A 53,963-nucleotide genomic window follows, 5' to 3' on the forward strand; every position below is an offset into this window, starting at 1 on the left:
CATCTAATGATAATTAACAAGTGTGCAAAGTTTTAAAGCTATATTTGTTACAGTTTTTGAGAAAAGATGGACCTAAACGTAACTTGTAACCAACGCTGAGGCCAACGATGAAGTGACTACAGTGTACATCAACTATTTTTTTTTTTTCAAAATTCAGATGAGCTAAAGAGAAAAAACATTGACTTTTGCTATAAGATACATACATGTAACCATGAATTAAAAACTACACAAATATTCTCAATATTTAGGTGTAAACATCAGTGAGAACTTCAGCTGGAAATCACACTTACAAAATGTATCAAACAAGGCAAACAATACCCTAAAATACATAACAACTGTTCAAACAAATAACATAAGAGTTAATTTACTGAAACTGCATATAATATTGAAAGCATGTTTTCAGATCATTTACATTATTTTGATTGTAAACTTTAATGTATGTATGTGATTTATGTACATGATACATAACTGTAACTAACCATTTTCAAAAACAACTTAAGAGTTCCCCCCAGACAGTTGCCTCCAAGTCATAGTCAGTTACTGACTGTTGGGAGTATCATGTAGATGAAGGTGAGTTCCATAAGGTAGTGCCCCTGGACCCATTCTATTTTTGATTTACATTAACAACTTTTCAGAAATTCTGAATTGCATCTTAAACCTGTTTGCAGATGACACCAAGTTGACTTCAAAAATTAGTAATGCTGTGGAGATTCTCCTGGAAGAAACATGTTAATTGGCAATACTTGGCAGCTGACTTTCATCACTAAGGAATGTAAACATTTGCATTTTCGAACAAGAGATGACACTGACAATTAGTACAACAAAGATAAGCAGAAAGAAATTAAAGAAACATTGCAGGTAGAAAGTGAAAAAGACCTAGATCTAAAAATGACATTAAGTAAGCACAAAAAAACCCCATCTACGACGTACTGCCCAACAATCAATTCTGATTAAGGCTGGGAAGCTCTTGTCTGGGACAATAAAATGGTTCTCTTATATACAAGATATTTACATTCATTAACAAAGAAATGTTTCTCAATCCATATAAGAGCCTAGTGAGACACTATTAGGAATATGGAACAGTAATTTAGAACTCCAAACTTAACAAGACTCGTAGAACACGACTACATACTGGCCGACAGACATACCGTCATCTGCAAAACAATATACCCCTCCTTCTTCAAAGGGGGCATAATAAAAATAAAATGGCAGTTGAGAATGTGTAGTCTAGAGAAGAGCAACAAGAATATTTGGTGATCTAAGTCGGTCCCCATACAATGAGAGGATGAATGTTTTGGGATAATTAACCTTAGCATGTAAAAGAGATTAAGCAGATATGGTTCATATATTTAATTTGTTTAAAAATATTGAACAGTTTGATAAGATTTTCTTTTTACTGTTTCACAATCAGCTGTTGGGGCACTCACTTAAGCTGCTTGAAAACAAGGGCTAGGGCAGAGCTCAGAAGATGGTACTTTGGGTTTATAGCAGTAGACATGTAGAATGACCTCCCTGAAAATATGGTCATAGTGCTCTCACTTTATAAGGTCTAAATAAAATAAAACATTCAATTTAAGGAGGTAGGTTACCTTCATATTTGTATGTGCGCATGTCCAACCGGAAGCTACCGTGACGATTTACGATGACGTTTACGACAAATTAAATGTGTTTCTATATTCATTCTCCTGAAAACAAATCATGAATCTGCCTCCGATCTGATACTTTATGGTTTAATAATGCAGAAATAATGAATCAATTGCCGCAGAGACGCTTCAAAACAATGTTGCCTTCAAATGACGTCATTGACGTCATGACGTTACGTGTCAGTTACCGCGCAAAATTAATAGCTTTTATTTTGAAAGTACGTAATTCTGTGCATTTTCCTTATTTTAACTATCTTCAAATAACAAATATTTGCTGAAATATTTGTTTTGAATCTTTTGCTCTGAATAATCATCAATATTTTGCTTCTTTTATGTAGTTATATTGAAACGTTATGCGGATTGTAAGAAAATGGATGATGGTAACCAATGTTATTTGGAATATAGTTGGATGAAAGGTTACTTGTAACGGCCATTTTCAAATAAAAAATCTAGCAGTTTGATTTGTAATACCTATTTTTCAGGTTCCGTTGATAATTTGTTACTTATATACTAAAAATAAGATCTAAAACTGTTCAAATTTCAGTAGAAAAATGTGGTTCCTTAAATTTGATTGATTTTACCATGGAAACGAAGCCCGTGACCTATGTATCTAAATGTAAAATTCAAAAGCGTTGACACTGGTCTTTTTAAGAAACACAACTTCGGCTTTTTATTTTCATTTCAACAATATCCATTAGAATAATATCAGCATGGTGAACGATTTTTCCATGAAAAATGCCAGGCGAGGGGTACTGCCGTATGTATTCTAAGCTGTGAAATTTGTTTGAATCAATGCAAATAACAAGAAAATATAACTTACGTTAGAAATAATATGTTTTAAAGCTACATTAACTAGAAAGATAATCTTATTCAATATTTTTTATAAGAAATTACGACAAAAAGCAAGATATAAGCTATTTTAAACATCTCTGTTGCCATGGTTACTGTAAACTTTATGAAAAATAGGGTACCATGTAAAGTGCATGGTATTTTGCTTATAATATTTCCCAAATATTCCATGTTAGTCATTAACAGAATGCCACTTAAGCCGTCGAAAACCCCTACTTTTATACATAGTTGTTTAAAAATGAGAGAAAATGCGTTACCATGGAAACACGAGCCCCGCGACATATGCATTTAAAGCTTATATTAGAAAGCTAACGTGCATACTAGTAAAATTATCAATTATGCAGACTTCTACGGATATCAATGAAACTAAAATACACTGAAAAGTGTTAAATATCCGTATTTTCCGTCTTCTTTTAATATGAAATACCTTTAGAGGGTCATGTTCTTCAAACCTAGATAAAAATTGAATTTGAAGATACAGAGACAAACGAAATTGAGATTGTAGCAGGTAAAACTTCATATTACACGAAATACAAACAAATGCTGCGGTTAAACTAACTTGAATTTACCCTTGTAACAAGGTAACCTACCTCCTTAATGCCAAAAAAAGAGGAACTGATGGAATGGCGAGACGGTTAAATTTAAAACAAGAGTTGTCACTATTGGTGACAAAAGCCCCCAAAGTGTGCCCAAAAATGCTGCTACAGTTGTCTGTGCAAAAAAATTACACATCATTTCGTGACCTTGATCATGACCCAAGAGACTTGAGTCATATGTGTGACACACCTCAATATGGTTAACATTAGTGTCAAATTATTCTCAAATACCTTGATAAATGAACAAGAGTTATGGACCAGACAAGAAACACGGTTGAATTCTAAGTGTGACCATGAACTTGGAGCTAGGGGTCTGGGTCTTGTGCATGACACGTCATCTCAATATGGTTAACATTTATGCCGAGTAATTTTAAAATCCCTTCATCAATGGCAGAGTTATGGACCGGACAAGCAATAGACACCGTTAACATTTAAGTGTGACATTGACCTTAGAGCTAGGTGTCTGGATCTTGTGCAAGTTTTGGACTGGACACAAAACACACCCTTTCAACCTTTGACTTCTGTGATCTTGACCTTGGAGCTAGGGATCTGGGCCTTGCACATGACATGTCGTCTCGTTATGGTAAACATTTATGCAAAGTTATTTCAAAATCCCTTCATCAATGCCAGAGTTATGGACCAGACAAGAAACACACCCGGTTAACCTTTTACCTCTAAGTCTGACCTTGACCTTGAAGCTAGGGCTAGGGTCTTGCTAATGACACGTCGTCTCATTATTGTAAACATTTATGCCAATTTATTTGAAAATCAATTTATGGATGAAAAGTTACAGCCCAGGCAAGATTTACAGGGACATACACATGGACGGACGCATGGACAGTGTGATTTTAATATGCCCACCTTACCTTAGGGGGCATAAAAAACAAATGCCTTGTAACTTGTCTTGCTATATGCATTTAGAACACAAAAAGGAGCAGACATGAGTAAGCCCTTATTATTTGTCTTGAAATTTCTCCTGATGAAAATGAGTTATTTGCTTTTGATGTAATATTGCTAAGGAGCTAACTAGTTCAAACCTTTACAGACTGTCAATCAGTCATCCTGACATAGATAGCCTTTCTGTCCCTCTGTGCAAAAAAAAGCTGGTTAGCCTTTCTATCCCTCTGCACAGGTAGGTGGTAAGGTGCTGTCACAACTTTTTGTTTACAACAGAAAGAGATACATGACATTATAAATGGATTCACTATGCCTATAGACTACATAGAGGAACTTGTTTCTAAACATATGGGCTCAGTGCACAGTAGATGAAAATACAACATAAACATTAAATAATTGTCTATAAAAAGGAAGAGAAATGTAATATGTACTTCTTTATCATTTTAATAATGAAAATACATTTAAATTAGAAATACATTAAAAAAAAGTTGAACGAGAGGACTTTTCAATTGATGGGCCTTTAAACATTCTACTGTAACTATTTTAAAGATTTACAGAGTAAGGCCCTTTTGTCAGCCATGTGTATTTCCATATTGCTGGGGTATCAAAATGCATCTGAACAAAATCAATTGAAAAAGAAATGTTTTGGATCTAAAAATAAAATATAATATTTATATTCAATACAGACAAATAAATATCTCCTCTATTCTACATAGTAACATGAAAAATATTCCATTGAAATTATGATAAAGAATATTTATGTAAAAATAAATTTACATAATGAACACATTAATGAAAAATATTAAGCAGTACGCAACAATAACACAGAGGTGACTGACAACATGAAACTAACAAAAGGTGACTGTTGTAAAATCATGCTGAAACTAGAGCTGCTTTTGAGAAAAGCGAATGTCTCCCACAACTGCCTAATCATCTAAATAGCAAGTCAGTCTTTATTTACTGTTTACTCACTACAATTCAAGGGCCAGAACTCCAAAATGCCTCGACCGATTTGGCTCATTATCGAACTTGTCCGAGGTCTTATGGTCAAACACATTTTGTTCAAATTTGGTGAAGATCGGATGAGAAATGTTCAACTTAAGAGTGCGGACAAGAGCAAACCATTGACAAGAGTAAAAACACTGTTTCGGTAATTCAAGGGCCATAATTCCGAAGTGCCTGGCCCAATTTGGGTAGATATCAAGCATGGCTGAGGTCTTATAGTCAAACACATTTTGTTCAAGTTTGGTGAAGCTTGCACTTAAAGCGCACATAAAGTGCCCCAAAGGGACTCCTATACTACTAATGATTAGTAGTATATGGGCCGTTTTAGCTCCCAAGACCTGAGCATATTTCTGAAATTCAAGGGCCTTAATTCCGAAGTGCCTGCACATATTTGGCTAGTTATTGAACTTGGCCGAGGTCTTATGGTCAAACACATTTTGTAAACTTTTGGTGAAGATCGGATGAGAAATGTACGACTTAAGAGTGCGGACAAGGTTTGTGACAGACACACACACACACAGACAGGAAGACAGACACACACACACAGACTGGAGTAAATCAATATGTCTCCCACACCACTGTGTGGTGAGAGACATAATTAACAGAACTGCCCATTGACAAAATGATGAAATCAACATTTCTTGAAAGTATAAGAAGGGTATATCCAAACAAAGTATGTAATAAAATATGATGCAATTGTAAAATCAAACACACAATCATAAAGTCTACGTAAAACCTTTGATGGTAATAGATAATTTCTTCAACTAATTTCTTCAATTAATCTTATCTTTTGCCAAACTGATGCAGGTCTATATTCCTTTAATCTCCTTCCACCATATGAAGATATTCTTTATAAATGACTTTTGTCTCTCATTTCATTTACTGAAAATTTCAGTATCATAAATCATATTCAAATAAGGAGTAATTGAATGTTTTAATATTCATTAATATCCGAAAGTTGTTACAAAAAAATATGTGTTAGAAAATATATACAATTATTGGCAATTGTATTATTCAATACAATGTGTTATTCACAAGAAGGCGGAGATACTGATACAAGCCAAAGCCAGGGTATTTACTGACTTCTTCTGGCAATTGATAACAACATATGAGCTGCGCCATGAGAAAATCAACATTGTGGCTTTGCGCATCTGCACAGTCTGGTCAGGTTCCATGCTGTTCGCTAACAGATTCTCTTATTCCAATAGGCTTTGAAACCGAACAGAATGGATCCTGACCAGACCGTGCGGATGCTGGTTTTCTCATGGCGCGGCTCATATATATTCTATTATATCATTCAATGTTGCAAACATACAAAACTTCATAAATTCAAAATCTTAAAATCTTTCATAACTATCAAATCAGTCAAGAGTAGATCAATTTTAAATATAAAACAGTTTACATTAAAAAAACAGATTTCAAAGTGTTTAGTTCAAATACATGCACTTTATTCTAATATGTAATATATATCCTCTATTATAAATCAACTCAATGGAAGCAAACATTACAGAATTTTTGAAAAGATAGCAAAAGTGAAAGCAAATGGTATACAAGGCAGTGCCTTTGTCTTCCATGTAACTAATACAATACATAGTAATACTGGGAACCAAGCAGTATAGCCACTTCTCTAGTTTTAGATCTTATATTCCACAGAGAAAAACTAGATGCCCACAGGCAACATGTAGAGCCCACCAGCTGTCAAAAGAACTAACATTTATGATACTATTTGGCAGCACCAGAACTAATTGTGGCAAACATTTTTGCCAAGTTATTTCAGAACATCTCCATCCATGGCTAAGTTAAAGCCCAGACAAGATAAACTGCATCAACATTTGACCTTTGACCCTAAGAGTGAACTTGAGCTTTCAACTACTTACCCTGACAGACGGTCTCATTGAGGCAAACAATTGTGCCAAGTTATTTAGGAAACTCTTATTCCATAGCTGAGTTACAGCCCAGACTAGGAAAACTGCACCAAGTTTTTAAATTTAACCTCTAAGTATGACCTTGACCTTTAAGCTAACAATCTAGTTGTTGCAAATGACACATCTTAGGGCAAACATTTGTGCCAAAGTATTTAAGAATCCCTCAATCTATGGCTGAGTCACAGCCAGGACAGCACCAAGTTATGACCTTTGACCTAAAAATATTTTGACCTTTGACCTAAAAGTATGACTTTGACCTTTAAGCTACCAATCTGGTTCTTGCACATGATGCGCCATGTCATTGAGGCAAATATATGTGCTAAGTTATCTAAGAATCCGTTAATCCATGGATTAGTTACAGCCTGGACAAACTCGGACAGACGCACAAACACAAACCGCCATTGTGACAACTATGTCGAGCTCACCACCAATGGGATCGACAAAAAAACAGTAAAAACATTTATCTTTTGTTAGAGGTAGCAGTTTTGACCAATGAGAAGAAGTTAAGTTATTAAAAATAAAATAAAAAGCATTAGACAACTTTGGTATAAATTGGTATAATGAAGTATCAAAATTTTTATGGCAAAATTTTAAGTATTACCATGCTTTGATATATTTATAAACTGGATGTTTCAAGTATAAAAACACTAAAAGTTTACCAACACAGAGAAATCTATAGCACACTTCAAACATAAAATAAGGGGACAATGATGGCCCTAGATCGTTCAATGGAAGTTCCAGCTTGCTTGAAGAATTCTGGAATAGGGTCATGTCAGGAAAATATGTGAATTTATTCTGAAATTTAGGCAACTGTTTTCTAACCATTAGAATTTAAAGTTTGTACTACACATATATTTCGGGAAAAGTGACTTTTTGCCTTTGTAATAGTGGCAATGTTTTCGACAAACTGGAATAGTTTGAACAAACCTGGAATAGAGTTAACACAAAAACATTTGAATGAAATTATTTTTGAAATAAGTCAGCAAGTTCTCAAAGTTCCCACTAAAGCCATACAAGAACTTGCTTTGCCCCTGTCAACACCTTTATTTACCATAGTGGAACACTGTGAAGGGATTTGGCTGAACACCAATGGAACATTTACTTTAAATTATTTATAAATAGGACAAACAGTTTCAGAGGTGAATATTCTGAGAGTTTCCTATGTAGCAATGTTAGGAAAACTAGCACTGCCCCTAGTGGCCATGTTTTCTTACAAATCAACATGGCTTGAAGGAATTTGGTAAAAGGTCACACAAGGAACATAGCTGTGACAAATATTTTGAAGTTGCATGGCAACCAAAATTCTGTATAGATTAACTAAATTTGAAAGAATCTGAAAAGGGACCAGCAAAGAAACATTCCTGTTAAGCCTGGCTGATATTAGCCTAGCAAGTTATTTTCATATATTCTTTAAAGATCAAACATTCCTAAACACTCACCATAATGCACTTTGAAAAATCTCTGCTACTTTGTCAGCATAAAAACTGGTAAGTATACTAGGCATTGAGGACATTCATTCTTACTCGTACACTTTAAAAATGTAACCTTAGTACACTGTATTTGTCGTAAAAGCTGTTTCTAATTATTTACACTTGAGAACTTAGCTGAAAAATTTCAGCTCAGAGATGTGTATATGCCTTTATGGATCTCTGAGTTGAAACGTATCCCGTACTGAAGCCTAATCAGAAATCGTGCCAGAAGTCTGTCACACTATAATTTCATCAAATGAAATGCAATAGACTAACCTTTTACTTTAAAATATTTCTAATCCAATTTTCTTTTGATCCGACATAAAATAATCCATGCAACTTAATTTGAACATAAGTTATACACACAAGTTTCAAATGGGTACACTTGTCTGCAATATTTTTGTCTGCAACTGCAGTTGTCACTTCATCAGGGTACACTTCATTTTGAAAACCAAAAGGCACAGAATAGTTATTCACTGGCCTTTTCTGAGAACTTAAACCTTCTAAGGTATTTCTTTTTTATGACCTTTATGGAAAATGGTTATGTTTATGATTAAATTAAATTCACAAATATGCAAAATTTTGATCTTGATTTTCAAAAATAACCACATGCTCTGAACTTTTGCAAGACGTCATCAGTTTTTCAAGAGAGACTGTGCGAGATCTTGCAGTTTGACACTGGTTAGTTAACCAAATGGGGTTTCACCATAACTTAATGGATGTGACCATCAGAAAATAAAAACATCAGTTATGGTAGCCAGAACTATTGAGAACTAAACTTGGGACCCCGTGTGTCGGTATCTTCAGCTGCCCTTCCTAAGCTGCAATGCTGCCTTCAACATATTTGCAGACTGAAGATTTAATATAGAGCTTCCAAAGTTTGTTTGTTTGTTTTGGGTTTAACACCATTTTTCAACAGTATTTCAGTCATGTAACAGCAGGCAGTTAACCTAACCAGTGTTCCTGGATTCTGTACCAGTACAAACCTGTTCTCTGCAAGTAACTGCCAACTTCCCCACATGAATCAGAGGTGGAGGACTAATGATTTCAGACACAATGTCGTTTATCAAATAGTCATGGAGAACATACGCCCTGCCCGAGGATTGAACTCACGACCCCACGATCCGTAGACCAACCCTCTACCTACTGAGCTAAGCAGGCGGGCCTAGAGCTTCCAAAGATTCTTCAAAAACATTTTTTGAATATATTTTCTGGAAAGTATTTGATTCATGACATGTAAGTTTTCAGGTAAGATTTTACACTCTGTCTGCATATAGGACATTGCTTAAGTGGTTTTCCACATGGTTCGCATGAAATGAAATGTCCACATGGTGTGAAGGTGATTTCAATGTCCAGCTCCATACAGATCTTACACAGTCTTTGATCCTTCAATTGCTGATATTCATTTTCTATTGAAGAAGCACCTGAAATTAAACAATTACTTCACAATTGTCACCTAAGAATAGACTGAACATTTAACAAAGACCTGTCAAATTCATATGCAAACACAACTCATACAGATTATAAATCAATTTTATTTATTTTCATTTTGTTGGGTTTAACGTCGCACCGACACAATTTTAGGTCATATGGCGACTTTCCAGCTTTAATGGTGGAAGAAGACCCTAGGTGCCCCTCCGTGCACAATTTCATCACGAGCGGGCACCTGGGTAGAACCACTGACCTTCCGTAAGCCAGCTGGATGGCTTCCTCACGTGAAGAATTCTACGCCCCAAATGAGGTTTCGAACCCACATCGATGAGGGGCAAATGGTTTGAAGTCAACGACTCTAACCACTCGGCCACGGTGGCCCCTTGATTATAAATCAAGGGTAAGGACTCTTTTAAAAAGAATAAGATTAAAGGTATCACAAATCAAAGAGAAATTTAAACTATATAAGGCTGATGTATCTGTAAAATATAAGTTAAGGAAATGAGGACAAATTTCCAATATTTACATGAAGTTGGAACATTCTTTCCATGTTTTGAGGTCTGAGAACTCCCAGCAGCTCCTGTTCTACTGGAGATATCCATGGAAACAGTTTCCTGCTGGCACCTTTCTCTTTCTACAGCATCAATTAGTTCATTCAAATCTGTCATTTCAGCTCCTGCAAAACAATATATGACAGGATGACAGATAAATGTGGACCATACTTATGAACAAACAAGAGCTTTTTGTAAAACACATAAGCCCAAAATACTTTAAAAACACTAGGGGTCCTCTATTCACTATGGGCAAACATTAAAGTACTGTGCTGAAATCATGTTCAGTCTAGAGATCACTGTGAACTTGTCTTCTGACCTACTGACCTTAATAGGATTAGCGGGCACCTATTGACTACAGGCAATTACCCTATATAATCTGATGACTGTAGGCCAAAGCATTTTGTAGTTATTGAGCTGAAACTGTTTTCAGTTTAGATCACTGCCTTGACCTTTGACCTACTGACCCCAAAACAATGGAGTATATACTGATCAATGGCAGTCATCCTATGAAGTTAAACAACTGTGGGTCAAGGTCTTCTTCACTTTCTGAGCCTAATATGTTCACTGTTACCTTGACATCTGACCTACTGATCCCCAAAACAACAGAATCATCCGCTGACCACAAGCAATCGTCCTATGAAGTTTAAGAAACATAGGCCACAGAATTCTTTAATTATTGAACGGAAACCATTTTTTCTTTTCAAGGCCACTGAGTCCTTGACCTTTGACCTACTGACCCTCAATATGGTAGAGATTATCTCTGAACACAGATAATCATCCAATGATCTTTGACAACTGCAAGCCAAAACAATCCATAGTAATACAGCGGAAATCAGTTGCAGTCTTGAGGAATTGTGACCTTGACCTTTAACCTATTGACCCTAAAACAACAGGTGCAATCTGCTGACCACAGGAAATCACCTTTATGAAGTCTGACAACTCTAGGAAGACATTCTTAAGTTTTTGAGCTAAAATAATTTCCTGTCTTAAGGTAACTATGACCTTGACCTAATGATTGAAAACTACAGGAGTCATCTACTAACCACTGAAGACCACCATATGAAGTCTGATCATATTGAGACCAAGCAAACTCTAGCTATTGATCAGAAAATGACTGGTCTACAGACTGAATGACAATGAGCAAAACAATATAAATTTCTAAATTCTTTAGAGGGGGCATATAAATAACACTTATATACGAACTACATTTGACAACATCACCCGCCCGCTTAGCTCAGTAGGTAGAATGTCGGTCTACGGATAGTGGGGTTGCAAGTTCGATCCTGGGGCGGGGCGTATGTTCTCCGTGACTATTTGATAAATGACATTGTGTCTGAAATCATTAGTCCTCCACCTCTGATTCATGCGGGGAAGTTTGCAGTTACTTGCGGAGGCTACGTTTGTACTGGTACAGAATCCAGTAACACTGGTTATGTTAACTGCCCTTCGTTACATGACTGAAATACTGGCGAAAAACGGCGTTAACCCCAAAACAAACAAACAAACATTTGACAACAAGACCTGTCACTATTGGTGACAAATACCCCCAAAGCATGCCAAAGAATGCTACAGCTGTCTGCGCAAAAAAATCCCGCATCATTTTGTGACCTTTTCCTTGACCCCAGAGACCCTGGTCATAAGCGTGACACACCTTCTCAATATGGTTAACATTTGTGTCAAATTATTTTCAAATCCCTTTATAAATGGCAGAGTTATGAACCAGACAAGAAACACCTTCAACTTCTAAGTGTGACCTTGACCTTAGAGCTAGTGGTCTAGATCTTGTGCATGACATGGGAACATTTATGTCAAGTAATTTTAAAATCCCTTCATCAATGGCAGTTATGGATCGGACAAGAAACAGATCCTGTTAACCTTTAACCTTTAGCCTGCTGGCAGCAAGTGATTCTGCCTTTGTGACCAGTGCAGATCAAGATCAGCCTGCACATCCATGCAGTCTGATCATGGTCTGCACTGTTGGCTATTCAGTCAGTAAATTTCCAGTGAACACCCCTTTGAGTAATAAGCGGTACTGCCCAAATTAAATGATGGACCTGTTCATTTTAGAAATTAAGCAAGGTAAAGGTTAACTTCCAAGTGTGACCTTGACCTTAGAGCTAGGGGTCTGGATCTTGCACATGGCATGTCGTCTCATTATGGAGAACATTTATGCCAAGTAATTTAAAAAATCTCTTCATCAATTGCAGAGTTATGGACTGGACAAGAAACAGACCCTGTTAACCTTTGACCTCTAAGTGTGACCTTGACCTTGAAGCTATATTTTTCCTCCCTGTGATCTATATGAACAATATCTTACCTCCCTGTGTTCTATGTGAACAATATCTTACCTCCCTGTGTTCTATGTGAACAATATCTTATTTCCCTGTGTTGTATGTGAACAATATCTTACCTCCCTGTTATCTATGTGAACAATTCCTTATCTCCCTGTGTTCTATGTAAACAATATCTTACCTCCCTGTGATCTATGTGAACAATATCTTACCTCCCTGTGTTCTATGTGAACAATACCTTATCTCCCTGTGATCTTTGTGAACAATATCTTACCTCCCTGTGTTCTATGTAAACAATATCTTACCTCCCTGTGATCTATGTGAACAATATCTTACCTCCCTGTGTTCTATGTAAACAATATCTTACCTCCCTGTGATCTATGTAAACAATATATTACCTCCCTGTTTTCTATGTGAACAATATCTTATCTCCCTGTGTTCTATCCGAACAATATTTTACCTCCCTGTGTTCTATGTGAACAATACCTTATCTCCCTGTGATCTTTGTGAACAATATCTTACCTCCCTGTATTCTATGTAAAACAATATCTTACCTCCCTGTGTTCTATGTCAAACAATATCTTACCTCCCTGTGTTCTATGTGAACAATATATTACCTCCCTGTGATCTATGTAAACAATATTTTACCTCCCCCCCCTTTATGTAAATAATATCTTACCTCCCTGTGTTCTATGTGAACAATATCTTACCTCCCTGTGATCTATGTTAACAATATTTTACCTCCCTGTGTTCTATGTGAACAATATGATATCTTACCTCCCTGTATTCTATGTAAACAATATCTTACCTCCCTGTGTTGTATGTGAACAATATCTTACCTCCCTGTGTTCTATGTGAACAATATATTACCTGCCTGTGATCTATGTGAACAATATAATACCTCCCTGTGTTCTATGTAATCAATATCTTACCTCCCTGTGTTCTATGTAATCAGTATTTTACCTCCCTGTTATCTACGTGAACAATATTTTACCTGCCTGTGTTCTATGTAAACAATATCTTACCTGCCAGTGTCCTGTGTTGCAGTACAACAGTGTTCACAAGCTTCTTATCATACCCCATGCTTAACACTAGCTTTACTATCTCAGAACTGAAACATCAATTTGCAGACCACTTTACATTAAGTGTTTACACACTGATCACAAATTGTTTCAGTTACTCAAAAAACATCCTGGGTTAACTGATTCCCAAGTTATTGATCGGAAATACCTTTCCATTTTCAGGTCCATGTGACCTTGACCTTTGATAGAGTGACACCCAAACAAAATAGAAGTCATCTTCTCTGTAAGTCCTATCACCCTATGAAGTTTCAATGTTAAGGGTCAAACGATTGCCAAGTTATTGATTGGAAACGGCTTTCCATGATCTTGCCCCTGTGACCTTGATGGAGTGACCCAAAAATTGATAGGGGTCATCTACTCTGCAAGTCCAATCATCCTAAGAAGTTTTAACATTCTTGGTTAAGTGATGGTCAAGTTATTGATCAGAAACAGTTTTTCATGTCCAGGACCCTGTGACCTTGACCTTTAATGGAGTGACCCAAAATCATTAGGAGCCAATTACCTACTCAACATGTCCAATTGTCCTATGAAGTTAAAACATTCTTGGTCAAGTGGCTCTCAAGTTATTGTACAGAAACAATTTTCCATGTTCAGGCCCCTGTGACTGTGACCTTTAAATAGAGTGACCCAAAAATCATTAGGGGTCATCTGCTCTGCATAATGGTTAGTTGTTTTCTATTTATAGTAACTGTCTATCTTTTTTGTAACGGTGTTCTTGATTATAAACCCAAGATGTACAAACTTACATGCTGAATACCATTTGTGGAAAGTTTCAGGTCTTTAGATCACAAACTTATCCAGCAGTCAGTGACACAATACAAATCATGCTTGAGGATGCAAAGGTGTGGACTTTATGTACAGGTGGTGTTTTAGCAGGTCACAGTACACTAATCATGCTTAAGGATGCAAAGGTGTGGACTTTATGTACAGGTGGTGTTTTAGCAGGTCACAGTACACTAAAAATGTATCTGTAAATGGAACAAGGCAGTCTGAAAGACAGCTAAATCCCCCGCCACTGCTATGGATAGTGAAAGGGTAAACCTTTGATTTTAGCTGTGACCTTGACCTTGAACTGACATGGCTGACTCATGAATTCTGCACAACGTCTTGATGAGGTGATCATTTGACCCAAGTTTCATGAAAATCCTTCAAGGGGTTTAGGAGATACAGAGCTGAAACCTTTGACCTTCAGTTGTGACCTTGACCTTGAGTTGACATGGCTGACTCATGAGTTCTTGATGAGGTGATCATTTGACCCAAGTTTGATGAAAATCCTTCAAGGGGTTTAGGAGATACAGAGTGGACACAAAATGGAAGGCTCAAATCTTCGACCCTTAGTTGTGACCTTGACCTTGAGCTGGCATGGTTGACTCATAATTTCTGCACATCGTTTTGATGAGGTAATCATTTTACCCAAGTTTTATAAAATTCCTTCAAGGGGTTTAGCGGACACGAAATGGAAGGCTCAAACCTTTGACCTTCAGTTGTGACCTTGACCTTGAGCCGACATGGCTGACTCGTAAGTTCTGCACATCGCCTTGATGAGGTGATCGTTTGACCCAAGTTTGAAGAAAATCCTTCAAGGAGTTTAGGAGATATAGAGCGGACACAAAATGGAAGGCTCAAACCTTTGACCCTAAGTTGTGACCTTGACCTTGAGCCGGCATGACTGACTCATGGGTTCTGCACATCGTCTTGATGAGGTGATCATTTGACCCAAGTTTGATAAAATTCCTTCAAGGGATTTAGGAGATATAGAGCGGACACGAAATGGAAGGCTCAAACCTTTGAACTTGAGTTGTGACCTTGACCTTGAGCCGACAAGGCTGACCCATGGGTTCTGCACATCGTCTTGATGAGGTGATCATTTGACCCAAGTTTCAGGAAAATCCTTCAAGGAGTTTAGAAGATATAGAGCGGACACGAAATGGAAGGCTCAAAACCTTTGACCCTAAGTTGTGACCTTGACCTTGAGTCAGCATGGCTGACTCATGGGTTCTGCACATCGTCTTGATGAGGTGATCATTTGACCCAAGTTTTATAAAATTCCTTCAAGGGGTTTATGAGATATAGAGCGGACACAAAATGGCAGGCTCAAACCTTTGACCTTGAGTTGTGACCTTGACCTTGAACTGACAAGGCTGACTTATGGGTTCTGCACATCTTCTTGATGAGGTGATCATTTGACCCAAGTTTCATGAAAATCCTTCAAGGGGTTTAGGAGATATGGACCGGACACGATTTTGTTACGGACGGAAGGATGGACGGAAAGACGGACGGAAGCAGACCATTCCTATAATCCCTCCGCCACGGTGGGGGATTAACTACCGATTTATAGCTTGGTGTTTTCAGCACAGGATGAACTAACTGAAACCCCCCAAAAAGAGTCAGAGGTGCACAACTTAATATGTCGAGTAACATATATAGTTTGATTTACATTGTATACTTTATGAGTTAGGCAATAATGCTCAAAACAAACTTCAAAGTCTTTTAAGCAAAGTCTTTGCCAAATCATGGACCATATATCTGACCTTACTGAATGTAATTCTAAACAACTTCACAACATCACATGCTGCAGATACGTAACTGTGTAAAACATTCCCTTAGTCTAATGACTCTGTCTGAAATACTTTTTGAGATAAGCGCAATAACAAGAGCTGTCCGTAAGACAGCCAGTGCTTGACCATTCGAATCATTGTCCCAGAAGCAGGAATATTACCCTAAATGTTAAAATATCTATTGAGCTTCAATCCAGTATCTGCATTAGTTTTGGAGATAGTAACTTGCATGTTAAACTTTAACCAGGATTTTCTAAGTCCAAAAGGGGGCATAATTTCTCCAAAATACATGTCAGAGATATGGGACTTTGACCCAGTAAGGTTGGTAATTGACGTAGAAAAAATAAGTTTCAAAGCTATATGCCTTTAAATAATAGCCAAATGTACTTGCATGCAAAACTTTATTCAAGGTGTGACGCCAGGCTGAGTAGAACAGCTAGACTATAATGTTGTTGAATGGAAGTCAGACCAATACAATCATATAAATTTTAGCTTCTCGCTAATGCATAATAAAATGTAAACCAGAGTTAATAAAACAGCCCTGTGAGGACATCTTGTGATGCCAAAAACATGTGTGGAGTTTGAAAGCATTTAGTCCAGCAGTTTCTGATAAACTTGAAAACATGCAACTATTTCTGTGATGTAGATAAAAACATCAATAGCTCATTATTTGAAAAAAATCTTACAATCAAGCTAAAATTATGAAATATGATGATGTTCTACCACTTACTATAGAACAGTATAATTTCAACTAACATAATATACAAACCTGGATATACTGGGTGAACTTGACCTACTTCTGTTAACTGATCTACTTCTAGACCTACTTCTAGATGTTGACCTGTTTCTGCTGATTGACCTACTTCTAGAACCACTTCTAGACCTTGACCTACTTCCAGACAGTAACCGTGACTGTAAAAAGTGTGCAAAGCCTTCCTCACTATCACTACCAGAAGAACCACTCTCAACATCACTTTCACTGAAAATATAGAAAACCAGAAATGTATCAACAAGAGGGCCAAGATGGCCCTAGGTCGCTCACCTGAGAAACACACCACAATACACCATAATAGTGTAAACATGTTTGACCTAGTGATTTCATGGAAAAAAATATTCTGACCAATTATCATTAAAATTGGAGCAAAAACAAGTATTTTCTTTGATTTGACCTAGTGACCTAGTTTTTGAACCCAGATGACCCATATTCGAACCTGACCTAGATTTCATCAAGGCTATCATTCTGACCAAATTTCATGAAGATCAATTGAAAAATACAGCCTCTATCGCATACACAAGGTTTTTCTTTGATTTGACCTAGTGACCTAGTTTTTGAACCCAGATGACCCATATTTCGAACTTGACCTAGATTTTATCAAGGCTATCATTTTGACAAAATTTCATGAAGATCAGTTGAAAAATACAGCCTCTATCACATACACGAGGTTTTTCTTTGATTTAACCTAGTGACCTACTTTTTGACTACAGATGACCCATATTCAAATTCTACCTAGATTTCATCAAGGCAATCATTCTGACACTTTCAGGAAGATCAGTTGAAAAATAACAGCCTCTATCGCATACACAAGGTTTCCCTTTGATTTGACCTAGTGACCTACTTTTTGACCCCAGATGACCCATATTCGAACTTGACCTAGATTTCATCAAGGCAATCACTCTGACCAAATTTCATGAAGATCAATTGGAAAATACAGCCTCTATTGCATACACAAGGTTTTTCTTTGATTTGACCTAGTGACCTACTTTTTGATCCCAGATGACCAATAATCAAAATCAAACTAGATTTTATCAAGGCAATCATTCTGACCAAATTTCATAAAGATCAATTGAAAAATACAGCCTCTATCGCATACACAAGGTTTTTCTTTGATTTGACCTAGTGACCTAATTTTTAATCCAAGATGACCCATATTCAAACTTGACCTAGATTTCATCAAGGCAAACATTCTGACTTAATTTCATGAAGATCAATAGAAAAATATAGCCTCTATCGCATACACAATGTTTTTCTTTGATTTGACCTAATGACCTACTTTGTGATCCCAGATGACCCATATTCGAACTTGACCTAGACTTCATCAAGGCAATCATTCTGACCAAAATTCATAAAGATTAATTGAAAAATACAGCCTCTATCGCATACACAATGTTTTTCTTTGATTTGACCTAGTGACCTAGTTTTTAAACCCAGATGACCCATTTTCGAATTCGGCCTAGATTTCATCAAGGTTATCATTCTGACCAAAATTCATTAAGATTAATTGAAAAATACAGCCTCTGTCGCATACACAAGGTTTTTCTTTGATTTGACCTAGTGACCTAGTTTTTGACCCGAGATGACCCATTTTCAAACTCGACCTACATTTCATCAAGGTAATCATCCTGACCAAAATTCATGAAGATTAACTGAAAAATACAGTCTCTATCACATACACAAGGTTTTTCTTTGATTTGACCTAATGACCTACTTTTTGACCCCAGATGACCCATATTCGAACTTGACCTAGATTTCATCAAGGCAATCATTCTGACCAAAATTCATAAAGATTAATTGAAAAATACAGCCTCTATCGCATACACAAGGTTTTTCTTTGATTTGACCTAGTGACCTAGTTTTTAAACCCAGATGACCCATTTTCGAACTCGGCCTAGATTTCATCAAGGTTATCATTCTGACCAAAATTCATTAAGATTAATTGAAAAATACAGCCTCTGTCGCATACACAAGGTTTTTCTTTGATTTGACCTAGTGACCTAGTTTTTGACCCCAGATGACCCATTTTCAAACTCGACCTAGATTTCATCAAGGTAATCATCCTGACCAAAATTCATGAAGATTAACTGAAAAATACAGTCTCTATCACATACACAAGGTTTTTCTTTGATTTGACCTAGTGACCTTGTTTTTGACCCCAGATGACCCATTTTCGAACTCGGCCTAGATTTCAACAAGGTAATCATTCTGACCAAATTTCATGAAGATCAGTTGAAAACTACAGCCTCTGTCGCATACACAAGCTAAATGTTGACGGACAGACAGACGACAGACAGACGACAGACAGACGCCAGACATCGAGTGATCAGAAAAACTCACCTGAGCATTGCTCAGGTGAGCTAAAAATGGATGCTCTAACCCATGTAATTTTAAGACAGAGTTTTGGATAATGCATGTTTCTATGGTGATCATTTTTGCTAAGTTATTTCAATAATAAATCCATGCAAAGGAAGTTTTAAACCAGATACGATTTTCTGGCAAGAAGAAGCAAAACATCTGAAAAGGAAATGTGATCTAAACATTTAATATATGGTTCTAAGTTTAGCACATGACATAATGTCACATCCATGTAAAACTGTTTTTGAGCAGATAAGAAAAAAAAACTTAAATGTAAAACCTCTGAATGTGATGTTGACATGTAGAGGGGATCCTGAATCTTGCATTCAACATATTGTATTCTTACTGGGAATATTTGTGCAAAGATATCAAATATCCATTAGTCCATAAAACAAGAGCTGTCCGTCAAACAGCATGCTTGACTTTCCTAAGTGCTTGAATTAGAGCTTTGCCAGTAAATGGGGGATAACACTGTCAAAATTCAAATCAGAGTTATGGGGAATTTTCTTCTGGTGAAGCCTTTGATAGTGAATAATTATTTTAAGTTTCAAGTCAATAGCTTTGAAAGTAACAGAGATATTGGACATTATATAAAACTTTAACAAAAAATCCAAGTTAAAAAGGAGCATAACTCAGTCAAAATACAAATCAGACTTATGGGAATTGCTTCTCCTGGTGTAGACTTTGATAGTAAATAACTATTTTAAGTTTCAAGTCAAATGCTTTGATGGTAACAGAGAGATTTGACTTTATAAAAAACTTTAACCAAAGAATTCTAAGTTAAAAAGGGGCATAACTCTGTCAAATTAAAATCAGTGTTATGGAGATTGTTTTTACTGGAGTAGACGTTGATAGTAAATAAATATTTTAAGTTGCAAGTCAATAGCTGCTTTGATAGTAACAGAGGTATTTGAGACTATCAAAAACTTTAACCAGCGCTTTTGAACGTTTATTTTATAGATGAAAAGAGCGCTATAAAAATCTGGTAAATAATAATAATAATAACCAATGGCGACGGCGGGGCAAGTGCAATAACTCTACTTTTACTTCAAAAAGTCGAGCTAAAACTAGAGCTGTCACAGGAATGAGGAATTATACACCAACTATATGGCCTAGTCACAGAAGTAAGCCAATGTCTAATACAAACTGTTCCGGATCACTGTGACCTTTGACCTACTGACCTCAAAATCCATAGGATCATCTGCTGGTCATGATCAACCTTCCTTTCAACTTTCATGATCGCCCAAGTGTTCTTATGTTTTCATCCGATAACAGTTTAAATTGTTCTGGGCCACCGTGACCTTGAAGTTTGACCTATGGACCTCAAAATCGATAGGGGTCATCTGTTGGTCATGACTAACTTCCCTATTCCTGCTCAAGCGTTCTCAAGCCATCGTCCAAAAAAGGTTTAACTGTTCCGGGTCACTGTGACCTTGACCTTTGACCTACTGACCTCAAAATCAATAGCTGCTTTGATAGTAACAGAGGTATTTGACATTATCATTTTTATACTTTTCACTCTAGCAGCCTCTAACAAGGGCAGAGCATCCCCATTTCAGAACAGTGGTAGAGAACCTTACAATGGCACTACAGACAAAGATTAATGAAGATACAACAAGAGAATTCATTTAAAGGTATTTCTATTTTTGATTCCAGCAGCCCCTATAACAGACGCATGTATCCCAATTTGTATAAAATTTGGAGAGGACCTTATAATGATGTTACAGACCAAGGGTTGATTGAGATCCAAGTTATTCATAAGAAGTCATTTAAATATATTTCTTGCAGCACTGTAAAATAGTATGATTTCAACCAAAAGACTATACAAACCTGGCTCTACTGGCTGATCTAGGCCTACTTCTGTTGACTGAACTACTTCTAGATCGACTTCTTGACCGACTTCCAGATCGTGACCTACTTCTGGACTGGGACTTTGTCTTGATTACAGAGTCATCGTCACTATCACTATTATAAGCCAATAACCTGGGTCTCTTGGTAACACGACACGTCTCAATATCGCTATCACTATCACTAAAAATGTCACAAAATAACTTTGTTATAAACATGTAACTCAAAAAATAAAATATGTTTGCTGTCTATGTAAGGTGACACATATGGTTAAATAACTGCAAATTAAAGCAAACATTTCTCATTTTGTCAAACATTATCCTCAAACATATTGTGCACTAAATTGTTTTGCCATAATTATAAAGATGATGGTGTGTGAAGTTTTAAAGCATCTGGTCCAATTCTTTCTTAGAAACAAGCTTCCATCAAAAATCCAAAACGATTTTTTGACCTGGATGCCAAATCCTTCTTAAAGGTGACAGCAATAGCTCTATTATTTGAAGATTTTTCAAATACAGTCCAACTTCCTTCACCCCAAATCTAATAAGTTGAACACTACCCTTCGCTCAAACTCCTCGTCATGTCCAAGCAGAATTTCATATATAATGTATGTTGTTCCAGTGCTCGAGCAACCAATAACTCCAATCAAGTTCCAGTGAAATATGTTTGGCTGTAGTCTATCTTAAGTGCTGACATTGCTGCACAATACACAACAAGGGATATAGGGCAACTACAATTCCTAGTCAGAAGTCTGAGCATAAATCAATGGTTAGAACTAAAGTCTCTTTCTGTTAACTTCCTCTCACTGTCATCTTTTATTGTGTCAAACAATAATCAAAAATTCCTCTCGGCATAGAAAAATCTTTCAGGAGGGAAAGAATTCAAAGACTGGACAAACAACTACCCTGAAATCCCTAACATAATCCAGTTTTGAAAATAAGCCAGTCTCGGAAATAAGTCACTTTTTTCACTACAAACAAAAAGGGCTCATAATCAGGTCTAGGATTTCACAGTTTTTACAGATATTCTGTAAATATACGGACAATCCATAAATTTAAAGATTTTTCAGTCTACATATTTACAGACTGGGTAAATGAAATTGTTTAAATTTACAATTCAATACTGCAGGTGTAAGTTAACAAGAGCTCATAGAACACTAAATGCCCCCCTTGATGCATTCAGTAATTGCACTGGAACAGAAATTATTTGGTCATTGTATACAAAAGTTCTACTGTTCTGGGTAAATGTAACATTGACCTTTGACCTATTGGCCTTAAAATAAACAGAGGTCATCTGCTGGTCATGATCAACCTCCCTATTAAGTTTCATGATCCTAGGCCTAAGTGTTCTTGAGTTATCATCCGGAAACCGTAAGCCAATGTTGAATACAAACTGTGATCACTGTGACCTTGACCTTTGACCTACTGACCTCAACATCAATAGGGGTCATCTGCTGATCATGATCAACTTCCCTATCAAGTTTCGTTATCCTAGACCCAAGCGTTCTCAAGTTATCGTCTGGAAAATGTTTAACTGTTCAGGGTCACTGTGGCCTTGATCTTTGACCTACTGACCTCAAGATCTATAGAGGTCATCTGCAGGTCATGACAACCTCCCTATCAATTTTCATGATCCTAGGCCCAAGCGTTCTTGAGTTATCATTCAGAAACCGTTTAACTGTTCAGGGTCACTGTGACCTTGACCTTTGACCTACTGACTTTAAAATCAATAGGGGTCATCTTCTGGTCATGAACAACCTTCCTGTCAACTTTATGATCCTAGGCCAAACCATTCTTGAGTTATTATCTGTAAAACCATTTAACTGTTCTGTGTCACTGTGACCTTGACCTTTGACCTATTGACTTCAAGATCAATAGGAGTCATCTGCTGGTCATGACCAACCTTCCTGTCAATTTTCATGATCCTAGACTTAAGCGTTCTTGAGTTAACATCTGGAAACCGTTTAACTGTTCTGGGTCACTGTGACCTTGACCTTTGACCTACTGATCTCAAAATCAATTGTGTTCATCTGCTGGTTATGAGCAATCTCTCTTTCAACTTTCATGATCCTAGGCCCAAGCGTTCTTGAGTTATCATCCAGATACGGACTTGTCTACATTCCAACCGACCGACAAACATACCGACATCTGCAAAACAATATACCCCTCCTTGTTCGAAAGGGGGCATAAAAATTTTAAGACTGCATGCATAAATGAAGGTTATTTGTGGTTTTCAATCACTTATGAGGACTCTGAATTTTCAGAAAATGCAAAAAAAATAAAGTGATCCTACCTGTCTAAAATTCTCTTATTAGTTTTATCTACGCATGTAATTTTTTATCTATGCATGTAATAAGTGAAACATTTCATTTTAACCTGCAGGTTTAATTTAAATTGTAATCTTAACAAGAGATCACAGAGTGATCTTGGTGCCCACCAATGTGCCATTTTTGAGTGTTCCAAATTTCAAGACTTATTGACTAGCTCAAGTGGTCCAAATTCGAAAGCTGTAGCTTGAGAAATGTGAAAGTAGGTCACTAGATCAATTTCAAGGACAAAGTTCTTTGTACACAAAACTATGCATGTGCATCAAGTTTGAAGGCTGTAGTTTGAGAAATTTGAAAGTAGGTCGCTAGGTCAATCTTAAGGTCAAAGTTTATTTCGGTACACAAAACTATGCAAGTGGTCCAAATTTGAAGGCTGTAGCTTGAGAAATTTGAAAGTAGGTTACTAGGTCAAAATCAAGGTCAAATTACACTTCAGAACACAAATCTATGCAATGCCATGTGGTCCAAATTTAAAGCCTGTACCTTCAAAAATGTGAAAGTAGGTCACTAGGTCAATGTCAAGGTCAAAGTTTGTTTCGGTACACAATCCTATGCATGTGGTCTAAATTTGAAGCCTGTAATTTCAAAAATGTGAAAGTAGGTCACTAGGTCAATGTGAATGTCAAAGTTTGTTTCGGTACACAAAAACTATGCATGTGGTCCAAATTTGAAGGCTGTAGCTTGAGAAATGTGGAAGTAGGTCACTAGGTCAAAATCAAGGTCAAATTTCATTTCGGAACACGTAACTATGCACGTGGTCCAAATTTGAAGCCTTCAAAAATGTGAAAGTAGGTCACTAGGTCAATGTCAAGGTCAAAGTTTTTTTCAGTGCACAAAACTATGCAGGTGGTCCAAATTTGAAGGCTGTAGCTACAGAAATGTGAAAGTAGGTCACTAGGTCAGAATCAAGGTCAACTCATGTCTAGGTTCATCTTGCCAATCAAAACCATACATGTGGTCCAAATTTGAATGTTGTTGTAGGTTATTGACAAGAAGATTTTAAAAGCCTTTTCCCTATATAAGTCTATATGAACCATGTGACCCCTGGGGCGGGGCCATATTTGACCCTAGGGGGATAATTTGAACAATCTTAGTAGAAGACACTTGATGATGCTACATTACAAATGCCAAAGCCCTAGGCTTTGGACAAGAAGATTTTCAAAGTTTTTCCCTATATAGTCTATATAAACCATGCGACCCCCGGGGCGGGGCCATATTAGACCCCAGGGAAACAATTTGAATCATCTTGGTAGAGGACCACTAGATGATGCTTCATACCAAATATCAAAGCCCTAGGCTCTGTGGTTTTGGACAAGAAGATTTTCAAAGTTTTTCCCTATATAAATCTATGTAAATTATAGAAATAAACAAAGGGCCATAACTCACTAAAAAAATGTTGAACCAGTCTGATTTTCAGGGGGACAAAACTAGGGTACTAATACATCATTCTGACAAAGTTTGGTCAAAATCCCCCTGGTAGTTTCTGAGGAGATGCGTTAACGAGAAATTGTTAATGGACAGAAGGACGGACGACGGACCACGGACGCAGAGTGATTTGAATAGCCCACCATCATCAGATGGTGGGCTAACAAATTTCTTATACCCAGTCTGTGAATTTATAGACTGAAAAATCTTTTAACTTTATGGATTGTCTGTACATTTACAGAATATCTGCAAAACGACCAAATCAGACTTGATAAAAGTAGCACTCAAAAATAACCTGTCCACTTTTTGAGGAAATAATATCAATGACCTTGTTAGGACATCATATAATATAGCAAAAGTTACCAACCTGTACATAGCAGATTTATTTCCACATGTAATAGCAATAAAACACACTTTGGAATAAAAAACACTTAAAACAATGCTTCCCTAGGGACGAGACAGGATAGGAATGCTTTCAGTTAAACTACCTCATACTGCTCCTACGGATTTGTTTTGGCATTTGTAAATCAGCAGACAGTCACCAAGTGTAAAACACCAGTGTACATGTACTTATATGAAAGTCTTCAAAATGCTCAATACACCTGGTTAAATTGATAACACATAGTGTGGGGAATGGGTGATTAAAGCATAGGTGTATTTTGTTTTGTTAGGCCAGACAAAACTTTTTTTTTTTTCATCTGTTAGCATCGGATTATTTTTATTAAGTGTGTGTATGTTCGGGTTTAACATCTTTTTCAACAATTTTTCAGTCATATAAACGACGATGTCTACTTGTAGCAGTGAGCACAATGCCCAACTTTATAGTGCTGCCTCACTGGAATATCACGCCGTAGACATGTGGCATGATACCCCACCCAGTCACATTATACTGACACCGGGCTGACCAGTCCTAGAACTATCCCCTTTATGCTGAGCGCAAAGCGAGGAAGCTGCTAGTAACATTTTTTACGTCTTTGGTATGACGCAGCCGGGGATCGAACCCACGACCTCCCGCACTCGAAGCGGACGCTCTACCACTAGGCTACCGAGGCAGTACTATTTTTATTAAGAAATTGTAACATAACAGGTATGTCAGAATTATAAGTATTTACCAACTTCCATGTTTCTACTAAAAAGGAAAAAATATGACATTATCATATAGACCGCATCTGCAGTATTTTGGTATTAATCGGAAACACGTCGGTTTTTAAACTGTTACCAGATATTATGTACTCGAAAGTTTGCTGGACTCAAAAATAAGCCGGTCCTTAAGAAAGTTTAAAATTTTCGAAATTTCAGGGTATCATGCCAAACTCCTTTGTTTTGTATTAATAAAACTGGCATTATTTTATTGTATGAACATAATATTATTCATGTTGTCTTACCTTTCAACATTTGTTGCCGTATGATCACTTGTGGTGTTAAAATGGGAACGATTTTGTCCGCAACCTACACCACTGTTCTGACTACTACTGGCACCTCCACCTCGCTGGCCTGAACCTATAAATGGATGTTGAACTGTTAAACAGCTGCATTTTATAGTATTCTACCAGCAGACTCAGGTTTCCATTAAGTTAATACTATTTTGTTGACTTGACCAATAAAACAAGAGCTGTCCGTAAGAGAGCCAAGCTCGACTATTCGAAATATTGTAACAGAAGCAGGAAATTATTACCCAAAATGTTAAATATCAAAAGAGTTTTAAGTTCAAAAGAGGACATAATATGACCAAAATGCATATCAGAGTTATGGGACTTGATGCTATCAACTAGTTTTATAACCCCGAAGAAACATGTTAAGTTTCAATTCAATATCTGCATTAGTTTTGGGGATAGTAACTTGCATGTAAAACTTTAACCAGAATTTTCTAAGTCCAAAAGGGGGCATAATTTGCTCAAAATACATGTCAGAGTTATGGAACTTGACCCAGTGAGGTTGTTAATTGATCAAAATACATGTCAGAGTTATGGGACTTGATTCTATCAACTAGTTTTATAACCCCGAAGACACATGTGAAGTTTCAATTTAATATCTGTAGTAGTTTTGGAGATAGTAACTTGCATGTAAAACTTTAACCAGGATTTTCTAAGTCCAAAAGGGGGCATAATTTGCCCAAAATACATGTCAGAGTTATGGGACTTGACCCAGTGAGGTAGGTAATTGATCTAGAAAAAGAAAAAATAAGTTTCAAATCTATATACATTGAGCCTCAATCTTGCACAGAACACTTTGATTTGTATATTTCTTTCAGTCTTAATTTTGATTTGTTTCTCTGTTATCTGACATGCAAAACCGTATTATCTTATTTACCCTTACCATGCTAAATTTCTATAATGAACTTGTCCGTCTTTCAATTTGAACAGTACCATTAACTGTTAAATGGGATGCATACCAAACAGATACTGACTGAATGAGGAATAGTGCAGGTCATAATCAGACTGCAGACTGGATAGGCAGGCTGACCATGATCTTTTTTTTTTTTTTTTTTTTTGTTGGATTTAACGTCGCACCGACACATGATAGGTCATATGGCGACTTTCCAGCTTTAATGGTGGAGGAAGACCCCAGGTGCCCCTCCGGGCATTATTTCATCACGAGCGGGCACCTGGGTAGAACCACCGACCTTCCGTAAGCCAGCTGGATGGCTTCCTCACATGAAGAATTCAACGCCCCGAGTGAGGCTCGAACCCACATCGATGAGGGGCAAGTGATTTGAAGTCAGCGACCTTAACCACTCGGCCACGGAGGCCCCTGACCATGATCTGCACTGGTCATTATTCAGTCAGTAAATTTTCACTGAACACCCCTTTGAATAATAAATGGTACTGCCAAAATTCAACAAGAGCTGTCCGTAAGACAGCCAAGCTCGACTATTCGAAATATTGTCCCAGAAGCAGGAAAATATTTTATTACCTAAAATGTTAAATATCAAAAGAGTTTTAAGTTCAAAAGGGGACATAATTTGACCAAAATGCAAATCAGAGTTATGGGACTTGCTGCTATCAACTAGTTTTATAACCCCAAAGGCACATATGAAGTTTCAATTTAATATCTGCATTAGTTTCGGAGATAGTAACTTGCATGTAAAACTTTAATCAGGGTTTTCTAAGTCCAAAAGTGGGCATAATTTGCTCAAAATACATGTCAGAGTTATGGGACTTGACCCAGTGAGGTTGGTAATTGATCTAGAAAAAGAAAAAATAAGTTTCAAATCTATATGCCTTTTAGTATTAGCTGTATGTACTTGCACGCAAAACTTTAACCAGAATTTTCTAAGTCCAAAAGGGGTCATAATTTGGCCAAAATGAAGGTCAGAGTTATGGAACTTGGTGCTATCAACTAGTTTTATAACCTCAAAGACACATGTGAAGTTTCAATTCAATACCTGCATTAGTTTTGGAGATAGTAACTTGCATGTAAAACTTTAACCAGAATTTTCTAAGTCCAAAAGGGGGCATAATTTGCTCAAAATACATGTCAGAGTTATGGGACTTGACCCAGTGAAGTTGGTAATTGACCTAGAAAAAGAAAAAAATAAGTTTCAAAGCTATATGCCTTTAAATGATAGCTGTATGTACTTGCATGCAAAAACTTAACCAAGGTGTGATGCCGACGCCGACGCCAGGGTGAGTAGAATAGCTAGACTATTCTTTGAATAGTCGAGCTAAAAAGAAAGTTCATCCAATTTATCTGTTTTTAAAGTAATTACAAACAAGAGGGCCATGTATGATAGCCTAAATTACTCTTACAAGAGTCACAGCTCAAACCAGTAATAATTTTATTAAAATATCAAAGAAATATTTGTCATGACTCAAAACATTTTGTTATTGGGCCTACCATTCCTAACAAGAATATGCCTGTGGATATATTATTATAGAGAAAAGTGACCACAGCGCTTCAACTCTGAATTTAAAGCTCCCCACTTCACTTTAATCTGACATTTGTCCAAATAATTTGACATCAGAACTGACTCTGAGATATTATTGTGGAGAAGAGATATTGACCTGTGCAAAAATTATCACAATATCACGACTCACATACAATTAGTTGGACTAATCTGACATTAAAGAGTAATTCAAGTTGCCCGATTTTTTATCATTACCCATTATCAGCCTGTCTATTGTCCGTAAGTATTGACCTGGCACTCATGAATATTCCGTATGTTTCCGTAAATTAATTTTCGGTGTATGAACCCAAACAATGATATTGCTATTGAAAAGCGAATTATATACCATTACGTATCATGTGCAGATATAGCTGTGCGGACAAAGCGTTTTGCCACTAATCTCAGGGTTGAGTGTTCGAGTCCTCGACTGACCAAATTATTTTTTTATGATTTTATCTGTAGAAGACGGAAACTTGTCACACTTATCATGTTTTATCAACGAAATACTCTACTATCGATTACCATTCTACCGTTCTATAAAATGTCGTTTAAAATCATCAGGACCGGACACGCATTCATTCATTCAACGGACAATTCAAAGAACTGTTGTTAGAGATACAAAATGAAATGTGTCATAAAAAAAAATATATATATAATCATAGATACAAATACAAACACAAGGAATTATATTTTAAAAAATGGTTAGAAAAGAATTCGAACCCATGGTAACGCGTTTTCAAGTCGGAGAGCTTACCACTACACCACTGTGCCGTTGGTTCTCTAAATTGATTATTTTGATAAATCTAGATATTTTCAGGACACGAATATCACGTGAAATAACGAAAACGCCCGAAAATATTGGCGAAGATTAATGAGTGCCAGGTCAATACTTACGGACAATACAATCTGCACTTGGCTTGAATACACAATAGCATAATTTAAGCTCCACCTACTTCAATACATGTGAAACTCTGCTGAGAGTTGTCACTTTGTGTTCTTAAAACCAAGCAGAAGGGACTGTTAGGCCTTAAAAAAATCTTTGTTTCCGGTAACATTTTCAAAACAAAGAGGGTCATGATGACCCTGGATCGCTCACCTGAGTAATACGAGCTACATGTTTCAAATGTCAAACTGATGACAAAATATTAAGAAAGTCAGAAGGTCACATTCATGGTCAATGAAATTCAGTTTTACGATTGGTGTGCAAAACTGTGTATGTCATCAAAATTTCAAGGCTGTCTCTTAAAAAACAAGAAAGTAGGTCAGTAGGTCAAGGTCACAGTCAAGTGACATCATATTACTTGGGGTCATCAGGTAATAATAATTTAATAAATAGTCTTGGAAATAGGATCAAATGATTTTTTAAGTATTTTTTCCTATATAACTCACATAATAACTAAGTGACCCCAGGGCGGGGCCTCTTTTAACCCCAGGGGCATTATTTGAAAACTTTTGGTAGAGGACTACTAGACAATGCAGCATTACAAATATCAAAAGCCTAGGTCGTATGGTTTCAGACAAGAAGATTTTTAAAGTTTTTTCCTACATAAGTCTGTATAAAACTTGGGACTCCCAGGGCAGGGCCTCTTTTCATCCCAGGGGTACAATTTGAATAATTTTGGTTGAGGACCATAAGACAATGCTACAAACCAAATATCAAAGGTCTAAGTGTTGTGGTTTCAGACAAGAAGGGACAGGGCCATATTTGACCCTAGGGGGATAATTAGAAAAATCTTGGTAGAGGACCACTAGATGATGCTACATACCAAATATCAAAGCCCTAGGCCATGTGGTTTTGTACAAGAAGATTTTCAAAGTTTTCCCTATATAAGTCTATATAAACCATGTGACCCCCGGGGTGGGGCCACATTTGACCCTATGGAGATAATTTTAACCACTTTAGTAGAGGACCACTAGATGATGCTACATACCAGATATCAAAGCCCTAGGCCCTGTGGTTTTGGACAAGAAGATTTTTAAAGTTTTTCCTTTCGGTTGCCATGGCAACCAGAGTTCTGCATGGAATTCAATTCTTTGAAAAAATATGAAAGGGGGCCAAGGATCATTCCAGTGAAGTTTGGTGTAATTCTGCCCAGTGGTTTTCAAGAAGATTTTTTTAGAAATTGTTTGACGGACGACGGACAACGCAGGTGAGCTAAAAATTAGGTTAAGTAGGTCCGAAACTCAGTTTTTTTTTTTTTTTTATTAATCAAGACTTTTTGGAAATTATTTTTGCGTCAAAAATGAATACAAATAAGGGGGTTATGCCTTTAGAGCATCAGTAAGTTGATTTCTAACATCACTGACCTATGATGTTCAAAGAATAACTAGATGTGTGTCCATAGGACACAGGTGCCCCACACTCCTGTTAAATGATTTTTAAGATGTTTGCAACACAAACTTTTAAGAACCTTATGTGTATTTTTCACTTAGTTAGCCATAACTCCGGCCTAGCTGAGTAAAATCCTAAAGAGAACACTTCACAGGCTATACCTGTGCAAAAATGGAACTGTAAATCCTGGGATAAGCACAGGAAGTCCCAGGACTATCCTGGGATAATGTCCTGAAAATACCTCAAGAATTCCTGGGATAGTCCTGGGACTTTTCACGCCAGTAAATGAGAATGGGACAATCCTAGGATTTTGAACAGGAAAACAAGAGGGTCATGATGACCCTGGATCGCTCACCTGAGTAATATGAGCTACATGTTTCAAATGTCAAACTGATGATTAAATATTAAGGAAGTCAGTAGGTCACATTCATGGTCAATGAAATTCAGTTTTACGATTGGTGTGCAAAACTGTGTATGTCATCAAAATTTCAAGGCTGTCTCTTAAAAAACAAGAAAGTAGGTCAGTAGGTCAAGGTCACAGTCAAGGGACATCATATTACTTGGGTCATCAGGTAGTTATAAGTAAACAGTCTTGGAAATAGGATCAGATGATTTTTTAAGTATTTTCCCATATAACTCACATAATAACTAAGTGACCCCAGGGCAGAGCCTCTTTTAACCCCAGGGCATAATTTGAAAAATTTTGGTAGAGGACTACTAGACAATGCATCATACCAAATATCAAAAACCTAGGTCGTATGGTTTCAGATAAGAAGATTTTTAAAGCTTTTTCCTATATAAGTCTATATATAAAACTTGGGACCCCCAGGGCAGGGCCTCTTTTCACCCAAGGGGTACAATTTGAACAATTTTGGTTGAGGACCATAAGACAATGCTACAAACCAAATATCAAAGTCTACGTGTTGTGGTTTCAGACAAGAAGATTTTTAAACTTTCTTTCCTATATAAGTCTATGTAAAACTTGGGACCCCCGGGGCGGGGCCATATTTGACCCTAGGGGGATAATTTGAAAAATCTTGGTAGAGGACCACTAGATGATGCTACATACCAAATATCAAAGCCCTAGGCCATGTGGTTTTGTACAAGAAGATTTTCAAAGTTTTCCCTATATAAGTCTATATATAAAACTTGGGACCCCCAGGGCAGGGCCTCTTTTCACCCAAGAGGTACAATTTGAACAATTTTGGTTGAGGACCATAAGACAATGCTACAAACCAAATATCAAAGTCTAAGTGTTGTGGTTTCAGACAAGAAGATTTTTAAACTTTCTTTCCTATATAAGTCTATGTAAAACTTGGGACCCCCGGGGTGGGGCCATACTTGACCCTAGGGGGATAATTTGAACAAACTTGGTAGAGGACCACTAGATGATGCTACATACCAAATATCAAAGCCCTAGGCCATGTGGTTTTGTACAAGAAGATTTTCAAAGTTTTCCCTATATAAGTCTATATAAACCATGTGACCCCCGGGGGGGGGGGGGGGCATATTTGACCCTAGGGGGATAATTTGAACAATCTTGGCAGAGGACCACTAGATGATGCTACATACCAAATATCAAAGCCCTAGGCCATGTGGTTTTGTACAAGAAGATTTTCAAAGTTTTCCCTATATAAGTCTATATAAACAATGTGACCCCCGGGTCGGGGCCATATTTGATCCTAGGGGGATAATTTGAATTATTTTGGTAGAGGACCACTAGATGATGCTACATACCAGATATCAAAGCCCTTGGCCCTGTGGTTTTGGACAAGAAGATTTTTAAAGTTTTTCCTTTCGGTTGCCATGGAAACCAGAGTTCAGCATGGAATTCAATTCTTTGAAAAACTTTGAAAGGGGGCAACCCAAGGATCATTCCTGTGAAGTTTGGTGTAATTCTGCCCAGTGGTTTTCAAGAAGATTTTTTTAGAAATTGTTGACGGACGACGGACAACGCATTACGCACGACGGACATCAAGCGGTCACAACAGCTCACCTTGTCACTTCGTACAAAGGGCCATAAATCTGGTCTTACTCATGCAATCTAACTGAAACTTGAAGGGTGGCATCCCTACAGCAGTTAAGATTTCTACCATGTTAAATTCAAATCCTCCTAAACATGTCATAAATTTAGTTTCGGAAAGACCAGCAGACAAGATCAACAGAAAGACGGACAGACAATACCAAAACTATAACCCTCCGCCTTTGTCAGGGATACTATACAAACTGTAACATTACAATAAGCATATTCTAAGTCGAAAAGGGGCCATAATTCAGTCAAAATGCTTGATAGACTTGTCTGCTCCTGTTTACACAATGGGGTCATGATGGTAAACAAGTATGCAAAATATGAAAGCAATATCTCAATGGACTTTGAAAATATTTGTGGTAGTACGCAAACTTTAACATTTGTGTGACGCTTACGTTTAAACGCTGACGCCGGGGCGAGTAGGATAGCTCCCCTATTCTTCAAATAGCCAAGCTAAAAATTCTATAAAGGCTTACATGCCATCTTAATTTCCATTCATTGAAAAATGCAAAATTTTACAAATGTTTTTTTAAAACAATGCTCAAAGTTGTTCAAAATTCCATACAAGGCAATCTTGTGAAATATAAAACATATACTAGTAACCCTAATATGAAAAAAAAAATCCACCTTTACCAATAGCTCACCTTGAACCTTTGGTTCTGATGAACTAAATTTTACAGGAAACTATACTATTAAACATGGTTTATACATGAGCTGGAGCCCATCCTGACTGTTTCAGTTGTAAATCTAGATGTCAAACTTTGTTACAGAACGTTTTTGGTCAATGCTCTCATCTCATGCTACTTCAAGATTCAACTGATTGCTGAATATCAGTATAACAGCTAGTGGTTAACAGGAAAAGAAGTTCTCTACTTACCTTGTAATCCTATGTCTTTAGAGTAAGAGCGAAGATCTCCATTTCGAAAAACCATTGTTTTTCTGCTACCATAGCGATCACGTATTACATATGCCTGGCCTTCTTCAAATTGTCCACCCCCTTCAAGGGTTACATTGCTGAGAGTTATTTTCTGCATTTCACTCCCTGTTTTCAATGAAGACTGACTTGTTTTTAATAGGTATTTTGCAGGTTTGTATCAAATCAAACTATAAATGAAGACTCTATATGGCTGCAAAAGCCAAAATAGCAAACTTTGGTCCTTTAAGGGGCCATTTTTCTGGAACCCATGATGAGATCTGGCCAGTTTTCGAAAACCGAGATATTATGCCAATACAACTTGTGTGCAAGCTTGATTAAAATCTATCGCAAAATGTGGTCTTTATCATGTTCACAAGAAACTGTGAATGGACCCTGCCTACAGACGAAGGGCAATCACAAAAGCTCACCTTGTCACTCACCATATACAGGACTGACCAACTTGATCAAAATTTCACTGGACGGGCAGACGGATGAAATTCTAATTTGTTAGGCCAATAAAAGAATTAGGGCTGTCTGTAAGATAGTGGCTCCCTTATTCGATGATTACAGTAAAATGAATTTATGTCTCAATAAGAGACCTATACTTTAAAAGGAAGATACACCAAAATATAAAAAGTCCCTACTACTCAGAGGTCAAGTATGGCAGAGGTACTGACATTCTTTATTTTGATTAAATTAAATCAGAAACAAGAAGCTGCATTCAATAAACGCTTGATGCCCCCAGTGGCATCCTTGTCGATACAAAGCAACCTAAGTCCAAAATGAGGTCAAGGTCAAGGTCAAACTGAGGTCAGGTGATGTTTGAAGATGAGGAATGGTCACAGGTTACATCTGCAATAGTATCAAGTCATTCTAGTAAGGGGTATTGATGCTAGAGGAAATGGTCCCATTTGGTTAACCAAGAGATGGCCCATACAAAGCAACCTAAGTCCAAAACGAGGTCAAGGTCAAGGTTAAACTGAGGTCAGGTGATGTTTGAAGATGAGGAATGGTCACAGGTTACATCTGCATTAGTATCAAGTCATTCTAGTAAGGGGGTATTTATGCTAGACGAAACGGTCCCATTTGGTTAACCTCATAAAGACGGACGAATGAATGGACGGACAGAAGGACGAACAGACAGGACAATCACTATATGCCTCCCGCATCAGTAGATGCCGGGGGCATAAAAAACAGTCAAAGAAACTACATGAACATAAAGTATAATAGTCTGCCAATATATCCGAAAAAGAGGCCCAGAAATTGCCTTTGATGGCATTTTTTGTTAAAGGTGGTCAATCACATTTAAACAACATTTAATGACATTTTTTACTTTTTGTATATTCTGGTAGAGAATTATTTAAGGAACAAAAAGACCGATTACATAGAGTTAGATTCCTATTTGAAATGTATATTTTATTATTTTTATAAAATTTTGTAATTACTCCCCTTTAATATGAAAGTATATAAAAAGCTGGGTATTTCTTTTTATTTCGATACAATGTCTAGTTTTACATTTGCATTTGATAGACGTATCAACTATTGAACAATCTGAACCAAAATGCAAGTTTAAAAGCTGTGTGTAGCTTCTGAAATTATTTATTTCCAATCTATCTTGGTGCGCAACCAAGATAGGCAAAGGGAGGTAATAATAATTTTTCAAACTTGCGTTTCTAATGAATTCCATCTAAATACATAATTTTTAATGCAAATATTTTACAAATATATTACAATATGTCTAATATTTATACATTTCCTTAGGCAAAGTATGTTTATCAAATTTATACTTCTGATAAAATAACTCTATCTTGGTTGGGCAACCAGGATAGGAAAATGAAATTTTAAAAATACCTCCAGTGAAAATCTAATTTGCATTAAGTGTTAAGTGAACATAAATTAGTGTAAATGATCAGATGCTAAAGTTTCGAACAAATCCATTACATGGCCAAAATCTGATTATCCACCTTTAATGCCCAACAGCCATGTTCATTGTTAACTTTATAAAAATTGGAAAAGTTTCAAGGGGGCTGTCACCTTCTAAAGGTCATAGTAAGATCACAGCACAAGGTCAAAGGTCAGTAAGTCCATTTTTGTTATAAACGTTAGATTTTCGCCATTTTTGCTACCATTTAATATATAGAGGATATTTGTTTGTTTCAGTGAAATATCAATTTTATTTCACAAGTGAGCATCAAAACTGATATTAAATTGATATTTCACTGACACAAACAAATTTTCTTTTCATTTCATGTGTAAAACTCTACTTTTGTTGCGTAATTTATAAAATGTCGAAAATCGCGGCAAAGATCAACAGAAAGCATAACACAAATGACGTCATTAAAACGACGTCATCGTCATTATGGTCCATGGTATTCATAACGCTCGGTATACAATTTGACTTCGATCGCGACGGAGGACCGGAACTAGTTCGGCAAAAGCAGTGAAAAATAAAAATGATAATCTACTGTTTCAAAGCTGTGGATTATCACTTTTATTTCACTGAGAAAACTCTATAATTCACTGGAAAACATAAAATAAAAACTTGTAATTTTTGGTGATAATTATAAATTGAGATGACATCATGTAGATTTATTAAACTTGAGACTGACAAAAATCAAAAAGACTAAAATTATTTCTATGGAATGAGCTAAACTTTTCGCTTGCTCTGATGTTTTGTTCATTTACGAAAACTATCTATATCATGTTTCTAAAACTTCCATTTTTACAGGGATATAAATAGATAATGTAATACATTATTCCTGGTTTTTACGCTTACAATTTAAAAAAAGGCTGGTTTGTTGTCTGTTTGTTTTTTTCTTTGCACATTAACATTAGGCTATTATGAGAACTGGTAACTGCTCTTCAAGTATTTTTAACATCTACAATTTTGTAACTAATTGTTTATGGTGGTTCTATGGATGTCATAACTTAAAAAACTTTAAGGCTTAATAGTTGTGCATTTTATAGTATATCGAATTTTATTAGCATGATCTTTACGACTGTGAACATGGGGTAACACATGTTTGTTTTCCAGTTACAACACTTTCGAGTGATTGGCTGGTGACAGAACTGGGTAGAGCGAACGTATCAATATATCACGAAGGAATCTACTGATGTCATAAAACGAAACAAATATGCGCTAACGCTATTGTAGCCTAAAATGTGTAAAAATAAATATATTGTCCAATCATTAGATTCAGTGCGGAATATCAGAATGCGCTAAAATGACTTCTTACCCTTGTATAAGTAATGAATAAATCCCATAATAGCCTCACTTCACAAGCTATAGACGTCTTAGCCTGACATATTCATTCGGCAGTATATTTGTTTATTATAAATACATCGTTCTGAATTTCAAATTTCTTCTTCATGCTCTTCTCATCCTACAGGAAGTTATTTTACATACTGTATATCTTTACCACCATCATGAAAATATCGGATGGTATGACTTCAATATTTCACTGAATGTGCCTAAGTGTTACTAAAATAAAAAAAAGTCTGAAACAACCTTTCTCATTTTTATTTGTAAAGCATCTTCATGACTAATGTTTCGGTGTAAATATACTAACTTTGTTTTCACAATATTGTCAAGGACATCCTGTCTGAAACAAAGTGTTAAATGTGTAAATTGTTACGATCCGATTCGTTTTCAGCTTATGTTTTGAATAGGAAGAGAAAGTGTAGAAACAAATATTGCTTTTATAGCTTTGATGAGAGTGCTTGAAATGTGCTACTTAAATAACAAATAAATACAAGAGATCACAGAGTGATCTTGGCACCCATCATTGAGCCATTTTTGAATGTTCCAAATTTCAAGACTAGCTCAAGGTCAAAATCAAAGTCAAATTTTATTTCGGTACACAACACAGTGCATGTGGTCCAAATTTGAAAGCTGTGGCTTGAGAAATGTGAAAGTAGGTCACTAGATCAATTTTAAGGTCAAAGTTCATTTCGGTAGACAGAACTATGCATGTGCTTCAAATTTGGAGGCTGTAGCTTGAGAAATGTGAAAGTAGGTACTAGGTAAAAATCAATGTCAAATTTCAATTCAGAACACAAAAATATGCATGTGGTCCAAATTTGACGTCAGTAGCTTCAGAAATGTGAAAGTAGGTCACTAGGTCAACCTCAAGATCAAAGTTCATTTCGGTACACAAAACTATGCATGTGGTCCAAGCTTGAAGGCTCAGACTAGTAGCTTGAGAAATGTGAATGTAGGTCACTAGGTCAAAATCAAGGTCAAGTAAAACAACTTGGTGACCTTGACCTCGGGTATAATAGGCCCAGCCCCTGCACATACTTTGTTTGTATCCTGGACAATGTTAATGTGAAGACACAGTAAGATATAAGCAATAGTAACAAAGAACAAGAGCTGTTGGAGGACAGCAACGGACTATTCAACAGCGTTGTCAACTGAATGAATACAAAAGTCAAACAAGAGGGCCATGATGGCCCTATATCGCTCACCTGTTATCATTGCACTTGAGGACAAGAAGGTCCTCAGAAAAAATATCTAAGTCCAAAGGACAGGAACAACAAAGGAAAGAAATTTAACCAAAGAGAAAAACAAAATTCTTACAAGGTACAGATATGTCAAAATACACCTAAAAATTGGAAGTACCATCCATGTTGTACCACAGAAAAGTGGTCTCAGTTTTTCCCTACGGCCAATAATAAAAAAGTTACTAAAAATAGGCTATTTATAGTAACGTAAAAGGGAAGTAATTCAAAAGAAAATTATTGTAAGATAACAAAAGAAGGATCTGCCAAATAAATCTGTTAACATAAATGAAATTTCAGATCAGTATCTTCATTAGTTACGGAGATATACCCATTTTAAATTCAAAAATAAAGGGAGGTAATTTGACATAAAATCAGTCCATAGTTATATACCCTGATTGCCTAGGTCCAACTAATGACAATAATGAAATTTCAAATAAGTCCTGTAAGTACTTACTGATATAAATCCATTTTGACTACAATCAGGGGAGGTAATCAGATATAAAATAACTCTGGAAACTACGAATGGATCTGATTTGTCATGGAATCCAAGATTTATTGTTGTTGAAGATATTTTGGAAGTTTGTATCAAATAAAACCATAAATGAAGTCTCTTTATGGCTGCAAAAGCCAAAATAGCCAATTTTGGACATTTAAGGGGCCATAACTCTGGAACCCATGATGGAATCTGTCCAGTTTAAGAAAGGAACCAAGATCTTGTGGTGATACAAGTTGTGTGCAAGTTTGGTTAAAATCAAATCATAAATGAAGTTGCTATTGTGCAGACAAGGTCAAAATAGCTAATTTTGGCCCCTTCAGGGCCCATAACTCTGGAACCCATTAGGGGATCTGGCCGGTTCAATAAAGGAACTGAGATCTTATGGCAACACAAGTTTTGTGCAAGTTTGATTAAATTCAAATCATAAATGAAGCTGCTATTGTGCAGACAAGGGCAAAATAGCTAATTCTGGTCCTTTCAGGGGCCATAACTCTGGAACCCATAATGGAATCTGGCCGGTTCAAGAAAGGAACCAAGATCTTATGGTGATACAAGTTGTGTGCCAGTTTGGTAAAAATCAAATCATAAATAAAGCTGCTATTGTGCAGACAAGGTCAAAATAGCTGATTTTGGCCCTTTCAGGGGCCATAACTCTGGAACCCATAATGGGATCTGGCCAGTTCAAGAAAGGAACCGAGATCTTATGGTGATACAAGTTGTGTGTAAGTTTGGTTAAAATAAAATCATAAATGAAACCACTATCGTGCAGACAAGAAATTGTTGACGGACGCACGGATGGACGCACACACGACGGACGACGGACGAAGGGTGATCACAAAAGCTCACCTTGTCACTATGTGACAGGTGAGCTAAAAAGGGGCATAATTTAGTAAAAATGCATGTCAAATCATGACAGTGAACAAGTGTTTGAAGTTTCAATCCTTTCCCATTTGTGGATACTGAGATACTTTCTAAGCTTACATACAAAAACTTAACCAAAAACTGCTAAGTTGAAAAAGGGGCATAATTTTGATAAAAAAAAATAGAGTTATGGGACCTGCTTTGTGCATGTCAGATCATGACAGTGAACAAGTGTGTGAAGTTTCAATCCATTCCCATTTGTGAGTACTGAGATACCAGCTTACAAACAAAACCTTAACCAAAAATTTCTAAGTCAAAAAAGGGGCATAATTTTGTAAAAAAGCAAAACAGAGTTACGGAACCTGTGCAACATAAGTCAGTTTATCACAGTGAGTAAATGTGTTAAGTTTCAATCCATTCCCCCAAGTGGTTACTGAGATACCAGCTTACATACAAAACCTTACCCAAATCGGGACGCGGACACTGATGCACGGGCGAGTTCAATAGCTCTACTGTTCTACGAATAGTCGAGCTCAAAACAAAGGTTGCCAAAAACTTTAACCAAGAAAGCTCACGCTGACACTGACACCTGGACGAGTAGAACAGCACCCATATTCCCCAAATTTCCTGCTAATAGTGGAGCTTAAAACCAAATACTTCATTGTTCTTATAATGTTTTGCTGCATTTTATCAATATATGATAAATATCTAAAATACTCTCAAAATCTGAATTATAAGTAAGTGAGAGGAAAGTGGAATAAGGCAGAAATTACCAGTCTGGCAACAACATATGGAGAAAATTCAGTTTATATAGCAAAATGTTCCTGCCAAAAATCATACTTTGCATGAAATACAACATACTGATAAAATTATATGAAAAAGGGATGATACAAAATATCTCTATACTGTATAAATGACATAAGTTTCAAAATGCCAAAGAATAAAATAACTGTATGAGTTCTTATTGAACTGCCCTTCTTGCCCTTCTTGTATTTACTAATTCAAACCAGATGAACCAGATAAAGAAAAGGAAACAAGAGCTGTCTCCATAGGATGACACATGCCCCCGATGGCACTTTGAATGAATAGTTATGGCCGATGTTAGAGTTTAGGACCTTTGACCTACGGACCTGGGTCTTGCGCGCGACACGTCGTCTTACTGTGCCACACATTCATGCGTAGTTATTTTAAAATCCATGCATGAATGACAAAGATATGGACCGGACATGCCCATCATTGCACTATCATGAAATATGACCTTTAACGTCTAAGTGTGACCTTGACTTTTGAGCTACGGACCTGGGTCTTGCGCGCGACACGTCGTCTTACTGTGGTACACATTCAGGCCCAATAATTTTAAAATCCGTGCATGAATGACAAAGATATGGACCGGACACGCCCATCAATGCACTATCATGAAATATGACCTTTAACGTCTAAGTGTGACCTTGACCTTTGAGCTACAGACCTAGGTCTTGCGCGCGGCACGTCGTCTTACTGTGCCACACATTTATGTGTAGTTACTTGAAAATCCATCCATGGATGACAAAGATATGGACCGGACACATCCATCAATGCACTATCATGAAAAATGACCTTTAACGTCTAAGTGTGACCTTGATCTTTGAGCTACATATCTGGGTCTTGCGCGCAACACGTCGTCTTACTGTGGTACACATTCATGCCAAATTATTTGAAAATCCATCCATGGATGACAAAGATATGGACTGGACACGAAAATTGCGGACAGACCGACAGACGGTTTAAAAACTATACGCCTCCCTTCGGGGGCATAAAATGCAAGAAATGCATGCTCTTTAAGCTATAAATACATGTATACTAATACAGGTTTTAGAAAAGTCCCAGTTGACTGAACATGAATTAGGCCAGACTTTAAAATATCTGTGTTTTAGGCCTTAAAACTGCTTTGATAAGCTCAAAATAACAACCTTATACGATTATTTAATAAATGGTAACAGGCAGACTAGTTAGTAATGGCTTCTGAAAATAAGCATAATATCTGTTACATTTATATAGCGCCCTTTTCATGATAAACATGTTCAAAGGCACTTTACATAGCGCTAAGGTAGCTACACAGGGTGCAAAATTCATCCTCTACTAATACAGACACAGAGGGATCTGACCGGAGGGACAGTGAGATAAAGCCCTAAGAAAAGATAGAGAGAAATCCTTAAGATACAGGCATGTCCAGCTAACTTAGCTTAGCTCTTTGCGAATAGACAGTCTAGTTCTTTAACTTGCCCACTGTATAACACTGATACACATGAAGCAGTCTTTCCTGGGAAGAACCAGTACTGGCCTCTTAGTTAGGTGGGAGACTCTTAAGAGCATCTCCGAAATTTCCAGTCCCTGGACTGGGATTTGAACCCCGGACCTCTGGATTGACAGTCAAGCTTGTTACCACTAGACCATGTGACAGGTGAACTTAAGAAGTTTGATGGAACACAAGACCATCAACCTATACTAAAACTAGAATGGGGTATAGCCTCAACAAACATTTTATGAAAAGGATTCATTATTCTAGGCCATATACTTTTTGAGCTATGAGCATCACAAACAAATCCACTATTTTGGCTATTTCAAGGGCCATAACTCTGTAATAAGCACTAACATTCTCAAGAAAAATGCCAAGTGTGCAAGGTCACATGATAAAGACTCCAACAAGGTTTCATGAATTTACATCAAATACTTTTTTGAGCTAGGCACATAATTAGGTGAAAATGTGCATTTTTTTACTATTTCAAGGGCCATAACTTTAAAAATAGTGGGTGTAGCCAGCCAAATAATAAGATGTGTGCAAGTTTGTATCATGATAAAGACTTATGCAAGTTTTACACCATTTACATAAATACTTTTTGAGCTAGGAGCATCACAAGGTGAAAATGTGACTATTTCAGGGGCCATAACTCTAAAATAGGGCCATACCCTATGAAACATAGAGGTGTGCCAGTTCATATCCCTGATTAAGAGTCATGCAAGTTTCATAAATCTATACATAATACCTTTTTGAGCTAGGCGTGTTCACAAGGTAAAAAGAGCATTTGACATTTCAGGGCCATATCTCTGAATAGGGAAGGCAGACAAAAAATAGAGGTGCTCAAGTTCATATAGTAAGACTCACCAAGGTTTTCATCAATTTATATCAAATACTTTTTGAGCTAGGCGCGTCACGAACTTCAGACAGACGGTGACAGATGTCCGACGCACGAAAAACAAATCTACATCTATATGCCCCCCACTGTTTGTGAGTTGTGGGGGGGGTGCACAAAGAAGTTCTACAACTAATCGTTTCTCAAGTAATTACAACAGTGATAGCCTAAGTCACTCTAACGAGTGTCACAGCTCAAACAAGTAATAATTTGATTAAAATATCATAAAAGAAGACTCAAAACATTTTGTTATTGGGCCTGCCATTCCTAACAAGAATATGCCTATTTCAAGTTCAACTGTATAAATTATAGAGAAAAGTGACCATGCCCTCTAGCAGCCAAATTTCATGTTAATTCAGATCATTTGATAACTATCTTAGTAGAGATTCACCACGGAAACATTTCTGTTTAATCACATGAAACAGACCAAGTCCACCTTTACGTCTAATTGAATCTTGGCGTTACTGGTCTAGACCTTGTACGCGATATGTTGAGCTGTTATTGGGAACATGTGTACCAAGTAAAATCAATCTCAAGATTCAACTGATTGCTGAATCCCAGTATAACAGCTAATGGTAAACAAGAAAAGAAGTTCACTACTTACCTGGTAAACCTACGTCTTTAGAGTGAGACAGAAGTTCTCCATTTTGAAAAACCATAGTTTTTCTGCTACCATAGCGATCACGTATTACATATGCTTGGCCTTCTTCAAATTGTCCACCTCCTTCAAGGATTACATTGCTGAGAGTTATTTTCTGCATTTCACTCCCTGTTTTCAATGAAGTGTGACTTGGAGCGTCTGCTGAGCTCTGATCTCGCACTGATCCCGTATGATCACAATTTTCAAGTGACTGGATACAAGAAGCATATGACGGCCGGTTCTTTAAAATAGCAAGTCTCTTTCTATATTCTTCTACCGCCTTCATTTCAAGAAGATTTTGTTTAATTTGGTCCTTCATAGAGTTGTTATTGGCATTCAAGAAAGACTGTTGTGGAATTGCAACAGGTATTTTATGAGACTGCTGTGAATGAGCGTTCTGCCTGATCTGATGTTGTGATGTTCCAGGTCTGGCATGACCTTGTTGCAAATGAACATTCTGCCCGACCTGATGTTGTGATGTTCCAGGTCTGGCATGACCTTGTTGCAAATGAACGTTCTGCCCGACCTGATGTTGTGATGTTCCAGGTCTGGCATGACCTTGTTGCAAATGAACGTTCTGCCTGACCTGATGTTGTGATGTTCCAGGTCTGGCATGACCTTGTTGCAAATGAATGTTCTGTCTGATCTGATTCAAAGATGTCAAAGGTCTGACATATCCTTGCGGCAAATGAATGTTCTGTCTGATCTGATTCAAAGATGTCAAAGGTCTGACATATCCTTGCGGCAAATGGACATTCTGTCCAATTTCCTTCTGCTTTACTTTCTGAAGTAGCTGCTGCAATGCCATCCGTTGTTGCTGCCACAACAACCCTGTTGTTGACAGGGTTGTTGTTGCTACTGTTGTTGGTGTTTCTGCTCTTAAGATGTTTGTCGTTGCTGTAACGCCTTTTGTTGCTGTAGCTGTTGTTGATGATATTGTTGCTATACCTTTTGCTTTAGTTACTGTTGCTTCTGTTGTGTCCATTGTAGTAGCTGCTGATCCAAACACTAGCTCGATTCAGACTGTGATTCTAGTTTGATTCAGACTGTGATTCTAGCTTGTTTCAGATTGTGATTTTAGCTTCATTCAGACTGTGATTCTAGCTTGATTCAGACTATGATTCTAGTTTGATTCAGACTGTAATTCTAGTTTGATTCAGACTATGATTCTAGCTTTATTCAGACTGTGATTCTAGTCTGATTCAGACTTTGATTCTTGCATGGTTCCGACAGTGATTCTAGCTCAATTCAGACTGTGATTCTAGCTCATTTCAGACTGTGATTCTAGTGTCATTTAGACTGTGATTCTAGTTGATTCAGACTGTGATTGTAGCTTGTTTCAGACTGTGATTCTAGCTCAATTCAGACTGTGATTGTACCTAGTTTCAGACTGTGATTCTAGCTCAATTCAGACTGTGATTGTAGCTTGTTTCAGACTGTGATTCTAGCTCATTTCAGACTGTGATTGTAGCTTGTTTCAGACTGTGATTTTAGCTCAATTCAGACTGTGATTGGAGCTTATTTCAGACTGTGATTCTAGCTCAATTCAGACTGTGGTTGTAGCTTGTTTCAGACTGTGATTCTAACTCAATTCAGACTGTGATTGTAGCTTGTTTCAGACTGTGATTTCAGCTTTTTCTAGACTGTGATTCCAGCTTGTTTCAGACAGTGGTTTACTTCCTAGTATCACCTCATTACTGAAAAATAAGAAGCAAGCATTTTTGAGTAATACAAGGGCCATAACTCTACAAATACTGATTCAAACTGGCTGGTTATCAAACTTGGCCTAGATTTTATAGAGATACACACTCTTTTAAAGTTCTGAGAAAAATTACCCTAGTTATCAAGTAAACAGTGCCAACCTTGATCAACTCAGGGGCCACAACTCTAAAAATACTAGTAAGTAAGTAAGTAAGTAAGTAAGTAAATAACAACAGTAATTATAATTAATGCAAAATTTAATAGTAATTTGTTATACAAAGTTTTGCATCAAAGTTCATAATATATTAAAGCAAGTGGAGAATCATAGCCTAAGCACAGCAAAAAAATAATCAATTTCATTTTCAATCCCAGCAGTGAAGATCATACATAATGTCAAGAATATATTTTACGAAAACAATTAAAATACTAGAAGCAGGAAAGTGCTACTTATGATGCTTGGAACTGGGCAAGTGATTCAGAATTACAAATTGTAAGTGGAATATTAAATATCCCACAATATTGGCCCTGAGTAGTCCAGAGACTTTGTAAAGTACTTAGCCTTGGGATAGGAACATCTAGTTCATTGTTGTTTTAATACAGACCTTAGATTATGATTTATGTCTTTTTTTTCTTTTTCTCTCTTATACTCTGGAAAAGGAGTTATCATAAACAGATCTGTACATTAATAGTGCTTTTTTTTTTTGTAAGCTACTTGCTCATCAAACTTCATCCAGTTTAATTCTTTGAATAATATTTCTGATGGAGCATCGTAAGTCTTATCTAGAATGATCCTAGCAGATATTTTTTTAAAATTTAATTAAGTTCGTGATTTGTTCATTGCCACTGTTGCTCTAGATTATGCAACAGTGGTTCAGACTGGCAAGTATGTATGAGTTGTAAAATAGTTTACAGGTATGAATATCAAGATATTGTTTGATTTTTAGAAAAAGGCATAACTGAGTTAAATTTCTTCAATGTTCTTTTATTTTTCAATTTGTGTCTTCCATTTCAAGCCATTATCAACATAAACACCAACTAATTTTTCATTTTCAGAATATTCTATAGCTTGATTTTATAGATGCAATAGTGGTATTGATGAGCTATCTCATTTTGTAGTTTTGGAAGAGAGATACATTGCCTTAGTTTTTTGGCACCGAACAACATTGCATTTTGTATACTAGTACACTATGAGTTTACTTGATTAAGATCTGTTTGGAGATGTGTCAAGACGATGTTAGTGATGTATCATGTGCAAACATATCTGTGAGAGAGGCTTTGACATGAAGTAGGAGGTCATTTATGTGCGAGATGAAAAGAAGGGGACCCGTGGTGCCCCTGATAAGACCTCAGTGGGCTCAGATAGAGTGTCTGAGATACAAACTTTCTGTGACCTGTCACATAGATAGGATAATATCCTTTCAACTGTTTGTTGTGATAAATGATAGTATTGAAATTTATTGATAAGATCGAAGGCCTTTGATAAGAGAAAATAGTTCCAACAAGTTTACCTTCATCTTTTTGATCCTGTTAAAAACTCTATTTGTTAAAGCTGTTTCACAACTCTTGTTTTGTTCTAAATCCCAGCTGTGTGGTATATATTAGTTTGTTAGATTTTGTGGTAAAAATTAAAAATTATTCCATAATTATTTATATCAGATTTTTGTCCCCTTTTGTGTATAGGAGTGACTTTTGACTGTTTAAGTTTAAATGGAAATTTTCCAGATTGTATGCTGAGGTTTATTTTTATACACAAATAACTGAAAATGCTGTTTCTGACCATCAAACCCTGCTCTTATTTGTACAATTTCTATCTTGTGTATTTTTCTCTTTGTCTGGTGACCATATCATACAGGCATACTCTAATTGTGATCTAACAAGTTTTATAGGAGGATTCTTTAATATTTTAAAGTACATGTGTGTTGTAAGACAAAATACATATTAACGAACAAGGTAGCCTTACTCATTTGGCTTATCAGGATCAGGGCTCCGGAAATTTTGAGAACTCAATCAGTCCGAAACAAAAATCACAACATCGGCACTACCCCACCCACCGTATTACCAATATACCATAGTTGTAAAATGTGATAGAGTAAAAAATAAGTATGTCATGCATTGAAAATGATTTACCGGTCACCCTGAGTTACCACACAATGTAAACAGTCAATCAGTGTTAATTATGTGATCGTTACTTTGTTTAAATTTCGATGTTTTTCGAGAAAATACTTGACGGGATAACATTGCCGAGGCATTGTTTTCTTGGCACCTTGTACCTAACAGTGATTTTTTTACTTTTTTTGGCAACAGCCCATGCCTTTTCAATTTGGAATTTTTAGCACGATAAACTTCAAAATTGGGAAAAATTAACAAACCTTAATAAAGAAATCATTTTGAAAAGTTTTATTTTAAGGTAAATTTATTTCATTCAAATATGCACTGAGGTTGAACAGACAGGGCAGACAGGCTATTTTCTTAAGTCACAGGATCTGATGGCTCAGATAGCTTAGGGTCACCATGAGCTTCTGTTGATTTCTGGGAGTCATTTTGTGGGGACTCGGATTTCTTGGACAGATCACTTTGCTTATATTCTGATGTTTGATTTGAATTTTTAACTCTTAACTTTTCCAAAAGATGTTCGAATGTCCGGAGTACCGTTGGCGTGTTTAAGTTTTATTTTCTTATTATAATATTTGGAATTATGCGACATTTTTCGATAATTTAGGTAAGTTTCTAACAATTTTCTTTCTAACTCATTTTGACGCATGAAAAAGCGACCGTGATGAAAGTCATACTAAATGCCGTACTATGCCGTGACCCGTTTTATGTAAACAATGCGCTTCGAGTTGGCAACAAAATTCTGCGAATAAACCATAGAGTCGGAATTTTTATGATTATTTGCATCGTTTTAGTTCAACTTTCACAAGAAATCAATCTAATTGGGAAAATTCATCTCGTTTGGGGGAATTTTTAAGTATTTTTTGGGAATTTTGACCATTTTTGTCAATTGGGAAGACGCCGAATTTCGGAGTCAAATCGGCGCAAAAAAAATCACTGCCTAACTAGTCTTAAAGCCAACGCATGTGACTTCGGTACCATATACACGGCAGATACTTTGTGATGTTTCCTCAATATTTGATAATTTTATAAAATATAATGCGTCAAAGTGATTTACTCGACGCAAAGTCTATGCCAAACATCCTCAGTAATTTTAGAATACTCTGCCGCGGACCAAATGTGTACGTTATGTGAATGCTGAGATCGAATTCCCCGTGTGTATGATACCAAAAGGTCGCGTGGGTTGGCCGCGGATATTTAATTTCACTGGCGTTGTACTTCAGTAAGCAAACTGCGTTTTATAAAGTTATGTGTTCTCTTCTGATGTAAACAAAATTTCATTTTGAAACGTTTTTAAGACCGATTTGATAAGCTGGCCTGGTCCGCCACTCTGGTTTTCATTATCATTCGGGTTTGCAAATCCTTTTTTATTGTACAGTCGGGTTGCAAAGACGATTTTCTGTACTTGTTTCAACTGGACTGCCAAATGAATCATGCAATTTTTACAAATCAAGTGATTATAAAAAAATATTTATATCGGTTTCCCGTGTGATGTCTCATTAAATGCAATGACCATTTGTTTCTTTTTACCCATCTTCAAAATAAAGCAATCTGTCGGCTAATGATCTAAATAAAAGAAGTGGGTCCCCGTCAAAAGCATTTGGATCCAGTCAGAAGCATTTGGAAACCAGTCAGAAATATTTAATACGTTGCAGTCAGCTGCCTGCAAACATTAAAGGATGTGCCGCGTGAGCACTGTTGTGTCACGTGCTAATTACGGACTGATTACCAAGGTGACAATCAGACCGTTTGACACGTTTATTTATTATCTGAGGGTGTGACCAACAATTTCCTGCTTGGCAGGTGATCATGTATTGAGATTTCAGACCGAAATATTTACATTTTCTCCATTTTTACGGGACCGATTTTTTTCGTTTTTTCACTTCATGAATCGGTCTGTAAAGTCAAAAATAGGTCCAAAACCGACAAACCAGCAAATTTCCGGAGCCCTGATCAGAATGACTTATATTTTATGATCTGATATTTTATAGTTGTCATCCCCTATGCCTTACCCGAATCTGCATTTTACTGATATGAAAACGAAGACTATAAAAAATCCAAAAAAAAAATCGTAATTTACTGGTCAGACTTGCTTGCTTTTATAAATTAAATGTTAATATTCATGTAGAAACTTCATATGGGTGGAATTTAATCCATAATTTTAAATAATAGACTTAAATCTTCGAAAACATGATGTGTACTGTAAGGTGCGAGGAGATTTCTAACCTGACACAGGTTTCAATATCAGCAGAGTGCCGATAGGACACTAAATTAAAGAAATAAAACACAAAATATACACAGGCCTCGACCTTAGCGGTGGGCCGTTGGACCGATGCAACCAAAATATCGGCAGGTCCACTAACTATCAAAAGTTGGGTAGACCGACGGTCAACCAATTTTCAGTCACGGTCTGCAAATAAAATAAAACCCTTAAAAGTGAAGAATAGGGGAAAAAAATCATACGCATATCGGCGAATTCACAAAACGGAAGTTGATTTTGCCTTAAGTATGGCATTCTACAGTTATAAGCATTGGCGAGTTAAAGTCAGGATAGCACGAATGGACTACTCCACCGATCAGGCGCGTGGTTTTTACGTGGTAACTTTACCAAATTGAGAAATTACATCAGGCAAAATTACCTGGATTGACTGGAATTTACCCGCGAATCGTAAAAATATCAAAACGTCATGCTGGTAATTTTCCATTCCACGAGCACGTGCACCCTATCATAATATCTAATTTACATCGCGGTTACTTTTGACACAAAAAAACGCGCGTAGTGCATTCATTTTTCAATATAATCGCTTCAAATTTTCAACACCGCTTGAGAACTAATACAGTTTGAATTCTATAATAATTTTAATAAGATATCGACAGGAATGCAGGCAAAATTCTTTAAAAACGATCAAATTTTCATACAATGTTTTGTAAAATTTCAAACAGCGCGATCTTGATTATTTATTTCTTTCTTAAAGTAAATAAACGGTACATACTATGGTAATAAAATTCAGACTTTTAACCAGAAAGTACAAAAAACACAATTAAAAAATCTGAAATAATGAAAAAGCGGCAGCAATTTAAGTACATGGAGTAAAACGATGTTTGGCAAACAGATTTCTGTTAGCGTGACAGAATAGGTTACGTGACCTCGTGAACGTAAATAGAAATGTGGTTTTAAAATGAAGCAGTATGATGTCGTTGCGGTTTTTAATAAGTTTTAAATGATTCTTTGTACATGTATTTTTTGACACAACACTTTGTTAGATATTCTTCTCAAACAATAACGTAAATTCCTTGAGGGCAAATAGGTCACAGAGGTAGGATATACACTATCATCGTTCACGGTTTGACACATTTACATGTCAGTTTATTCGGGATATTGCACATTCGCTTTTAAAGAATTAAAGAAAAAACTTTTTTTATTGATTTCTTCTCAACAATTTAAGGAATCGAGAAAGTATGATCAGACAGTGATGTGTCACATGGCGCGAAAACATGACGTAATGCCATGACAATCTCGGGCAACTATACCGCTTTGATCTCCACTTCAGATGTCATAATAACAGACACACTTCTTTTAGCTCTTTGTGGGGGTGTTAACTGATGATGAAAACAAGGCCAATTACTTAGTTTATCATCAGAATAATTACCGATAATTGTTAATGTTTTTTTTCACTTTCAACACAGGTTGGGTGGATGATAATTATTGTGTCCATATTTTGGGACACTTTTCAAAATAATTACTTTTCGGGATAACAGAGTGCTTCAGTCTTCCATTTTTAATTATTTTAGAAATAAGTCTTGTTTCTTTGAGTCATATGAAGTTATGACGTCTACAACATCACAATTCATGTGATAGAATTGGAGGTCCACTAAAGTCTGAGCAGGTCTACTAGATTTTAGCAGTTGGTGGACCTGCTGGCAACTGCTGAAAAAAGTTAAGGTCGAGGCCTGTATACATCCATAAAATGTCAGCGAGGCAAGTTTATGCTTTAATGTCAATATAAATTCATTATTATATCAGAGATGTAATCATTACAAATACTTTTTACATGTACCAGAAAACATTCCCAACAGATTTTAATTGGGGATTTCCTAACAGAAATATGCAGACTAATTCTGGACGCGACTGAGACACCAACAGTCAAAAGTTATCACGCTGTCCTGAAACGTGCTATTATTTGGACTATAACCTCTATCAGGGATCGAATTTAGCGGTCGCTTAACTCGCGAAATTCGAATAAGAATAACAAAATGCGAGTAGAAAATCACGGCACACGAATATTTTTGCGATAACGTTCGAAAATCGTGGAATTCACTCTCCGTTGCTCCTTAGAAAACTCCTTTGGGGTAGTTAATTTACCAATAATCATGTGACCACTTGTAGACGCTTGTTGCTTTATACAAATGTAATAAATTATCAGATATCTAAGTAAGCGTCTAGACAATATTTATTTTGGTCAGTGATTTGCAAAGTTCTGTGGAAATGGAGGGGAAAATAACAAGTTTTTTCGTGCAAAAAAGGCCTGCGGAGACCGAAAATGCTAGCAACACCAGGGGCAGTGACCTGAAAAAAACCTAAAACATCCATGAACTTTTATCCATCAACATTATAGGATAAATCCCCGTTTTCCGGTATTAACCACCAATAAAAACCCGTGCCCGGTTTTACGGTGAGGGGGGTATCGGCCATTACGCTATATAGCAGTAGTGTTTAGATTATCCCTTTTTTCAAGTTTTAAACAAAGAAAATGAATAAAAAAAGTATACTGGTACTGATGATAAACCCGGACAGATTATAAAGTCAACCACCTTGGAAATATTCAATTGCAATCGGTTATCAATAAAATTGAGCACACCATCTAATAGTTTCCACTTACAACACCAACTGATGTAAATAAAAACAAAATTGGTTAATATTCTGTATAAATAAATGACTTACATTTATCTGTATAAAAATTATTTATCCAAAATTACTGGGGAATAGGGTGTTTTTTGTGCATGCTGACTGTCGCCACTTTATTTTTTAATCTACATTACAAATATACCCGTCACAAACCAATCAACGTACCTATGGGCAAACCGTAACCAAATGAATGTGTGAAGTAACCTTTTACCTAAGACAAAATTGACTGAATATTTGAATAATTTTGCAATGGGTTTAAATCTAAGGGAGTTAACTGTTAGTTTCATAATTTTGGATCCGTCACAAATGTATAGGATGAACACCACTAAATCCAGCTGTTCTTTATTTCATATACATCTACATCTGCGGGGATACTCCCAACAATCAATTTCTGATCATAACTGGGAGGATATAAAATCCACGGTTTTTCGACATTTTCTAGCATATCAGATTTTCAGAGACTTATATTACCATACTAGTAAAGAACTAGATCGATACTTTACAAAAACAAAAGGAAAAGTGGGTGTTAACTTTTATATAAGAAAACTACAGTTCGTAAAATACAACCCGCTGAATTTACTACTTTTTGCTTCTTTCAATTTCTCTTTTCGAGACATTAAATTCTTACGCCGCCATGTTTACCTAGCATGCGATAGGAACATGTCGATTTCAATAGAATGCAAAGTGTTATATACTGGGCGCGTTCGGCATACATACTCGAGCTAACCCGAGTCACCCTGGGTATTACTCGAGTATAACTCATGTAACCCGGGCGATAGTAGTTGTGTCACCCGAATTCTACCCACCTCCTGAAGCTGGGAAAGGCGGGTGATCGTATCCGAATGCATTAACACTTTAAACATGGTGTCATTGGTAGACTTGTAAACTTCTGAGTGCAATTACTATTAAGGCTTTATCTCAATAACCACAGATGATATTGAATTTGAAACTTCAAACAACTTTTTCCACTCATCAGACCTACCAAAATAATCAAATTAGATAACTCTTGATCGTATCTAATGTAAATTATGGGTCTCATTTATAGACATGTTGCTTTAAAACCTATTTTTACTTTTTAAGGTCATTAATTAACCACAGATGATCAAGTGCCATTACTCTTATATGTATTTTGACTAAAATTATGCCCCTTTTGGACTTAGAAAATGCAGTTTTTTAGTTTTACATGCAAGTTAGTATATCCAAATTAATGCAGATGTTTGATTAAAACTTTACACATTTCTTAGGGTCTGTAGAATAAGGTCATATCAACACATCACAAGCCTCATAACTTACTTGAGTCAGACCCCTTTTTGGGGTTAAAGTTTTGCATGCAAGTTATTTTTTAAACTAATGCAGATACTGGGTTGAAACTTCACACATGT

The 53,963-nt window shown here is 36.6% G+C and overlaps 1 protein-coding gene across 3 annotated transcripts; it reads right to left on the reverse strand.

The window, feature by feature from the left end:
- Window positions 1–4,413: 4,413 nt before the first annotated feature.
- Window positions 4,414–52,842, reverse strand: LOC123553796 (uncharacterized). Of its 3 annotated transcripts, none has more exons than XM_045343449.2 (9): window positions 52,747–52,842; window positions 43,827–45,559; window positions 34,154–34,318; window positions 26,415–26,529; window positions 21,261–21,461; window positions 17,070–17,279; window positions 13,686–13,771; window positions 10,342–10,491; window positions 4,414–9,808 (listed from the first exon to the last, which is right to left on the reverse strand). In XM_045343449.2, exons 2-9 carry the CDS (start codon window positions 44,845–44,847, stop codon window positions 9,612–9,614), a joined length of 2,145 nt encoding a protein of 714 aa, XP_045199384.2. In that variant the 5' UTR covers window positions 44,848–45,559; window positions 52,747–52,842; the 3' UTR covers window positions 4,414–9,611. The 3 variants fall into 3 exon arrangements, with proteins under 3 accessions (XP_045199384.2, XP_053404765.1, XP_053404764.1); XM_053548790.1 differs by having other exon boundaries at window positions 21,261–21,455; window positions 52,618–52,836; XM_053548789.1 differs by having other exon boundaries at window positions 52,618–52,836.
- Between the last annotated feature and the right edge of the window lie 1,121 nt (window positions 52,843–53,963).

The sequence above is a fragment of the Mercenaria mercenaria genome, chromosome 7 (genome assembly GCF_021730395.1).
Source record: "Mercenaria mercenaria strain notata chromosome 7, MADL_Memer_1, whole genome shotgun sequence".
Classification (NCBI taxonomy): Eukaryota; Metazoa; Mollusca; class Bivalvia; order Venerida; family Veneridae; genus Mercenaria; species Mercenaria mercenaria.

Bases quoted from the DNA above. Each gene is read 5' to 3' on its own strand.
- LOC123553796 (XM_045343449.2), bottom strand. From the start codon at position 44,847: ATGGACACAACAGAAGCAACAGTAACTAAAGCAAAAGGTATAGCAACA. The intron at 26,530-34,153 runs GTAAGTAGAGAA...ATCCATTTATAG, and splicing joins TAAAGACATAGGATTACAAG to GTTCAGGCCAGCGAGGTGGA. The intron at 10,492-13,685 runs GTAAGATATTGT...ATTGTTTTGCAG, and splicing joins GCAACACAGGACACTGGCAG to GAGCTGAAATGACAGATTTG.